The sequence below is a fragment of a genome, unplaced genomic scaffold, assembly GCF_019419815.1.
Source record: "Pyrus x bretschneideri cultivar Hongxiangsu unplaced genomic scaffold, Pyrus_bretschneideri_v1 Contig96, whole genome shotgun sequence".
NCBI lineage: Eukaryota > Viridiplantae > Streptophyta > Magnoliopsida > Rosales > Rosaceae > Pyrus > Pyrus x bretschneideri.
In genome coordinates, this window is record NW_025999838.1 from 634,851 (window position 1) to 706,939 (window position 72,089).

Genomic DNA, 72,089 nt, shown 5'->3' on the forward strand with positions numbered 1-72,089 from the left:
TGATTAGAGGCTGGGGAAGTATTGTAAAGGAATGCCCATCAGCGAGACACTAAGGCCTCTTCATCCACGTAGTCAAAGGATGAGGTCACAACATTGACACAAGAAGTGGCTAATCTGAAGAGTAAGTTTGCGTCCACACAGAGTCAGATGTCCCTGACTGTACAGGCCCTTGCCTTGTCTGGCATTCGTCTTCTACCAGGTTTTGATGCCCTATTGACCTCCAAGCTTCTCCATTCGGAACAGACCTAGCACCCCGGTCTGTCGACCAGATACAAGACATCCAGCACCTCGCCAATGCTAAGTAAATAGACTTTTAGTCCCTTTTTGTTTAGATTTTTTATTCCGCTTACCTTTAAAAATTTCGGCTTATACGTACATTTTCCTTTATATTATAAAATTTTCTTATTAATTATTGTTAAAATTTAATTTTTTAAATTAAATTATTCTTTTGAAAATTTCGTTCTTTCCTTCGCTACCTCATATTAGGCACGAGGGGAGTGTCGTTATGTGTGTTGTGGCTTCCTTTGTTCCCCAAGTTGGAGAGGGATGCCTGGTCAAAAGAGAGTGTACGAGCGATGGAAACCAGCTTGACAAAGCTGAAGGGAGTAGGAATATGTGTCCATTCCCACAAATGGCGCCAAATGTTGATGCACAAAATCGGTGAAGACTTTGGAATAACGTAAAGTGTCAAGTTTGTGACATTCGCTCAGTTGCTTCGGTCACCTAGTGAGGATAATATGTAAATAGATAGAGATAGGGAATCAAACACAAGATGTACGTGGTTCACCCTAAGTTTGGCTACGTCCACGGAGTAGAGGAGTTCTCATTAATAGTGAAAGGTTTACACAAATACATAAGTTTAAGCATAATCACCATTAGTGGGTTCTAATTATTTATTTAAGTACAATAATGACATTAGGGATTAATTGTAGGAGAATGGTCTCCTTTTATAGTTGAGGAGTGTCTTTAGTTTTTGTCTGCGGTCGATGTGGGATTCTATGAGCTTTATTCTAACATTGACATGTGTCACGTTGCGATTGGCCTTCTGGTTGGAGGGAAACTCTTGTACTTTGGCAGGGGTGTCTCAACATGAACCCCTCAGTGGGTCCTTAAAGGAATGACATTGATCGATGCTCAGTAGTTTCAGGATTGGTCAAGTATGGTACAAACATAATCAAAACCAAAAAAAATTAAATTTTGCACGACGAAAGGTTTCATCACATAAGATTAAATGCAACCAAATATTTCGTAGCATAAACATTTGTATGACAAACGTTTGACAATTAAATAATGTTAAAATTGTTTCAATTTTGTTGCAGGAATGCTTAATGGACGAAACGCTTCATCGCATGAGGTCTTTACTAAAGCTGTTTTCTTGCCCCAATTAGTACATCGCGACGACATACTTTTGTACCCTAGTCTGTCCCACAAGGAAAGTCTTCTTTACAATACATTAACTATGACAAAAGCTCATTTGGTCGCGCATCTGCTTGTTACATGACAAAGTTCATAATTTCATCACGAAAGGTCTTTTTTCATGACCTTTGCATGACGAAGATTTCATCACGTTACTATTTATGCGACAAAATTTCTCATTGTGTGACCAAATGTTCTTCATCGTGAAAACCATTAAATGTAGTAGTGTAAATGTGAAGCTGGGTAACATCCGGGAGTGTAATAGTAAGGAACCTAAAGTACACTATGGATAAGAGCTTCATATCTGTAGGAAACAGTAGCACCATCAAGTAGGAAGACCTTGTCCCCATCCTACCATATTGCGCTACTTCACCAACAAGTCCGCACTTAAGTACTGCTACTCCATCCCAACAATTTCAAAGTAAAATATATTGCAAAACCTAATTTGCTAATTTTAAGTAACAATTGACCTTGTAAATATATACAAGATTAGTTGTTAATTATTTAGTTTGTTAAGTAAGTTACTATTTCTGTTTGAGATGCATTTTTCACACGTGGCATAACAAAAGTGTTGCTAAATACTAAGAGAAATTTGAATAAAATAGTCAAATTTTAGACCCCATATAGAATTATAGCCATTATTTTAACTTTATGATAAGTATAACCAAAACATGATGTAAAAATACTAATATACTCTTGAAATTAGGGTTTCTCACAACAACCATAACACAACCTTTAAGCTACCTTAAAATGAAATATTAATCTCCATCACTTTTTTGTTTTCATTATTCTCTGCAACTTTTGAACTACATTGCAACCTTTCGGATTTCTCACCTTAAACCAGAAAGAAGGAAAGCATAAATCAAAAAAGCAAAGTTTCGCTTAATTTGAACCATCTATGTCGAGCCACTGCTTACAACCTTCCATCATGGTCCACCAAGGGCATGGAATCACGGTTGGGTTTAGAAAGAGTGTGACAATCAATTACACTGAATCACAGTTGCTTAATTCTGAAGATATTCATGGTTGGCTTTTACAGTAATCATAGAATGAACAATGTGAACTATCTGCTTCAAAAAAATAGTTGTAAGATTAAAGTTCAACCTTGATTGGAATACAAATGAAATCACCAACAACCTCTTTTGACCTATGTTTTTGCAAGCATTAGAGATTTTGAGGGCCAAACAAAATTTGACTCAACAAGCAGGAACACGGGGAGTATATTCACTTTGCATAAGCAACATGGCAACAATGTTCGACTCTATTCTATCTATTGTACAATAAATTCATGAGAAGCTATTCTTCCTTGTCTCTAGTTTTGGTTGTCTGTTACGGTACCTTTGACTTTATAGAGTAAGTTTTTGGCTCCTCGCAGTTTTTCCTTTAACATTAACGATATATAGGAATCGAACAATCTCATGACGTTTTAAACCTAACTCACGTACCACTTGAATCCGCGAACAACCGAACACTTAGGACGTTCTTCAACCCTAGGACGTGATGAATCGACATCAAGGTGCCAAATGACTTTGTCGATAAGGGCTCTTGGGAGTCATTAGCTTGTTATCCCCTGCGTACCTTTTATCTATCTCGGCGTTTTTGTGCAATAAACCCCTTCGATGAAGACCAGTGGTAGGTGGTCATGCAAAGCTTTTGGAGAAGGGTAGCCTAGTGTGTAAGCACATCAATGAACCGCGGCGAACCCTCAGACAACCTATCTAAGATTCCAATTTTGGTTTAAAGGTTGCAAACATCCAAAGAAAAAGTGATCGAGATTAATTTCTCAAATTGGCGCCAATTAGCCAAAAATAATTTGGGAATTTAGAAAACTCTCTCCACCTATATTCAAATATGCAATCTTATAGGTTGTGTTTTGATTGTTGTGAGGAACCCAAATAGTAAGGTTATATTAGTACTTTTGCATTAGGTTTTGATTAAGGGAAATTTTTTGAAATGTCATATGAACTTATACATTTTTATCAATTTATCTTATGCACTAAAATTTTAAGTGATTTGTCATACCAAATTTTTGAAAACATTGATTTGTCATCTAACCCTAACTCAAGCTTTCCATCCAAAATAAATCAAGTGCATGTCATTCTCTTTTACCGAACGGCAAACTCTCAGATACTCGTATTGTCGCATCCCGGCCCAGGCCCCCACCACATCCCGGGCTCGACTCCACCGTAACATGATATTGTCCGCTTTGGGCCCTGACCACGCCCTCACGGTTTTGTTTCTGGGAACTCACACGAGAACTTCCCAGTGGGTCACCTATCCTGGGATTGCTCTCGCGCGAACTTGCTTAACTTCCGAGTTCCGATGGAACCCAAAGCCAGTGAGCTCCCAAAAGGCCTCGTGCTAGGTAGAGATGAGAATATACATATAAAGCTTACAGAATCCTCATCCTTGGGCGATGTGGGATCTTACAATCCACCCCCTTTAGGGGTCCGACGTCCTTGTCGGCACACTTCCGGCCAGGGATTGGCTCTAATCCCAAATTGTCACATCCTGGCCCGAGCCCCCACCACATCCTGGGCTCGACTCCACCGTAGCATGATAATGTCCACTTTAGGCCCCGACCACGCCTTCACGGTTTTATTTCTGGGAACTCACATGAGAATTTCCTAGTGGGTCACCCATCCTGGGATTGCTCTCACGCGAATTTGCTTAACTTCGGAGTTCCGATGGAACCCGAAGCCAGTGAGCTCCCAAAATGCCTTGTGCTAGGTAGAGATGAGAATATACATATAAGGCTTACAGGATCCTCACCCCTGGGCAATGTGGGATCTTACACGTATACCGGATTAACCTTTTTTTTGTATTTTTGGGAAACCTTAGAATTATTTTTGTCAAAGATAGCTTATTAAAAGGGGAGAGAGATGTTGAAATGTCTGAAATAACTCTAAACATGAGTCATGTGCCTTGCACACGACATTTTGAATGGAAAACTTAGGGGAGTTAGGATGAGATGACAAATTAATAATTTAGAAAAGTTGTTATGACAAATCATTTAAAATTTTAGTCCATATGATAAATTGGAAATGATGTATAAATTCGTATGACATTTCGAAAATATTGCCAAAATTAAAATAATGGCTATAATTCTATATGTGGTCTAAAATTTGATTATTTTTAGGATGAGATGACAAATTAATAATTTGGAAAAGTTGGTGTGACAAATCACTTAAAATTTTAGTTCATAGGATAAATTAAAAAGATGTATAATTTCGTATAATATTTCAAAAATATTCCTAAAATTAAAATAATGACTATAATTGTATAGGTGGTCTAAAATTTAATTATTTTTTCAAATTTCATAATTTCCCAAATGCTAACTGGTGAGGATCTGGATTGTCTGCCCTCCCCATCCTATACCCTTTCCATCCTTTTTTATTTCTGTGGTCACGGTTAAGCCACGTCAACATAATTAATATAAAATGTTGACGTGGCTTAAATGTGACCACAAAAAATAGGAGAGGATGAGATGGGTATGAGATGGGAAGGGCAGACAATCCAGTTCAAGCCAGAGAGATGTTGGAACCGGCCAAGAAAGAAAGAAAAATGATGGTGATATGCGTGATGGGACAAGAGGGAAAATATATTTTAAAAACAAGGGAAAAAAAATGATGTCTAATGAGAGTTATTGACAAGAGTGGGTTTTAAAACCCAGAATAACTATTTGTTTAATACAAGGTCGGATCAAGCAGTGATGCACAACGAGGTTAGTTTTTAGCATTGGAACTTATCTCAGGTGAATTTGCACTGTTTCGAACATATCTTCTTCGTTATAACTTTGAATTAAGTTTTGTCTGTGACCACGTGTTCGTAAAAATAAGTACTATTCAAAAATAGTAAAATAAGGCGGTAAAAGTGAAAGGAAAAATTGAGGTCTATGTGGAAGTCTACGTGGCATCTCAGGGATATTTTAATAATTTTAGTACTATTGAGAATAAACTACAATAAATCTTGGGACGACATGTCACATCAACAATTATAATTAGAACTAAAATACTAAAACTACTAATTTCAACTCAAAGTTTATGCTGGAAATTCTTTGTCGCACGTTTATTTGTGCCAAAAAACTGCATACACGCGTTTCTTGTGGAACTTTGCGAGGCGAATGGTTGGATTCATCGAACAAAGATCCATTGTGCGACAAATCCTTCGTCGCATAAAGTTTTCAACATTTTTGGTGGGCAACAAGTTTGTGTGCGACAAATTCCTAATTTTGTCGCACAAACACATTTTAAGCGACGAAATTTTCGTCATCGCACAAACTGTTTTTCCTGCTAGTGTTAAGAGGTAACCTGCATTTTCAAGACATCAATTTGCATGTACTAGGAGTTTGCTTGTTTTGGAAAGTATGTGGAAAATAGAGTGGTGCATTAACACCACCTATGATATGTGAGTACAAATGCCAGTGCCAACTACTTTTTGTCGAGACATAATTTCAGCTAAATTTCTAAACCAAAATTTGTAAATAAAATTAAGGTTAATCTCAATTTATTACAATGAAGTTTATTAGTTTTTAACATTTCGTACATCAAGTTTTTTTTGTCCCAGAGTAATATCTAAGGTCATAATTATGGGACAATTTCATACTTCCGTTAAGCTGTCTGTTAAAACAGGCATTAACTTGTGACGTGGCACCTACGTGGATGGTGACTGGACACCACGTGAAAAGTAAAATATATATTTTTTTTTAAATTTAGAAGTTTGAAATTTAAAAACCTAAAAGCTAAAAAATATTTTAGCAGAATCACACCCCAATAAAAAACCCAATCCCAGATTTCCTTCGAAACCCTACAATAGCCCCACCGTGTTGTCGCCGATCGCCCTCTTGAAATCGCCATTCCCATGCTCACGTCGAGGTAGGAGAGGGTCGCTTGCCGTCGAGGTAGGAGAGGGTCGCTTCGGGATGCTTGTCGCAGACAGCGATGGTGGCGGAGATGGATTTGAAGGCGGCGGTGGAGAAGCGGAGGAGGGGTTTTGGGTGAAGGGAGTGTAGGAGATTTTGGAGGAAAAGGATTTGGGTGAGAAGAGAGATGTTTTGGGTGTGGCAGCGGTTGTGATGGTGGAGAAAACGAGGGATTTGGGGGCTCTGAGGAGCCTTGAGATTGTGAGGGAGGCTGCCATTATGATGGTTTGAGTTTTAGAGTGAGAGGGTGAGACTGTGTGAGGGAGAGAGTAGATTTGGTGGCGGCTAAGGCTGGAAGTGTTGTGACACAGGGGAGGGTTGGTTTTGATGGGTGAGGAGAGAGAACTCCGATTGAGGTACCGATTGCTGATTTCGAAGATGGCCAAGAGATGGAGGCGACGACTGGTCAACGAATTTGGCCACGATTTTTTATGACGAATTTGAGTTTATATCAAACATGGTTTGATTTATGGGATGCGGGTTCCTGGATTAATTGGTGTGTTGATTTTCTACAATTATTTTGCAGTTTAATAATTGAAAAACATGAACAACAGAAGAAGAAGAAAGGATAGGAAAGATGGAGGACTGCCAGGCTCGGGGCGACAACTTCAATTTTTAATTTTTTTTATAAATTTTAAATTTTATTCAATTTTTTAATTTCCACGTGCCCAGCCACGGTTTATGTGGGCGCCACATTATAGATTAACGCCTATTTTAACAGATAACTTAACAGAAGTACGAAATTGTCCCTTAATTATGGCTTTAGGTACCATTTTGAGACGAAAAAAGCTTTATGTATGAAATGTTGAAAATCAAAAAATTTTATAATAGTAAACTGAGATTAAACCATAAAATTATGTAGGTGTTGAGGATTAGATTATTACTTTAATTGTTTATTAACCTACTTATTTTACACAGATTTGCAAATTTATTTTTTTAAACGCTTGCCAAAGTATTTTTCTTCTCGGAGAAATTGTCGAATGGGCGCCAACACAGATAGAGAAACTTTTGACCAGGTAGTTTACGTTATCAGGTTAGATTTAGTGGATTAATTTACAGCAAAGCGCCTGTAGTTCAGTGGATAGAGATTCTGTTTCCTAAGCAGAAAGTCGAAGGTTATTGCAGTGCAGAAAGTCCGGAGCTTGAAGACGCAACAATGAAGGACTTTCAGGTCAATGGGAACACACCCTCTCTTGCTATCTTCACTCAAGTCACCAACTCCAAGTACTCTCTCCCTCTCCTCTCTCTCTCTCTCTCTCTCTCTCTCTCTCTCTCTCTCTCTCTCTCTAAACTAGCTTAACTGGGTAGTGCTCTCTCATGCAAAATTCTCCAACCCCAATTTTGTTCCCCTGGATTTTCCCACCAAAACCTTGTCAAACTTTAGAGTAAAATTGGGCTTTCGTTATCCAATTCCATTAGGAAGGATTGTTTCTTTTTCGGAATCAGTGACAGTTAATTAGTGAAGTGTTAATCTGATTTCATTCCCAGAAGAACATAATAATGAAAGATGTATTAATTTCTAACAGAATTGAAAGTGAACTCAGCAATTTGTACTGAATTTGGTTATGTGATACTAAGTTATCGACGCTATGTGAGTGCCTAATAGAGTGATTACCTTGCAGGGAGCTGCTTGATTTGATGCAATCAGGGACACTAAACGCAGAAGTCACTTTCTTGAATGCTTCGCATGTATAATTCTGTGTACTTTAACCGTTGCTTGTTTTTTTCCTTCGATGTTGTGTTCTGCTGACATGCTTATCGCTGCATTGTTGATAGTTAAGTTGTTTTCAGATTTCCTTAATTGTCTTTGTATTGTCTTATATGACAAGTTTAGGTTCTGGATCCATTTACTTTTGAAGGTCTCATATGTCCTTGTAATAGCCATGTGTCATCATCATATTGATGACCTACTATGTACGGCTAAGATTGGATTTAGTGCTTAAATGAATGTAAAGGGAAAAGTTGGTTTTATGCTCTGAAGAGAAACAGAGCAGCCGCATTCCATTAAGAGTGAAAAAAAAAAAACAAACAGAAAGCTTTCCTTTTCCAGAGAGTTTCAAGTTTTCTTTCCTCTTCTTCATACTTCAAAACTAAACCCAGAAATTAAACACTCCATCCATAAACTTCAACATGGTATCAAGAGCACAGGTTTGAATTTGAATCTGGGCGTTGTGAAATCGCGAAGCACAAAAGGGGAAATCAACGAAATATCCTAATCTCTGACGGTTCAGTCTCAGATGGCCGGAGCCGGAGGTGGTGAGCTACGAGCTCCCATTTTCAATGGAAGTAACTATGATTTCTGGATGATCAAGCTGCGTACGATCTTCATCTCGCAGGATCTCTGGAGACTAGTTGAAAAAGGGTATGAAGAACCTGAGAAAGATGAGAAGGATGAAAAAGAGCTTACAGCAGCTGAAAAACTAGCACTGAAGGACAACGTCACTAAAGATGCAAAAGCACTAGGACTGATTCAAAATGCAGTCTCAGATGATATCTTTCCTCGAATAGCTCAACAGGTAACCTCCAAAGCTGCTTGGGATATTCTAAAATCAGAATTTGTTGGTGATAAGAAAGTAAGATCTGTGAAATTGCAAGGGCTTAGGAGGGAATTTGAACATCTTAGAATGAAGGATGATGATTCTTTATCTGGGTATGTATCTAAACTGTTTGAGCTTGTGAATCAAATGAGGTCATATGGGGAAGAACTTTTTGATCAAAGAATTGTACAAAAGCTTTTGATTAGTCTACCTAGGAGCTATGATTCGATTGCAGAACTTATAGAGGAAACCAAAGACACAGATACAATTAGTGTGCAAGAAGTTGTGGGTTCCTTGAAGTCACATGAGCAAAGACTACAAAGGCATGCTGACTATGGTTCAGAGAAGGCTTTTTCATCCTTGAGTATCAATCCCAGAGAAGGACCAAGTTCCTCATATGGGGGTAGCTCATAATTCAAGAACAATTGGAAGAACAAAGGCAAGAAAATGGATGTAAAATCTGCAAATGTCCCAAAGAAGGAGAATCAAGGTGAAGGAACAAAGATTTCCTGTGTTCACTGCAACAAACTACATTATGAAACCTGTTGGTTTAAGGGAAAACCCAAGTGCCATAAATGTGACAGATTTGGTCACTTGGCAAAGGATTGCAGAAGCAAAATTGTACCTGCAGCAAATTATGCAAATGAAGTAAAGGAAGAGGGAACTATGTTTTATGCTTGTCACTCAGCCTCTGTGGTGAAAAATTCTAGTGTATGGTATGTGGATAGTGCATGTAGCAATCATATGACTGGCCATGAATCCCTCTTGATTGAAGTGAACAGAAATGTGACAGCCAAAGTTAAGATGGGTACTGGTGACTTAGTTCAAGCTGTTGGAAAGGGAACATTGGTTATTGACACCATACACGGAAAAAGATACATAAAGGAGGTCATGCTAGTGCCAGGACTAGATGAAAACCTCTTGAGTGTAGGCCAAATGGTTGAACATGGGTACTTCTTGGTATTTGGGGATTATCTAGTGGATATCTTTGATGACAAAACCTTTGAGAACCTCTTGGCAAGGGTGCAAATGACCAGCAATAGGTGTTTCCCTATGACACTTGAATATGGAAATGAAGTAGCTAGAAGAGCAACTGTTGAAGAGACCACTTGGAACTGGCATAGGAGATTTGGGCATCTAAATTTCCAAAGTCTAAAATCTCTACAGCAAAAGGAAATGGTTTATGGGCTACCTGAGATAAAAGATACATCCAAAGTTTGTGAAGGGTGTGCTATGGGTAAAGCTCACAGAGAGGTATTTGACAAGGAGAAAGCATGGAGAGCCATTGTACCTCTAGAATTGATCCATACTGATGTATGTGGACCAATGCAAGTCTCTACCATAGGAGGTAACAAATACTTCCTAACCTTTATTGATGATTACACCAGGATGTGCTGGGTATACCTGATGAATCTGAAATCTGAAGTTTTCAATATCTTCAAGAAGTTTAAGGCCATGGTAGAACTACAAAGTGGATTCAAAATCAAGAAGTTGAGGAGTGATAGAGGGGGAGAATACACCTCCACTGAGTTTTTGAAATTTTGTGAAGATGTTGGTTTGGAAAGACAACTCACAATTGCCTATTCCCCTCAGCAAAATGGAGTGGCTGAGAGGAAGAATAGGACAATTGTTGAGATGGCAAAGGCTATGATACATGAGAAGCATTTACTATATAATTTCTGGGGTGAAGCAGTAACAACTGCAGTCTACATTCTTAATCGATGTCCTACCAGATCACTTCATGAAGTAACACCTTTTGAAGCCTTTAGTGGCAGGAAGCCAGGAGTCAAGCACTTGAGGGTCTTTGGCTCTATATGCTACTATCACGTGCCTAGTCAACTGAGGCACAAATTGGAGGAATCTGCAACGAAGGGAATCTTCATTGGGTATGGAAAATGTGAGAAGGGGTATAGAGTGTATGACCTGCATTCCAAGAAAGCAATATTGTCTAGGAGTGTCATTTTTGATGAGAACTTAGCTTGGAATTGGGAAACACAAAGGGAAATGCCTATTTCAGTTCCACTGAATGTTGAGATCAATGATAGAATCACTGAGCAAGTGGAATCAGCACCTGCTTCAGATCAAATACAAAGTGAAGACACTACTGGAACACAAGATTCAAGCGAAAGGGTCCAGAATTCAGCAACTCCTACCTCTACACCGGTTAGGTTAAGAAGCTTAACTGATATCTATGCAAGGTGCAACATGTGTATCATAGAACCAGAAAATTATCAAGAAGCTGCAAAAGATAAAGCATGGCAGGAAGCTATGGATAATGAGATCTCCATGATAGAAAAGAATGAAACTTGGGAGTTGGTGGACAGATCTACATCCAAGCCGGTCATTGGAGTTAAATGGGTATATAAGATCAAACTCAATCTTGATGGTTCTATACAAAAACACAAGGCAAGACTAGTTGCAAAGGGATATTCTCAAAAGCCCGGAGTGGATTTCAATGAGACCTTCGCTCCGGTAGCAAGGATGGATACTATTAGGACACTAATAGCTCTTGCAGCCCAGAAAGGTTGGAGATTGTTCCAACTTGATGTCAAATCTGCCTTCTTAAATGGAACTCTACATGAAGAGGTCTATGTAGACCAACCTGAAGGGTTTGTAATTCAGAATGCAGAAGAAAAGGTTTATAAGTTAAGGAAGGCATTATATGGCTTGAAACAAGCACCAAGGGCCTGGTACACAGAAATTGATGCATATCTCATCTTATGTGGATTTGAGAGGAGCCCCAGTGAACCTACACTTTATGTTAAGGTAAGAAATGGTACTGAAACTATAATCATCTCAATCTATGTGGATGATATAGTTTACACTGGCAGCAGTGAAGAATTGATGTCAGAATTCAAGTTTGACATGATGAACAGGTATGAAATGACAGACTTGGGACTGCTGCACCATTTTCTTGGCATGGGGATTCTGCAAAGTGAAAAAGGGATCTTCATTGGGCAAAAGAAATATGCTCTAACTCTGCTAGACAAGTTTGGTTTGCAGAACTGTAAACCAGTGAGCACACCACTGGCTACAAATGAAAAACTTTGCAGGAATGATGGAAGTGAATCCACTGATGAAGGAGTTTACAGGCAGATTGTGGGCAGCTTGCTATATGTAACTGCCACTAGGCCTGACATTATGTTTGCTGCATCACTGTTGGCAAGATTTATGCACTCTCCCTCCAAGAAACATCTTGGAACTGCCAAAAGGGTCCTAAGATATATACAAGGGACCATTGATTTTGGAATTGAGTTTGAGAAGGGAAAGAAAGCTGTACTTATAGGATATTGTGATAGTGATTGGAGTGGGTGTGAGGATGACATGAAGAGCACTTCCGGATATGCATTCACATTTGGAAGTGGTGTGTTTTCTTGGGCCTCTGTGAAGCAACACAATGTTGCTCTCTCAACTGCAGAAGCCGAATACGTCAGTGCAGCTGAAGCAACAACTCAAGCCATTTGGCTAAGATTTGTGTTAGAAGATTTTGGAGAAATGCAGGCAGAAGCTACTCCACTTATGTGTGACAACACATCAGCTATAGCCATGACTAAAAATCCTGTCTTCCATCAAAAATCGAAACACATAAATAGAAGGTACCATTTTATCAGAGAAGCACTGCAGCAAAATGTGATTGACATCATGTACTGCAAGAGTGAAGACCAGCTTGCTGATATTTTCACTAAGGCTCTTCCTAAAGCTCGTTTTTGTTTTCTCAGAGATCTCCTTAGTGTGAAATCAGTTAACAACTTAAGAGGGAATGTTGATAGTTAAGTTGTTTTCAGATTTCCTTAATTGTCTTTGTATTGTCTTATATGACAAGTTTAGGTTCTGGATCCATTTACTTTTGAAGGTCTCATATGTCCTTGTAATAGTCATGTGTCATCATCATATTGATGACCTACTATGTACGGCTAAGATTGGATTTAGTGCTTAAATGAATGTAAAGGGAAAAGTTGGTTTTATCCTCTGAAGAGAAACAGAGCAGCTGATTGATGTTTTCCTTCTTCATGCTAGAATATGTTTAGTATAATGGCACAAGTAAGGGTGTCGAATCCACAGGGACTAATTGGACCTATATAATCACTTGTTTTGCAAGAACTCTTTACTAGAGAAATAAAACTAATCAATGTAGGCAGATTTGTTGTTGTACCTTGAAAGCATAAAGAAATGAAGTAAACACAAAATGAATGAATCAACAGCTAATAAAATGAGATAGTACCAATGGAGATGAAGCTAGGGATTCGATTTTACCATTGCTAACCCAAGGCCATGCTTGTTGAATCAGATTATACTCATCCATCTACCTATTTCTTGAGTTTGTTTCACTTAGATATGATCAACCATATAATGTGTGGATTTGATCAAATGTCTCTAATCATGAGCCTAATTGTGATGTGCAACTTTGGTTCCTAATCAAGAATATGTAGTGCACAAGAAACTTTCACAAAACCAAAGGGAACACTCGGCAGGATGTTTGCAAAACATTCCCTTCATTCATTCACATATCCACCAAGATTATGCATGATGTGTGCTTTAATCTTGGCTAAACAACCTGTGGTTAATTCAAATGATGATCAAGCATTAAAATCAACACACTAAGTCACAATTAAATCGGAGAATGAAACAAGAAATAGATAGATTAAATGAGAATTCTGAATTAACTACATGGCAATCTTGCAAGGCTACATCGAATCCCTAGAGAGAGATTAGTTACACTTCATGTTTACAAAAGGTTTGACATAAAAATATATAACATGAGTGAACATAGGATTAAGAAGAAAGAACCCTTGAAGCAAAACTGATGTCGAAATCCCTTAAGAGTTGCCTTCGGTGTTGGTGCTCCAAGTGTGTTGTAAATGAAGGTGGAGCGGCTAAGGTTGAATGGTTTCTGCGAATGGGAGAGTGTATGGAATGGAATGAAGCCGAGAAGAGATTGTGTAGAAATGGAAGGGGATTTGCGGCAAAAGGGAAAGATTGGATGTGTTTGTGGTGTCTTGTGTATGAAAATGAGATGTGTTTTTTGTGTATGAATGCATGGGTTTTTATAGGGGGAATGGGAGAATAAGTGGGTGATTGTTTAAGAGTGAATGTGGTTGTTATGATTGAGAGTGCATGTGGATGAAATAATGATGGAAAAAGAGCTAGGTTGTTGGTGTGTGAATGCATGTGTTGAATGATTAGAGTGCATGTGGGTGAATATGTGGTTGAAATGATGAAGTAGGAAGGTGGAAATGCATGTGTTGAATTGGTGGTGCAATGATGAAAGAGTAAGTGCATGTGTGTGTGAATGGTGGTGCAATGATGAAAGAGTAAGTGCATGTGTGTGTGAATGCATGTGGCTAAGGGTTGTTGATTGGGCTAGAGGTTTTGCATGGCTCAAAGGATTGTTTGATTGGGCTAGGCCCTTTGTTTTATGTCCAAAGTGCATACAAGGCTTTCAAATTCGTCCAACACTTTGGCTCCAAGCATATGCTATCCATTCCAAGCCCAATTTTGCTCCAAAATGCTCCAAAATGCATCTTTTTGCTTCCTTAGCCATATGAACCTAAAAACACACGAAAATGGCTTAAACTACTAAAACAACTATGAATTAACAACATAGATGCACGAAAACAAGCTAAGTAAGTCGTCTAAATATGCTCCTATCAAATTCCCCCACACTTAGCTTTTGCTAGTCCTCGAGCAAAACAAAATAATAACAAATAAACAAAACGACACTAAACAAGTAAAACACAACCTAAACCTTCCAACAACCGTCTTAGGGATTTCCAATGCACATGACAAGTTAAAAATCATTATTCTCACAGATTTTAGCCATCTTTACACTTAAGTACATTCTTAATCATAGTCACCACATACTAGTTCACAATTAAGCAATTAAAACACATTTCAAATGTAGTAACATGCTTTAGAGAATTTACTCAATTCCTTACTAGAATGCACTCTATTTTCACACAGATTTTCTGACTACACACCCTACACTAGTTATATGTGAGAGATTGATGTAAACATGAAAGACTAGTATCTCACATATGTTATAACAAAGAAAGCATTTTCTGGATTTACGATAATGACATGAATATGATCTCATGAATGGAATGCTACTACTTAGAATGAGAACCAGTGATTCCATAAGCTCATATCAAATCCAAACTCCACATTATTGAACACATAACGATCAAGATAGAAGTCAAAGGGGTGTAACGGGGCTAGGGTATTGGTTAACAATGAAAGGTGAAGGATAAACAAACATTCTTAAAGCAATAGTGAGCAAAGTATTGAATTAGGCACTTAGAATTCCCTTTAGAGCGCGGAAAACAACTTTTAGACTAATAGGGGAAATTCAAACAACTCTTATTTTTCTTTTCTTTTTCATTTTTTTTTTCAAATTTTTTTTCTTCTTTTTTTTTTTTTTTTTTTTTTAGCCGTGCCTATGGCATAACAACTCTCATCAATAATCCTTCCCCCACACTTATTTTCTGCAACATATTAATAAAAAAGGAATTCATTTTCCGTCATGCTTACTATGCTTTAAGAACAAAGGCATGGATGGTCCTATTCTAGGCTAGGTAAGGATAACATGGGTTAACAAAGAACATAGGCTAAACAAGGCTCAAAAGGGGTTAAAACTTACAACAAATACGAAATATGGGAAGTAAGGCTATTTGGCTATGGTGGCAACTACACAACTTTATCATGATATATGTTATGCAATTCAATGTCATGCTTTGAATGAAATGGATATAAGTTCTAGCATTTAATTCTATCATGATACAATTGCATTCTAAGTAGCAACCAAGCAAGGAATAATGAGATCATGCAACAACTTTAGAAAACAAAGAATCACAGAAAATAACTCTCCAAAGAAGGTAATGGCTCGAGTCTCACAGGGTTGTAGCGTTTGTTTGAGTTCCTTCCTTCAAGCATGTTACAAAAACGAATTTTTCTTTTATGATTGCATGTGAAGTCATACATTATAACCATAACCAAGCATATACCAAGAGTAAATCAAACTTTCATCCATGTTTATAACTCTTTTTAACCGTCATGCAATTACAAACCAAATCCTTATCATTGTGTTGGAAGGTACCCTAAGACACAAACACACAAAAAGCACTTAAAACACTCTTTTTAGGCTTTTCAAAACATTTTTTTTCAAATTTTTATGTGATTTTCGGAGTTATAAAACAAAACACACTAAAACACTCTAAAACAATTTAAAAACACCTTAAAACAGCAAGGAACAACATTTGAAGTTATGGGTGATAAAATCCCACGAATTTGCATTAACAACATTAGTTACCCCCCCACACTTAAATCAAACATTGTCCTCAATGTTTTAAGAATAGATTCACACAAAACATAAGTAAACACACAAAAAGCACTTAAACATACTAAACATGGCAAAATGTAATTAACAAAGAGAAGAGTGTAGGGACGCAAATCTGGTTATGGAGTGTAAATTCCCTCTTCTCCTTGGTGATTGCATTGAGGCTTTTATCTTTGTGATTCCACAGGCTTACTCTTGAACTGGTTTCCGCCCATCGTTGATTTTCCTTTGTGCTACATAATCTTGAACTGGGCAGCAGGATTCTTTTGGTCTTCCCCGAAGGTCTGAGCTTACCCCTTTTATCTGTTTCTTTGTTCAATCTTTGCAGGAGTGGTCCCTTCTCTGGAAGTGTATCAACCGTTGAAGATGACTACTTGAGAGCAATGCTAGGTAAGCAATCAGGAATAGATTCCAGGCAGTTGGCTCCAGAACAGAAGACTGACTCCAAGTGCTGGCTGATTGCTTCTTTCACTTTGCCATGCGAGTAAGAACAAGGACACAGAAAAAGACAGGGAAAGAGCATGATATGAGATACTTTTTCTTTTGACCTTGATGATATGAGATACCTTTGCTTTTGAAGAAGCGGTGAATGAATCAGCACACTTCAATCCGTCGTTTCCTTCTGGGTCATCTGTACTCCAGACATCTGGTATCATCTTTGGGGAAGAAGAAAGAATTGAGTATTTCGAAAGGCTTTGCTGGGAGTGCGCCCTCAGAGGTGAGGGAGAGTTGGGCATTTTCTTCAGGTTTTCCTTGCCATAAAAGATGAAGGTCGACATATATAGAGATAATAACAAGTGGTGGTACCATTCTTTTACCCTTGTCGACAGACGTTTTGATCCCGCAAATCCGGCTTTTTGAAATATTGGCGCCTCTTCGATCTTTGAAGACGCCTCTTCGATTTCTGAACGACGCCCCTTCGCTTTCTGAATGACACGTGGTAGTGCAGATGCGGCTCCTTTTGACAAAGCTGCACGCGTCTTCTGAAAAGCAGAGAAAGCGTCGCTGAACTTTGCGCTTGTCGGCTAAAGATGTGTAGTTGCGATGATGGCCTCTACGTGTTTTCAGCTTTGTCAGAAATCTTTTGACAAAGTTGAACGCGTTTTCTGAAAAGCTGAGGGAGCGTCGCCTAACTTACGCCGGAAAATCCGGCTCTTTGAATCGGTGGACGCGTCGCTTTGGCTTTTTATAGAGCTATCGATCACTGCCAACATACACACTCTGAAGATTTCCCATTCTTGAAAATCGTCTCCGGCCCTTCGAAATTTAACTCCATCCACCCCTTCTCATTGAACACTTTTGAAAAATGACTAACTCATCGAACCTTAGCTTAGATTTGAGTCTCAGCAGCGATCCGGTTGCGCCCCGTCAAGGTAATGTATGGCGCCCTTCTTTTTTATCTTCTAATGGTCCTCTTTCAGGTGAAGACTCCATGATGACCGATGCAACAACAGCTACGATAGTAGCTAGGAACCTCCTTACTCCTAAGGACAGTAGGCTGCTTTCAGGACGGTCCGATGAGTTGGCCGTTCAAGAGTCTCTCGCTCTCAGCGTTCAATGTGCAGGCTCTGTGTCCAACATGGGCCAACGCCTGCTTGCTCGGTCCCGCCAAGTGGAATCATTGATGGCAGAGGTGGAAAGTCTTAAGCAGGAGATCAAACAGCTTAAGTACGAGAATAGAAGTTTGCATGTGCTTGCAAATAACTATTCGTCGGGCATGAAGAGGAAGCTTGATGAACTGCAAGAATCTGAGGGTCGAATTCACAGTGACCGTCAAAGGCTTGCGGCTTATCTCCAGAGGCACCTTTTGATAGGAGCATATTCATGCGACTTAAATGGCTTGTTCTCGTACATTTACGTTATGTTTCTTTAGTTATTTTAGTTCTTTATGCTTCTTTTGTGTGTTTTCAGGTTCTAAGGGCTTAGGGAGCAAGAAAGTGCATTTTGAGGCCATTTGGAGCATTTTTGGGCATGGATTGGATAGCTTATCCATGGAGCCAAAGTTTGGACGAATTTGAAGGCCTTATTTTCACTTTGGACATAAAACAAAGGGCCTAGCCCATTCTCTCTTATTCTATCCCTTATAGCCATGCAAAGAACCATCCATTCCATCAAAAACAATCCATCAATTCACATGCAAAACCACCATTAACATACATGCACCCAAACAAAGCCAACCTAGCTAACCCTACATGCATTATTTATTAGCATCTTTACAAGACATTATCATTGCATAACATTCCACTTCCACCTCTTTCCAACCTAATTCACATGCATATCAACCCTACATACATTAATTAGTCATTCTTTTCATATTACACTCAAATGCATTCACATGCATTTCAAGAAGCAAAACAACATTGTGCCGTGAGCTTCCCTTGCATTTTCAGCTTTCCTCCTTGCATTCACATGCATAACCAACCTAGTGTCACTCCCATTCATTCCCTTTAATTATTTAGCCATTATCATACATTTATTCTCCCATAAACAACCCAACAATGCCGTGAGTTCCCACTCCCATTTCCAACTTTCCATAACTTTTCCTAGTTGTTTTATTACATACATTCCCCCTTCATTATTCCAAACACATGCACCCATAATCATTCATCCCCTCCTAGCTGCAATATTCCCTCTTTTGTTCCCCCATTTCACCTATAAATAAGCATCCAACACTCCTCAAAATTCATTCACTCTTCCATACACATTTTCAGTTACAAACACTTCCATTTTCTGTGCAGTTTTTCTCCTTCATTGCAGCCACTATCCAACCACTTCCCATCCCTCCAAAACACTTCACATAATCCCCAAAGCTCACCTTAGACCTTGTGCTACAACAACGAGGAAGAAAAGAGTGCTTAAACGTTCATACAATTCAAGTTTGAGTTGTTGGAATGTTTAGGTGTTTCTTTGATTTCAAAGTTTAAATTTAATTCTCTTTGTTTTGTACGTATGAGAAGGGAAGAGAAGAGTGCCTAAACGTTCATACAATTCACGTTTGAGTTGTTGGAATGTTTAGGTGTTTCTTTGATTTCAAAGTTATGAGGAACTAAACCCCCTTTAGCTAGGGGGTGATTCGAAACTATGTTTATATTTGCATTTTGAATTGATTACGTTTGGTTGGAATTTCATAAGTTGTGGATTCAATTCGTTTAACTGTTTGATTGATAACTTATTTATGTATGTTCATTGAGATTGCAAGCTTAATTTTCATGCATAAATATGACGCTAGAATATAAGTGAATTTCACCTAATCGTTATGAACTTATATTCACAAGTAGTAGAGGTTGCTTATAAACAATCGCGTTAAACGAATTCTTGGCATAAGTTTCATGCGTATTCCATAGTAACGAATGCCTCGTCGATGTTTATGATTTCCGTTGAACTTAATGATCTTGGTTAAATGTCTCTATCATGCGTATTCCATAGTTAGGGACTTTGATTAAGAATAATTTGGTTGTAATGCGTATTCCATTCAATCCAACGAATTTAGGGAAATCTGAAAGTTAATCTAAGCGGATCTAATTAACTTGGAGCATTGAGTTTCACAACTTATCGAAAGACCAACTGAGAATCAATTTTGTTTGCAAGTGTAACATGTGTGGAGAAGAACCCCTTGGCTATTCCATCATCCATATTTTTATCACATTCATATTTACATTTTGCCTTTAATTATATTCTGTCTTTTTAATTTAATATCGTCCAACCACAATTCCCCCCCTATTTTGTTAAGTCTTAATCATTCGTATTTGTTTTATTTTTGTATCTTTAAGCTTTTGGAGTCATAAACAATTGCAAATTCGTTTAAATCAAGTTCTAGCTTCTATTTGAGTCAATTTGATTGTTTTAGACAATTTGAGTTTTTCAAAGCCATTCTGAGTCATAGTAGTCTTGTTAAGAGTATTTTAATTTAGTTTTTATGTTTTTAAGTCAATTTAGAAGGTTTTAGCAAGCCCTCCTAATCCCCGGTCTAGAACGATCCCTCACTTATCCATTCTACTACAATTGTCAAACGAGGGTTTAATTTGAGTGTCAAGTAATTCTCGCATCAAATTTTGGCGCCGTTGCCGGGGATTAGCAACTTTGCTAATCCTTTGTCTTTATTTTTATATTTTGTTTTTCGTGCATTCTTATTTCAAATTCTTAGTTTGTTTGTTTCCTTGTTTTTTTTTAGGTACTGTGTATGACTCGTAGCTCTCGGCCTATTATAGAGAACATCTCCGACTTTGACGGTGATTTTGAACGCACTTTGAGGAGAACGAGGAGTCAACAAGAGCCACCACAACCTCCACCACAACCTGGGCTTGAAGAAGACGAAGTAGGTGTAGAAGAAAAGCCCACGGATCAGATTTTTGAAGAAGAACAAGCCATGGCAGCAGATAATAGAACCATCAAGGAGCTTTCGGCCTCGGGTCTGGATAATGCATTGCCTCTTTGTATCCAATACCCCACGGCTGCCCAAGGCAAGACCGATGAATTTGAACTCAAATCCAGTTTGTTACACCATATTCCGAAGTTCCATGGCTTGTCTATGGAAGACCCCAACAAACACTTGAAGGAGTTCGAGGTGGTTTGTTCGAGCATGACCCCCGTCAATGTGGATGGGAGTATATTGAAGATGAAGGCCTTTCCATTTTCACTTATGGACAAGGCCAAAGATTGGCTCTACGAACTAGCCCCGGGAACTGTGACTTCGTGGGAGAGTATGAAGCGTGCTTTCTTGGAGAAATTCTTCCCTACTTCGAGAGTGATTCTCCTACGGAAGAAAATTAGTGGTATTCAACAGAATCATGGTGAGACATTCCCGGCTTATTATGAGCGCTTCAAGGGCCTTGTAGCTTCATGTCCTCAACATCAAATGAAGGAGGAACTTCTCCTTCAATATTTCTATGAGGGCCTCCTTCCTATCGAACGTCAAATGCTTGATGCATCAGCGGGAGGAGCATTGGTGGACAAAACACCAAGGGATGCCAAGGTTCTCATAGCCAACCGAGCGCTCAACGCTCAACAATATGAAGGAGTGGGCCAAAGGGAAGCCCCACGGCAACAAAGTGTAAATGAGGTGAGTGCTATTTCTGAAATTCAATCACAACTTGCTAATCTTACTTCTCTTGTTTCTCAGGTTGTGATTGGTCCAAAAGCACAAGAACACCAAGTCTGTGGCGTGTGCTCAATTCAAGGGCATCCATCCGACAAGTGCCCTCAACTAATCGAGAATGGTGGGTGGGAATCTGCCAATGCAATTGGTTTCCAAGGACAAAATCAAAACAACCCATACTCGAACACTTACAATGCCGGATGGAGGGACCATCCAAACTTCAAATGGAGGGAGCCACAACAAGCTGCCCAACAAGGAGGATTTAGGCCAAACCCCCCTGGTTTTTATTCCAAGCCGTATGCACCCCAACAATCCCAACAACCTTCGGCATCATCTCATTCAGGTACGTCTTTGGAAAGTAATCAAGCTATGCAATTACTAACCTCTATTTCGCAGGGGTTGCAAAATCAAAACAACCGGATAGAAAATAACGAGAAGGAGATGATGGATATGAAGAAACAAATAGGGCAGATTTCTGAGTTCCTTGGACAGATTAGAGAGCAAGGAAAGCTTCCTAGCTCAACCACAGTCAATCCAAAGGGAGGATTCGAATCCGCCAAGGCCATCACCCTAAGGGGTGGAAAAGAAGTTGGGACCGAGCCAAACAATCCCACATCTGCCCAGAAAGTAGATGAAGAGAAGACACAACCTGAGGCAGATCACCCTAACTCGGCCAAATCAGGTAATTTAAGTTCAAATTCATGTACTTCACGTCCTAATCTGCCCAATGTACCTTTTCCTCGTAGGTTCATGCAAGAAAAAAAGGAAGAAAGCGAGAAGGACATTCTTGAAACGTTCCGGAAGGTGCAAGTGAACATACCACTTCTCGATGCAATCAAACAGGTTCCAAAGTATGCTAAATTCCTCAAGGACCTATGCAATACAAAGAGAAGAAGGGCAAACAAAGAGGTAGTGAAGGTAAGCGAGAATGTGTCCGCTGTTTTGCAACGTAAACTGCCTACCAAGTGCAAAGACCCCGGTAGTTTCACGATTCCTTGTGTGATTGGACATAATCGTTTTGAACATGCCATGCTTGATTTAGGTGCATCCATAAATGTCATGCCTTATTCGATTTATGCATCTATGAATTTGGGTGAATTAAAACAAGATGGTGTAATTATACAATTGGCCGATCGTTCTAACGCGTATCCAAAAGGAGTTTTGGAAGATGTGCTTGTGCAGGTGAACCATTTAATTTTTCCGGCTGATTTCTACGTCCTAGACATGGAGGATTCAGCCCATTCTACATCTTTGCCGATTCTCCTTGGTAGGCCATTCATGAAGACGGCCCGAACGAAGATTGATGTATACAAAGGCACCTTGACAATGGAATTCGATGGGGAAGTGATTGATTTTAATATTTCTGAAACTATGAGATATCCCGTTGATGACCATTCTTGTTTTTCCATTGATGTTATCGATTCTTTGGCGCAGGTATACCTTGAAGAATTGAATGAGGACGCCCTGGAAACAACCATCACTAAGGCCATAGAGCGCAAAAATGAAGGATTTGGGCCAATGCAAGGCCACGGCAAGGAGGAGGAATTCTTTGCAATGGGTTCTAGTGAAGAAATAATTGAGGTTGTGGCAGCCCTTGAGTCATTACCACAACAATATGGTAAGGTTCCACTCTCACTTTCAAATTCAGTTTCCACTAAGATGCTACCTTCTGTTGTTCAGGCACCATCGCTTGAACTTAAGCCGTTGCCGGACCATTTGAAGTATGTGTTTTTGGGAAAAGGCGAAACATTGCCCGTCATCATTTCATCAAGTCTCACGGCAATGGAGGAGGAGAAGCTTGAGAGGGTGCTGCGAGAGCACAAAACGGCCATAGGGTGGACTTTGGCCGACATTAAAGGAATAAGCCCTACCACATGCATGCACCGTATACTTCTTGAGGAGGGGACTAAGCCATCCCGAGAGGCTCAACGCCGTCTCAACCCTCCGATGATGGAAGTGGTGAAGAAGGAAATAATCAAGCTTTTGGATTGCAGAGTGATCTACCCTATCTCCGATAGCCGTTGGGTCTCTCCAGTTCAAGTCGTTCCCAAGAAGTCCGGAGTAACTGTTATCAAGAATGATGAGAATGAGCTCGTGCCTACACGCATTCAGACTGGATGGCGAGTATGTATCGATTACCGGAAGCTAAATGCCATGACTAGGAAAGATCACTTTCCTTTGCCATTCATCGACCAGATGCTCGAAAGGTTAGCCGGTCATGCCTTTTACTGTTTTCTTGATGGATACTCTGGATATAACCAAATTGTGATAGCCCCGGATGATCAAGAGAAGACCACATTCACATGTCCCTTTGGAACATTTGCTTATCGTCGCATGCCATTTGGCTTATGCAACGCACCGGCCACTTTCCAAAGGTGTATGGTAAGTATATTTTCCGATTTTGTTGAAAAGATCATTGAGGTTTTCATGGATGATTTCAGTGTATTTGGGAGTTCATTTGATAATTGCTTGGATAATCTGACCTTAATTTTGAAACGATGTGTTGAAACTAACCTTGTCTTGAATTGGGAGAAATGTCACTTTATGGTGAAACAAGGTATAGTTTTAGGACATATTGTTTCAGAAAAAGGAATTGAAGTAGATAAATCAAAAATAGACCTTGTACGTCACTTACCCTCTCCTACTTCGGTTAGAGAGGTACGTTCGTTTCTTGGCCATGCAGGGTTCTATAGGCGTTTTATCAAGGACTTCTCCAAGATGTCCAACCCTCTTTGCCGATTGCTTCAAAAAGATGTGCCATTCAAGTTTGATGGAGAGTGTAATTCGGCATTTAACCAACTCAAGGAGAAGCTAGTCTCGGCCCCCATTATTGTACCTCCAGATTGGAGCCTTCCGTTCGAGCTCATGTGCGATGCATCCGACTATGCATTAGGAGCTGTTCTAGGACAAAGAAGAGACAAGCGGCCGCATGTCATATACTATGCCTCTCGGACTCTCAATGATGCCCAATTGAACTACTCCACGACGGAAAAAGAACTTCTAGCTGTGGTTTTTGCTTTAGATAAATTCCGTTCATATTTAATTGGTACTAAAGTAATCGTTTATTCTGATCATGCAGCTTTGAGGTACTTGCTCACGAAAAAGGAAGCAAAGCCGAGGCTTATCCGTTGGATTCTTCTTCTTCAAGAATTTGATATTGAAATCCGGGATAAGAAAGGAAGCGAGAATGTAGTGGCTGACCATTTAAGCCGAATGATCCACGAGGAGCATGAACATGCCGTACCTATCCCTGAAACTTTTCCCGATGAGCAGCTGCTTTCCATTGAGGTAAGTGAACCATGGTATGCAGATTTAGTGAATTACTTGGTGGCTAAACAAATTCCAAATGAACTAAACAAGCACCAACGTGATAAGCTTAAAAATGATGCACGTTTCTATGTTTGGGATGACCCTTATTTGTGGAAGTATTGCTCAGATCAAATTGTACGTAGATGTGTGCATGATTCTGAATTTCACTCAATTCTAAGCTTTTGTCACACATATGCATGTGGTGGTCATTTTGGCACACAACGCACTGCCCTCAAGGTTTTAGAGTGTGGTTTTTATTGGCCGACTATATTTAGGGATGCTAGAACCTTTTGTATGTCTTGTGATCGTTGCCAACGAATGGGTAACATAGGTACCAAGGACCAAATGCCGCAAACCCCTGTCTTTAATGTTGAAATTTTTGATGTTTGGGGCATTGATTTCATGGGCCCTTTCCCTCCATCTTATGGTTTCACTTATATCTTGCTAGCCGTTGATTATGTTTCTAAATGGGTGGAAGCAAAAGCCACCCGTACTAACGATTCTAAGGTGGTTGCAGATTTCGTGAAAACTAACATTTTTGCTAGGTTTGGAATGCCGAGAGTAATCATAAGTGATGGAGGGTCTCACTTTTGCAATCGGACCATTGAGGCGTTGCTAAGAAAGTACCATGTCAACCATAAGGTCTCCACACCTTACCATCCTCAAACAAATGGCCAAGCCGAGGTGTCTAACCGAGAAATCAAACAAATTTTGGAGAAGACCGTTGGACCAACAAGGAGGGATTGGAGCTTACGTTTAGATGATGCACTGTGGGCATATCGTACGGCATACAAAACACCCATTGGGATGTCACCTTTTCGGCTCGTCTATGGTAAGCCATGTCATTTGCCCGTAGAGTTAGAGCACAAGGCACATTGGGCCGTGAAGATTTTCAACATGGACATAGATGCAGCGGGAGTTCATAGAAGCTCCAATTGAATGAACTTGAGGAGATTCGGAATGAAGCCTATGAGAATGCCCGGATGTACAAAACCAAGACCAAAGCATTCCATGATAAAATGATTCGAACCAAGACCTTCACAGTTGGGCAGAAAGTGTTACTTTTCAACTCTCGCCTACGGTTGTTTCCTGGTAAGTTGCGTTCTAAATGGATTGGCCCGTTTGTTGTTACTAATGTTTTCCCTCATGGTGCAGTGCAAATCAAAAGTTCAAGGACGCAGCAAGAATTCAAAGTGAATGGGCATCGATTGAAGCCCTATTACGAGATGTTTGAGGAGCATGTCGTGGAGGAGGTACCCCTCCATGCCGTGGAACCTAGTCAAGCTTAAACGGAGGTACCGTCCGGCTGCAAGACGTAAAAGAAAGCGCTACTTGGGAGGCAACCCATGCATCCGAATAGAGAAGAACTTGGAAAACCCCTTTAAGAGACTTATTTTTATTCCTTTCTTTTTCTTTACTGCCTTACTTTGCTTTCTTTCTCGTATTTGTTTATTTGCTTGCTCTGTTGTGACTTTCTGCTTAAAACATTGAGGACAAGGTTTGATTTAAGTGTGGGGGGGTAAACAATTTGTATTTGCATGAATTTCGTGGGATTTATTCACCTATCACTTAGAATGTTGTTTCTTGCTGTTTTAAGCGTTTTTAGAGTGTTTTATAGTGTCTTGGTATAAAACTTCGAAAATTTGATAAAAAAAAATTAAAAATAAAAAAATAAAAAAAAAGATCTTTTGAAAAACCCAAAAATATGTGTTTTTAGAGTCATTTGAGTCATTTTGGTGTTTGTTTGTGTCTTAGCGCTACTTAGGTTGTTTAGTTGTTATTGTTTGTTTGTTTATTAATTATGTGAGTCTATGATTGTAACATTGAGAAAATGTTTGATTTATTGATAGGCACTGCTAAACAAAGAAAGATGGTGCTTCACAAAGGGTGTTTGCTTGAGGCCCCACTACGTGGCTTTACTCTTGAAGCGGAAGGCGTAGGAGCAGAAGGCATCGGAGCGGAAGGCGTAGGAACAGAAGGCGTTGGAACAGAAGGCATAGGAGCAGAAGGCATCGAAGATAGAGCATTCCAGGCCTCAATACTTGGCCAAGCGCTGGATGAGCCAGGAAAAAGTTGCCTCTGGAGGAAAGACGAGAACCTTTGACGGTCACTGTGAATCCGACCTTCAGACTCTTGCAGCTCATCAAGCTTCCTCTTCATGCCCGTCGAATAGTTGTTTGCAAGCACGTGCAAACTTCTATTCTCATACTTCAGCTGCTGGATCTCCTGCTTGAGACTTTCCACTTCTGCCATCAATGATTCCACCTGACGGGAGCGGGCAAGCAGGCGTTGGCCCATGTTGGACACAGAACTCGCACACTGAACACTAAGTGCGAGGGACTCTTGAACGGCCAGCTCATCGGACCGTCCTGACAGCAGCCTACTATCTTTCGGAGTGAGGAGGTTCCTAGCTACTATTGTAGCTGTTGTGGCGTCCTGCATCACGGAGTCTTCACCTGTGAGAGGACCGTTAGAAGAAAAGAAAGAAGGGCGCCATACGTTACCTTGACGCGGCGCGCCCGTATCACTGCTAAGGCTCAATTCCAAGCTAAGGTTCGATGAGTTTGCCATTTTTCAAAAGTGTTCAGAAAGAAGGGGTGGTTGGAGTTAATTCTCAAAGGGCCGGAGTCGATTTTTCAAGAATGGGATTTCTTCAGAGTGTATTTGTTGGGGTGATCGATAGCTCCATAAAAAGCCATGGCGACGCGTCCACCGATTCAGAGATCCGGATTTTCCTCCGCAAATTTCGACGACGCTTTCGCGGTTTTTCAGAAAACGCGTTCAGCTTTGTCAAAAGATATCTGACAAAGCTGATAACACGTGGAGGCCATCATCTCAATTACACGTCTTTAGCCGACAAGCGCAAAGTTCGGCGACACTTTCTCAGCTTTTCAGAAGACGCGTGCAGCTTTGTCAAAAGGAGCCGCATCTGCACTACCACGTGTCGTTCAGCACTCGAAGGGGCGCCTGCTCAGAAATCGAAGAGGCGTGTTCAGAGATCGAAGAGGCGCCATTATTTCAAAAAGCCGGATTTGCGGGATCAAAACGTTTGTCGACGAAGGTAAAAAGTACCACCACTTGATATTATCTCTATATATGTCGACCTTCGTCTTTTATGGCAGGGTAAACCTGAAGAAAAATGCCCAACTCTCTCTCACCTCTGAGGGCGCACTCCCAGCAAAGCCTTTTGAATTACTCAAAATTTTCTTCTTCCCCAAAGATGATACCAGATACCTGGAGTACATATGACCCAGGAGGAAATACATGCGCTGATTCCTTCACCGCTTCTTCAAAAGCAAAGGTATCTCATATCATCAAGGTCAAAAGCAAAAGTATCTCATATCATGCTCTCTCCCTGTCTTTTTCTTTGTCCTTGTTCTTACTCGCATGGCAAAGTGAAAGAAGCAATCAGCCGGCACTTGGAGTCAGTCTTCCGATCTGGAGCCAACTGCCTGGAACCTATTCCTGATTGCTTACCTAGCGTTGCTCTCGAGTAGTCATCTTCAACGGTTGATACACTTCCAGAGAAGGGACCACTCCTGCACAGATTGAACAAAGAAACAGACAAAAGGGATAAGCTCAGACCTTCGGGGAAGACCAAAAGAATCCTCCAGCCCAGTAGCACAAAGGAAAATCAATGATGGGCGGAAACCAGTTCGAGAGTAAGCCTGTGGATCATCAAGATCAAGCCTCATTGCAATCAACAAAGAGAAGATGGAATTTACACTCCATAACCAGATTTGCGTCCCTAAACTCTTCTCTTTGTTAATTACATTTTGCCATGTTTAGTATGTTTAAGTGCTTTTTGTGTATTTACTTATGCTTTGTGTGAATCTATGCTTAAAACATTGAGGACAAGGTTTGATTTAAGTGTGGGGGGGTAAACAATTTGTATTTGCATGAATTTCGTGGGATTTATTCACCTATCACTTCACATGTTGTTTCTCACTGTTTTAAAACTATTTTAGTGTGTGTTGTTTTATAACTCCGAAAAGCACATAAAAATTTGAAAAATTGTTTTGAAAAGCCTAAAAAGAGTGTTTTGAGTCGTTTTTGTGAGTTTGTGTCTTAGGATACCTTCCAACACAATGTTAAGGATTTGGTTTATAATTGCATGACGGTTAGAAAGAGTTATAAACATAGAGAAAAGTTTGATTTACTCTTGGTTTATGCTTAGTTATGGTTATAATATATGACTTCACATGCAATCATAAAAGAAAAATTCGTTTTTGTAACATGCTTGAAGGAAGGAACTCAAACAAACGCTACAACCCTGTGAGACTCGAGCCATTACCTTCTTTGGAGAGTTATTTTCTGTGATTCTTTGTTTTCTAAAGTTGTTGCATGATCTCATTATTCCTTGCTTGGTTACTACTTAGAATGCAATTGTATCATGATAGAACTAAATGCTAGAACTTATATCCGTTTCATTCAAAGCATGACATTGATTGCATAACATATATCAAGATGAAGTTGTGTAGTTGCCACCATAACCAAATAGCCTTACTTCCCATATTTCGTATTTATTGTAAGTTTTAACCCCGTTGAGCCTCGTTTAGCCTTTATTCTTTGTTAACCCACATCACCCCTTACCTAGCCTAGAGTAGGACTTTCCTATACCCTTGTTCTTAAAGGATAGTGAGCATGACTTAATTGAATTCCTTTTTATTAATATGTTGCAGAAAATAAGTGTGGGGGAAGGGATTTTTGTGTGTATGTATGTGCCTAAGTCTTAAAGGAGGCACGGGAAAAAGAAAAAAAAAAAAAAAAAAAAAAAAAAAAAAAAAGAAAAGAAAAGAAAAGAAAAAGAGTGAAAATAAGTGAGAATGGACTCACAAGTGTGATTGTTGATGAAAGGGCCCAAAAAGTTTGAATATGGCCCTAAGTGTTGTGACTTCCCCTTGGGTGTTCAAAGTTAACTTCTGCGTTCTAAAGGGAATTCTAAGTGCCTAATTCAATACTTTGCTCACTATTGCTTTAAGAACGTTTGTGTACTCTACCTTTCTTTGTTAAACCATTACCCTTAGCCCCGTTACCTCCCTCAACTTCTATCTTGAGTGTTATGTGTTTCAATTTGCGGAGTTTGAAATTGATATGAGCTTATGGAATCACTGGTTCTCATTCTAAGTAGTAGCATTCCATTCATGAGATCATACCTAAACATGCTTATTAACTCCAGAAATTGCTCTCTTTATGATACATATATGTGAGTGTTCGTTTTCATGTTTACATCAATCTTCTCACATATGACTAGATTAGGGTGTGTAGTTAGAAATTCTGAGTGAAAATCGAGTGCATATCTTGTAAGGAATTGAGCAAATTCTCTAAGGCATGTTACTACATTCAAAACATGGTTTTAAATGCTTAATTGTGAACTAGTATATGGTGACTATGATTAAGAATGTACTTAAGTGTGAAGATGACTAAAAATCTGTGAGAATGATGATTTTTAACATGTCATGTGCATTGGAAATCCCTAAGACAGTTGTTGGAAGGTTTAGGTTGTGTTTTACGTGTTTAGTGTCGTTTTGTTTATTTGTTTTTATTCTGTTTTGCTCGAGGACTAGCAAAAGCTAAGTGTGGGGGTATTTGATAGGAGCATATTCATGCGACTTAAATGGCTTGTTCTCGTACATTTACGTTATGTTTCTTTAGTTATTTTAGTTCTTTATGCTTCTTTTGTGTGTTTTCAGGTTCTAAGGGCTTAGGGAGCAAGAAAGTGCATTTTGAGGCCATTTGGAGCATTTTTGGGCATGGATTGGATAGCTTATCCATGGAGCCAAAGTTTGGACGAATTTGAAGGCCTTATTTTCACTTTGGACATAAAACAAAGGGCCTAGCCCATTCTCTCTTATTCTATCCCTTATAGCCATGCAAAGAACCATCCATTCCATCAAAAACAATCCATCAATTCACATGCAAAACCACCATTAACATACATGCACCCAAACAAAGCCAACCTAGCTAACCCTACATGCATTATTTATTAGCATCTTTACAAGACATTATCATTGCATAACATTCCACTTCCACCTCTTTCCAACCTAATTCACATGCATATCAACCCTACATACATTAATTAGTCATTCTTTTCATATTACACTCAAATGCATTCACATGCATTTCAAGAAGCAAAACAACATTGTGCCGTGAGCTTCCCTTGCATTTTCAGCTTTCCTCCTTGCATTCACATGCATAACCAACCTAGTGTCACTCCCATTCATTCCCTTTAATTATTTAGCCATTATCATACATTTATTCTCCCATAAACAACCCAACAATGCCGTGAGTTCCCACTCCCATTTCCAACTTTCCATAACTTTTCCTAGTTGTTTTATTACATACATTCCCCCTTCATTATTCCAAACACATGCACCCATAATCATTCATCCCCTCCTAGCTGCAATATTCCCTCTTTTGTTCCCCCATTTCACCTATAAATAAGCATCCAACACTCCTCAAAATTCATTCACTCTTCCATACACATTTTCAGTTACAAACACTTCCATTTTCTGTGCAGTTTTTCTCCTTCATTGCAGCCACTATCCAACCACTTCCCATCCCTCCAAAACACTTCACATAATCCCCAAAGCTCACCTTAGACCTTGTGCTACAACAACGAGGAAGAAAAGAGTGCTTAAACATTCATACAATTCAAGTTTGAGTTGTTGGAATGTTTAGGTGTTTCTTTGATTTCAAAGTTTAAATTTAATTCTCTTTGTTTTGTACGTATGAGAAGGGAAGAGAAGAGTGCCTAAACGTTCATACAATTCACGTTTGAGTTGTTGGAATGTTTAGGTGTTTCTTTGATTTCAAAGTTATGAGGAACTAAACCCCCTTTAGCTAGGGGGTGATTCGAAACTATGTTTATATTTGCATTTTGAATTGATTACGTTTGGTTGGAATTTCATAAGTTGTGGATTCAATTCGTTTAACTGTTTGATTGATAACTTATTTATGTATGTTCATTGAGATTGCAAGCTTAATTTTCATGCATAAATATGACGCTAGAATATAAGTGAATTTCACCTAATCGTTATGAACTTATATTCACAAGTAGTAGAGGTTGCTTATAAACAATCGCGTTAAACGAATTCTTGGCATAAGTTTCATGCGTATTCCATAGTAACGAATGCCTCGTCGATGTTTATGATTTCCGTTGAACTTAATGATCTTGGTTAAATGTCTCTATCATGCGTATTCCATAGTTAGGGACTTTGATTAAGAATAATTTGGTTGTAATGCGTATTCCATTCAATCCAACGAATTTAGGGAAATCTGAAAGTTAATCTAAGCGGATCTAATTAACTTGGAGCATTGAGTTTCACAACTTATCGAAAGACCAACTGAGAATCAATTTTGTTTGCAAGTGTAACATGTGTGGAGAAGAACCCCTTGGCTATTCCATCATCCATATTTTTATCACATTCATATTTACATTTTGCCTTTAATTATATTCTGTCTTTTTAATTTAATATCGTCCAACCACAATTCCCCCCCTATTTTGTTAAGTCTTAATCATTCGTATTTGTTTTATTTTTGTATCTTTAAGCTTTTGGAGTCATAAACAATTGCAAATTCGTTTAAATCAAGTTCTAGCTTCTATTTGAGTCAATTTGATTGTTTTAGACAATTTGAGTTTTTCAAAGCCATTCTGAGTCATAGTAGTCTTGTTAAGAGTATTTTAATTTAGTTTTTATGTTTTTAAGTCAATTTAGAAGGTTTTAGCAAGCCCTCCTAATCCCCGGTCTAGAACGATCCCTCACTTATCCATTCTACTACAATTGTCAAACGAGGGTTTAATTTGAGTGTCAAGTAATTCTCGCATCACCTTTTTCCTGGGTCATCCAGCGTTTGGCCAAGTATTGAGGCCTGGAATGCTCCCGCTCCGATGCCTCCCGCTTCGATGCCTTCTGCTCCGACGCCTCGTAGTGGGGCTTCACGTAAACATCCTTTGTGAAGGCTCATTTTTCTGCCATGTTTATTTTTATTCTTTTTTTTTTTTTTTTTTTTTTTTTTTTTTTTTTTTAATCAAATCAACCGGCATGGAATTGATCTTTGAATGGAGGGTGATACTTGAAATGATCCGGTAATGGTTTAAATTCTAGAGTGGATGCCTGAATCATTAACAACATATTAGTATAAAAGAAAATTGAAATTCGGGAAGGCGGCTTACCTTTGAGCTCCGACATGAACTTAAAAATAAACACCCCTTCGAAAGTTATGACATGTCCCGTGTCATAAAACCCTTTTTCATAGCAACCCAATAGTTTGTCTACAAACATAGCCCTCATATACCTTCGTATTAGTAAGCAAAAACACACTTAGTAAGCAAAAACACACTTAACCAAAACTAACACAACTAACACAAAAAAACACAAACCTTCAAAAAAAACACAAACCTTCCAAACATAGCCCTCATATACATTCGTATTAGTAAGCAAAAACACACTTAGTAAGCAAAAACACACTTAACCAAAACTAACACAACTAACACAAAAAAACACAAACCTTCAAAAAAACACAAACCTTCCATCCCACACCCAAACCTAACCAAAGCATTGTCCTCGATGCTTAAAATTGTATGTAATGCAAGTAGGCAAAGAATATGGAATGGTGACAACATAAACACAAAATGAGGAAAGAACACAAACCACACTAGGTTGCCTCCTAGTAAGCGCTTTATTTAATGTCTAGGCAAGACATGGTAGCTTGTTCACGGTGTTGTAAACTCAAGAAAATCTACAACTTGATAAACTTGCTCTTCCTCCACTTTCTCCAAATATGGTTTCAATCGCTGCCCATTGACTTTAAAAGAGGTGCCATTCTTCATGTTCTCTATCTCCACAGCTCCGTGGGGAAATGTTTGCAGCACCTTAAATGGTCCCACCCACCTAGACTTCAATTTACCTGAAAAAAGTCTCAAACGTGAGTCATACAACAGTACTTTCATACCTTGGTGAAACTCCTTCCGTAGGATGGCCTTGTCATGATAGAGCTTAGTCCGTTCCTTGTAGATTTTGGCATTCTCATATGCTTCATTTCTGAGTTCTTCCAACTCATTAAGTTGGAGCTTCCTTGCTATTCCAGCATCCTTGTAATCAAAGTTGAACTTCTTGATGGCCCAATATGCACGGTGTTCAAGCTCCATTGGCAAATGACAAGCTTTCCCAAACACAAGGCGATAAGGGCTCATGCCAATAGGGGTCTTATATGCTGTTCTATATGCCCATAGTGCATCATTCAACCTCAGTGACCAATCCTTCCTTGTAGGGCTTACGGTCTTCATCAAAATGTTCTTGATCTCCCTATTGCTAATCTCCACTTGTCCTGAGGTTTGAAGATGGTACGGGGTTGCCACCTTATGGTTGATGTTGTACTTCTTCATCAAGGATTCAAAGGGTTTGTTGCAGAAATGGCTGCCACCATCACTAATAATAGCTCTTGGGGTTCCAAACCTACAAAAAATCACATCTTTAAGAAAATTCAAAACAACCTTATGATCATTAGTTATTGTAGCAATGGCTTCAACCCATTTGGATACATAATCTACTGCCACTAATATGTATAAGTAACCAAAAGAGGATGGAAATGGTCCCATGAAATCGATTCCCCAAACATCAAAGAGCTCCACCACCAAAATGTTGTTCAATGGCATCTCATTTCTTCGGCTAATGTTCCCCATTTTCTGGCACCTATCACACTTAGAACAAAAATCAAAAGCATCTTTGAATAAAGTAGGCCAAAAGAAACCAGATTGTAAAACCTTTAGAGATGTCTTTTTGGCACCAAAATGTCCTCCACATGCCAATGTATGGCTGAACGTTAGAATGCTTTGTTGCTCACTCTCTGGGACACACCTCCTAATGATTTGGTCAGGGCAATATTTAAACAAATATGGTTCGTCCCAAACGTAGTGCTTTACCATGGCAAGGAACTTTTTTCTTTCCAGAAAAGAAAGGTCATTTCTAATTATACCACAAACAAGATAATTAACAAAATCAGCATACCATGGTTTTTTTTCTTGAATAACAAGGAGTTGTTCATCAGGAAATGATTCATTTAGAGGCAAAGGTTGTCCAACTCCATGGTTTTCATTGAGCCGTGACAAATGGTCAGCCACAACATTATCACTTCCCTTCTTATCTCGAATTTCCAAGTCAAACTCTTGTAGTAAGAGTATCCATCTAATTAAGCGTGGCTTAGCATCCTTTTTTGTCATCAAGTACCTAAGGGCTGCATGATCAGAAAACACAATAACTTTAGATCCAACAAGATATGACCGAAACTTCTCTAAGGCAAAAACAATAGCAAGCAACTCCTTTTCAGTTGTGGAATAGTTAAGTTGAGCATCATTTAGAGTCCGGCTTGCATAGTAGATCACGTGTGGGAGCTTGTTCACCCTTTGCCCTAAAACTGCACCAATAGCATAGTCAGAGGCATCACACATTAATTCAAAAGGTAAAGACCAATCTGGTGCCATAATAATAGGGGTTGAGGTTAATTCATGTTTCAAAGTATTGAATGCATCCATACAAGCTTTATCAAAATGAAATACAACATCTTTAGCTAACAGATTGCATAATGGACGAGTGATCATTGAAAAGTTCTTAATGAAACGACGATAAAAACCCGCATGTCCCAAAAAAACTTCTTACTCCCTTCACGGTTGTGGGAGCTGCCATATTGGTGATGATGTCAATTTTGGCTTCGTCCACCTCCATTCCTTGGCTAGAGATTACATGCCCCAACACAATTCCTTGTTTCACCATAAATTGGCACTTTTCCCAATTGAGAACCAAATTTGTTTCCTGACATCTTTGAAGTACTAAAGAGAGATGGTTAAGACATTCATCAAAAGAGGAACCAAACACTAAAAAGTCATCCATAAATACCTCAATGAATCTTTCTACCATGTCAGAAAAGATTGCCAACATGCATCTTTGGAATGTTGCTGGAGCATTGCAAAGTCCAAAAGGCATTCTCCTATATGCAAATGTGCCAAACGGGCAAGTAAAGGTAGTTTTCTCTTGATCCTCCGGAGCAATTGCAATTTGATTGTAACCTGAGTAACCATCAAGAAAACAATAGTGTGAGTAACCTACCAATCTCTCAAGCATTTGATCTATGAAAGGCATAGGAAAGTAATCTTTTCTAGTGCTAGAATTCAACTTCCTGTAATCGGTGCAAACACGCCAACTAGCCGTGGGCTTTGTGGGCACAAGCTCTTTGTTTTCATTCTTCATCACCGTGATTCTCACCTTCTTAGGTACCACCTGAATAGCACTCACCCATTTGCTATCAGAAATGGGATATATGATCCCCACATCTAACAACTTCAACACTTCATTCCTCACAACTTCCTTCATGTGTGGATTGAGCCTCCTTTGTGGTTCACGGGTTGACTTTGCTCCCTCTTCCAAAAGAATCCTATGCATGCACATGGTAGGGCTTATTCCCTTGATATCTGCAATAGACCAACCAATAACTGATTTGAACTCTTTTAACACCCTAATTAGTTTATCTTCTTCATTTGGGGTGAGGTCAGAAGTTATGATAACTGGAAGAGTTTCAAATTCAGCTAGATATGCATACTTTAGATGTGGTGGAAGTGGTTTAAGTTCAAGTTTTGGTGCCTTAACAGTGGAAGGGGTTAAATGTGACCTCGATGGTTCTAAAGGCTCTAAAAGAGGTAAAATATTCAAAGGATACGGTGTCAATGCTTCCAAGGCAGCTACCTCTTCCATGAGTGCATCTTCTTCATCAAACTCATCTTGAGATTGACTCAAAACAGTTTGTAATGGTTCATTAGATTGTGCCTGCAAGAACTTAGAGAAAACAAGCGAATCAAGCACATCAATGGCATAACAATCAAGAGATGAAGAAGGATGTGAAAGAGACTCAAACACTTTGAATTGAACGGTCTCTCCTAGCACTGTCATAGTGAGGAGTCCATTTTGCACATCAATGATGGTCTTGGCCGTGGCCATAAATGGTCTCCCAAGCAAAATAGGCAACTCTCGGTCATGTATAGGAGCTTCTTCCATGTCCAACACTACAAAATCCGCAGGCAAGATTAGTTTATCAATTTGAACTAGAATATCCTCTACTATACCTCTTGGATATTTCACGGATCTGTCCGCAAGTTGTAATGAGATGGTGGTGGCTTTCAATTCCCCCAAACCTAGTTGAAGGTACACGGAATAAGGCATTAAGTTGATGCTAGCACCTAAGTCAAGCATCGCCTTCTCTACCTTCTTGTCCCCTATGGTGATGTTGATAGAAAAACTTCCTGGATCCTTGAGCTTTGGTGGAAGTTTTCTTTGCAACACGGCACTTACATTCTCGGACACCACTACCTTCTCATGTGGTCCATACTTCCTTTTGTAGTTGTTTAACTCTTTGAAGAACTTCCCATAAGCTGGCATGTTCCTAATGACATCAAGCAAAGGTAAGTTAACATTTGGTGCTTGCTCTTGGCAAGTCTTCCAGGGAATGGTATTGGTGGAGTGTAAGGTTTCTCGGCCTTGTGAAGATTTGGTGCTTCAAACGAGGGAGTAGCATGGCTTGGTTCCTCATTTGGTTTCTCATTTTCTCCTTGAGTAACCCCTGCATTCACATGATCAGATTCATTAGTAACTTCATTGCCAACTCTATTATTGATAACCTTACCACTTTTAAGTGTAGTGATTGCTTTGGCTTGCTCTTGGTTCCTTTGGAGTATCACGGGTTGGCTTGGAAACTTTCCAACCTCTCTTTGGCTCAAGGCATCTGCAATCTGCCCCAATTGTGTCTCCATTTTGGTTAGAGCCGCCGAATGTTGTTGGAGAGTGCTATTGGTGGTTTGTTGGAATTGCAAGGTATTTTGGGCTAACAATTTAACCGTATCCTCAAGAGTAGGTTTTGGTTGGAAGTTTTGGAATTGATTGTTGTTCTTCCACGAAAGATTGGGATGATCTCTCCAACTTGGGTTATATGTATTGGAATACACATCATTCCTTGGCCTTTGATTGTAAGAATTCATGAGGTTCACTTGCTCTTGGACATACTCGGGGTAAGCCTCCCTAGATGGACATTGATGAGTAAGGTGGCTTGGTATGTTGCAAATGGCACACACTTCACTTGCTTTTGGCACCATGTTGAGCACGGATTCAAGCTTATTTTCTAGGTTAGCTACCTGCAAAGAAAGATCATGATTAGAGCTTGTTTCATATACTCCAACTCTCTTACCCCTTACATCTTTGTGTTGAGCATTAGATCCCAACATCTCATAAATGTTATATGACTCTTGAGCATTCTTTTTCTTCAAAGCTCCACCTGCTGCATTATCAACAGTTGATTGACATGTTTGGGTTAGTCCATCGTAGAAAATTTGCATTTGTAAGTGAAGAGGTAACCCATGGTGTGGACATTGCAACAAAAGGCCTTTAAAGCGCTCCCAACACTCATTGAAAGGTTCTCCATCATCTTGTTTGAAGTTGAAGATTTGTCCCCTTAATGTGGCTGTCTTTTGAGTGGAAAAGAACTTTTCCAAAAACTTCTTAGCCACGGCATCCCATGTGGTGAGTGAACCAGGTACTAGAGTCATTAACCAACCCTTGGCCCTATCTTTCAAGGTGTAAGGGAACACTCTCATCCTCAGATTTGCTTCACTTACTCCCTGTAAAGGTAACCCACTCACAACATTGTAAAATTCTTTAATATGAGCTAAAGGATCTTCATTAGGTAAGCCATAAAAAGAAGGAAACATATGGAAATGTTAAGATTTAAGATCATAGTTTCTAGCTTCTGTGGGCAGCAAGATGCATGAAGGTGAATTTGGTATGATTGGTTGAGCAAAATCCTCCAAAGCTCGAAGATCATCTTGGTTGCCCGCCATCTCTTCTTCTCTGTCCCAATTAAAGTGCTCAGATCCTTCACTTATTGGACTAGACGGTTTCCCTTCCTCTTCTTCACGGACAATGGAGGAACTTGTTGGCACAAAGCTTTCCAAAGTGTTGCCCTTTAACCGTTCAATTCTTTGGCCTAATTCAGCAAGTCTATTTGACATATACTACCTGAAACAAGATAAAACAAGTTTGAATAAAAATCAGAAATCTACTTAAAATGAAAAGAACAAGGTTTAATATCAAAACAAGCAATTATAAGGGACTGAAATCAGTCCCCGGCAACGACGCCATTTTGATTGATGTTTTCCTTCTTCATGCTAGAATATGTTTAGTATAATGGCACAAGTAAGGGTGTCGAATCCACAGGGACTAATTGGACCTATATAATCACTTGTTTTGCAAGAACTCTTTACTAGAGAAATAAAACTAATCAATGTAGGCAGATTTGTTGTTGTACCTTGAAAGCATAAAGAAATGAAGTAAACATAAAATGAATGAATCAACAGCTAATAAAATGAGATAGTACCAATGGAGATGAAGCTAGGGATTCGATTTTACCATTGCTAACCCAAGGCCATGCTTGTTGAATCAGATTATACTCATCCATCTACCTATTTCTTGAGTTTGTTTCACTTAGATATGATCAACCATATGATGTGTGGATTTGATCAAATGTCTCTAATCATGAGCCTAATTGTGATGTGCAACTTTGGTTCCTAATCAAGAATATGTAGTGCACAAGAAACTTTCACAAAACCAAAGGGAACACTCGGCAGGATGTTTGCAAAACATTCCCTTCATTCATTCACATATCCACCAAGATTATGCATGATGTGTGCTTTAATCTTGGCTAAACAACCTGTGGTTAATTCAAATGATGATCAAGCATTAAAATCAACACACTAAGTCACAATTAAATCGGAGAATGAAACAAGAAATAGATAGATTAAATGAGAATTCTGAATTAACTACATGGCAATCTTGCAAGGCTACATCGAATCCCTAGAGAGAGATTAGTTACACTTCATGTTTACAAAATGTTTGACATAAAAATATATAACATGAGTGAACATAGGATTAAGAAGAAAGAACCCTTGAAGCAAAACTGATGTCGAAATCCCTTAAGAGTTGCCTTCGGTGTTGGTGCTCCAAGTGTGTTGTAAATGAAGGTGGAGCGGCTAAGGTTGAATGGTTTTCTGCGAATGGGAGAGTGTATGGAATGGAATGAAGCCGAGAAGAGATTGTGTAGAAATGGAAGGGGATTTGCGGCAAAAGGGAAAGATTGGATGTGTTTGTGGTGTCTTGTGTATGAAAATGAGATGTGTTTTTTGTGTATGAATGCATGGGTTTTTATAGGGGGAATGGGAGAATAAGTGGGTGATTGTTTAAGAGTGAATGTGGTTGTTATGATTGAGAGTGCATGTGGATGAAATAATGATGGAAAAAGAGCTAGGTTGTTGGTGTGTGAATGCATGTGTTGAATGATTAGAGTGCATGTGGGTGAATATGTGGTTGAAATGATGAAGTAGGAAGGTGGAAATGCATGTGTTGAATTGGTGGTGCAATGATGAAAGAGTAAGTGCATGTGTGTGTGAATGGTGGTGCAATGATGAAAGAGTAAGTGCATGTGTGTGTGAATGCATGTGGCTAAGGGTTGTTGATTGGGCTAGAGGTTTTGCATGGCTCAAAGGATTGTTTGATTGGGCTAGGCCCTTTGTTTTATGTCCAAAGTGCATACAAGGCTTTCAAATTCGTCCAACACTTTGGCTCCAAAGCATATGCTATCCATTCCAAGCCCAATTTTGCTCCAAAATGCTCCAAAATGCATCTTTTTGCTTCCTTAGCCATATGAACCTAAAAACACACGAAAATGGCTTAAACTACTAAAACAACTATGAATTAACAACATAGATGCACGAAAACAAGCTAAGTAAGTCGCCTAAATATGCTCCTATCAGCAGCCGCATTCCATTAAGAGTGGAAAAAAAAACAAACAGAAAGCTTTCCTTTTCCAGAGAGTTTCAAGTTTTCTTTCCTCTTCTTCATACTTCAAAACTAAACCCAGAAATTAAACACTCCATCCATAAACTTCAACATGCATTTCGCTAATGCTACCTTTGTTAACTTGGAATCAGATCCCATATGTTTTGCCTTTACTTGCAGCTGCACATAAGAGTCTTGTATCCAAGTCCAGAGAGTCACTGACAACACGCACTCAGGATCCAAGCATGTAAGTTTCTACCAATTAACCAATGTGCACAATTATCTATTGCTGCGAAGATGTAACCCCTAGCTTTGATTGTTGCTTAGATCACAGAGTCCTTGAAAAGATGTGGGATTTCTGAAATCTCAACCTATGTGCTTGCCACTCGTTTCAATGCTTCTTCTGATGAGGTAAGATCACTGTCTCATGAAATGCCTGGTAGATCAAGCGTTACATTGCTTCAGTATATCCGAAAATTGTTAGCCCTTTCGACTTTAATCATGTTCATGTTATAATAGATAGAACAAAAAGCAGTAGAGAAACTTGTCAATGGGATTGAGATTAACTTGGAGGAGTTAGCAGGGAGAGCAGATCAAGCCCAAATACAAAAGCTATATGTATATTGATCTCTTTTTATAGTGGCAATGAGTTCTCTTGTGATGGCGTTTCTAGTTAGTGATCAAAAAGTTTTTTTTTTCCCCAAGATAACAAGTGTGAAGCTAGGAATATCGTCACTTGATGATGCTATTACATGCCGGATTGCTTCTCGTGATGCCTTGTGAGAAGAGCAGGTTGAAATTTGTTTATGTTCTACCCTTTCCCCCTGGTTTTCTTGTGCCCAACTACTTTGATATATTATCTCTCTGTCTAGAAGGTTGATGTTCTGGGAATTGAGGTCCAAACTGCAAAGATATGTTTGTAAGGTGGTGTAGGAAACATGATATGAGCATATTTATGCGACTTTGTTATCTTATTTTTTTGCATTTACTTAGTTAATTTCCATTTATTTTGGTGTTTTAAGCCATTTTTGTGTGTTTGTAGGTCCAAATGGCAAAGTGAAGGAAGATTTGTGAAAAACAAGTTCATTTGAGCAACATCAACAACATGCAATTAACAATTAAAAGGCGGAATCATGTTTATATGCACTCAAAAACAAAACTTAACCCATGAACTTCAAAGCCTAGTAGATAGGTGAACCAAGACTCAACTCAAAACAAAGTGAGTTGAGAAATCAATACCTTTGTAGATTCCTCTTTGCATAAGCAAAGGCTAATCACCCAAAGAGAGGGCCTTCATTCCTTGCATCTTAGATCCATGGATTTGGATGGATGAAAAGGTTTCTCCAAGTTCCCAAAATTGAGAACCTCTAATGATTCATCACCAAGGCATAATGAAGAAGAAATGAGTGACCTTGGAGGAGTTTGATTGCTAGATGATCCCTCCAAGGTGGCCGAAATTTTAGAGAGAAAGGAGAGCTTGTGTTCTCATCCTTTCCCCAAAAATTACCCTATGTAAATTTTAGGCTATAAAGTCCTTTATATAGTCCCTTCAAATAAGTGACCTAATGGACCAAAAGCCCTATTCTTCTAACATGGCCGGCCTATAGGGTTTATTGGGCTTTCAAGCCCTTTGTTTATTCAAGTTGTCATACAACTTGAGTTAATGGGCTTGACATTCAAATCCCATTGGGCCTTGCGGCCCAAAACTAACCCGAGGTCTTTAACGAACTTATTCGTTTGATTAATTAACATATTAATTAATCCTAGCCTTAGATAAATAATTAAACCATTTAATTATTCTTACTCATCTCCGTTGTTTCTTCAAACTCTACCTTACTCGGTGAACGATCCATTAGGTTCCTTTTAGCGAGGCAGTGGGCGATTAAAACTCTTTCTAATCGATTGTGAATTGAAACTTACTTTCAATTCTCCCGTTACTGATAATACACTTTTAGGGCTTCCACAAACCATGGTTGACGCCTAGCAGCATGTCATGGTTACCCAAGCTAATTAGAAGAGGTGGAGAACCTATTCAGTTTTAGGATTACAAATGCAATACGGTCTTTCTCTAATACAATACTCTTGACCACATTGTTTGGTTTGATAGTTTATTCATGTCTACAATCCAATGTGAGTCTTGTGCTTATATGATTACCTTGAATGTGATTTGGAACACATTCCTAAATCTCATTCATACTTTGGCCAAAGATTCTTAATCATATCATAGAGTATTCTCCCTCAAACAGTTTGAAGGTTAGAGATCCCTTGTTGCGCATTCACTTGCCTCCATGGCTAAGTGGCTTAACCCCAACGATGCCATGGACACCCTCCTGATGGAGTGACTTTGACATAATCAAAGATTAAGGACCTAACCACAAGACAACTGTGATGCCTCAGGTCAAAAGACTAATTTGCATTATCCCAACCACGAGTTCTCATGTGACATGAATATGAGAACTCTTCGTTGATCGTGTTCAGTGAACTCATTCTCTATTGAGCACCTACGTACTTGTCTTGATGTCACACACACCAATGACTCGAGACTAGTCACTCTCCCTGAGAGAAGACATAGCACATACTGATCTTAACGGACTGTCAATGCCCAATTGACAATCCTATGATCAGGAACGTTTAGGATGTGTCAACGAAAGAATGGTCTCATGAATCTAACTTCTTTAGATCGCATTCTTCCAATCACATATTCCTTGGACTTATCGTTTAAGCATATAACATTTATATGAGACGGCTCAAACAATAATCTTTGCCCTTTACATTTAAACTACATTAGTTTGAAATGTCCGTAAAGTATCATCATATGATTGGTTTTAGGGCACATTTCCAACACAAAGTTGGCAAGAAAGGGCAATTTGGAGCATTTTGGAGCAGTGTTCGACTTGGAATGGATAGCATACGTATGATGCATAATGGATGGATGTTTTTGGAGTTTTACATGTGCTAAATATGTCCTACAATTTGGAGAATCAAATTTGGAGGCTTGGAAGACAAGGAATCAGCTGAAAACAAGGAGATCTTATCCAACCTTATCTTATTTTATCCCATATTATCCAAACATTATCCTATTTAATCCAACATTAACTAAACTCATCTCCAACTGCAAAAGGAGTCCTTACCCTATTCTAAATCCTTCCCATCTGAATTTAGGAGTCCTTATCATGTTTTAACAATGCATATCTGATTCTAGAAGTCCTAAAATCATGCAAACAATTTAATCCTTTTCCCCCTAGAAATCTGCCGCACCTAATCCTTGTCCTCCAAGGATTGGTGCCGTGAACCCTACCCTATATATACACACATTGTGCCGCAATTTGTTGGGGGGGGGGAGAGAGAGAGAGAGCTTTAGAGAGAAATTCAGAGAAAAAAAATATAAAGAGTGTTGCAGCTTTGCAAGGAAAGAAGGAGAAGAAGAGCTTTATGCCGTGACCTACCATCCAAGGCCTTTGGATTGCTGGAGCGTTTGTAGGTGTATTCTATCTTTAGTTTTAGTTCAGTGATTGTTTTAATTTGGTTTTCAGTTATGATAGACATGTGGAACTAATTCCTTTTAGCTAGAGGTGAATTCAAAGCCATGAACATATGTGTGATATGAATTGATTATATCCAATTATTTTTTCATAAATCGTGAATGCAATTTATTTATCTGTTGGATTGATAACTTATTCTTGTATGTTGATTACGGAGGCCTACTTAGTTTGCATGCATGAATTTGATGCTAAAATGTAAGGGAATTTCACCTAATCGTTATGACTTTATATTTACAAGTAGTAAAAGTCACTAGTCATGATTGCGTTAAGTAAATTCCTAGCAGGAGTATCATGCTTTTCATAGTTACGAATGCCTTGTCAATGCTTATGATTTTCATAGAACTTAATGATATTTGATTGTATCTTTATTATCCCTAAATCTATGCCGCAAGGACCATTCCTTTTCCTCCCTAAAATCTGATTGAGAGTGTCCTTGTTCTTTGTTGATTTGGAGTCCTAGTTCCCCTCATTTTTAGCCCTTGCCATGCCCTCCCTTCTCCCTATAAATACATAATGCCACAACCTTCATTAATCACCCATCTCTCACCATAATTCAGACCACACATCCATCATACACACAAATCCCTCTAGTGCCGCAGCCTTGCAAGGAGAAAGGAGAGGAGACCCTTGGAGCCGTGCCTTGCCATTCAAGCTTGGATTGCTAGAATGTCTTAGGTGTATTCTATCTTTTGCTTTCAATGTTTAATTTAAGTTATCTTTGTTTAAGTGAGAAAATGAGGAACTAAACTCATTTTCGCTAGAGGTGGATTCAAAGCCATGAATATATATGTGATATGAATTGATTTCCTCCAGTTATTGTTTTGTAAAACATGAATGTGATTTACTTATCTATTTGATTAATAACTTATTCTTGTACGTTGATTAAGGAGGCCTACTTAGTTTGCATGCATGAATTTGATGCTAAAATATAAGCGAATTTCACCTAATCGTTATGAACTTATATTTACAAGTAGTAAAAGTCACTAGTCATGATTGCGTTAAGTAAATTCCTGGCAAGAGTATCATGCTTTTCATAGTTACGAATGCCTTGTCAATGCTTATGATTTTCATAGAACTTAATGATCTTTGATTTGTATCTCTATCATGCAGTTCATATAGGGAACTTGATAAGAATAATTTGATTGCATCGTTGAGTCCAATTCAATGAAATTAGGAAAATCTGAGAGTTAATTTGTGCAGTTCACGACTAATTTGGGGCATTGTCATTCATGGTTTATAGGAATAATAATTGGAAATCGATTTGTATGCATATGTTTTATGTGTGGAGAAGAATCGTCTAGCTAGCCTTTCACCCAATTTTCATCCAAATTTACTTTGTTTCTACAACCTACTTAGTTTTAGTTTAAAATTCGTCCAACCAAACCCCCCTTTAGTATTTCGTGTCAATTTACTTCAATTTTCGTCCAAAACACCCCTTAGTGCTTGTTTTGTGTTATTTGAGTCAGTCTAGCTTAGTTTTGTGTATTTGAGTCTAGTTTTCAGTTTTTGAGTCAAGTTATTGTAGATTAGCATCCCTCCTAATCCCCGGCCTAGAACGATCCCTACTTACGCATACTACAATTATCTAAAAGAGGGTTTAATTTGTGTGTTAATTTCTACCACATCAAATTTTGGCGCCATTGCCGGGGATTAGTAAAATTGCTAATCCTCTGCTTTTTTATTTTATTTTATTTTTATTTTATTTTTAATATTTGATTTAGTTTTATTTCTTTGATTTCAGGTACTAGAGAAGCAAGACATGGCAATTGCTAATCTTCAAGCTCAAATGGCGAATCTTACTTCTATTATGTCGCAGTATATCGAAAGGTCCGCAATGCAAAGTGTCCCTACATTTGGTGTGTCCTATAGGCAAGGATACCAAACTAATCAACATCCTTAATTAATTGAGAATGGAGGTTGGGATAGTGTCAATGCTTGGGGTTATCAGAGCCATAATCAATCAAGGAACAACTTGTTTTCCAACACTTACAATCCCGGTGGGAATGATCATTCAAATTTTATGTGGTAGGAACCTCAACAAGTTCAACAAGAAGGATATTGGTAGCCATCTAAGGAGTTTTATTAAGACCTATGCAACCACCATAGCCTCCCCCAATACAATCCCAACCAAATTCAGGTTCGTCAATGGATTATGATAAAAATTTTCAAACACTAACTTCTTTGACTCAGGGTTTACAAGACCAAGCTAAAGAGATGGGGGACGTGAAGAATCAAATTGGACAGATCGCAGAATTCATGGGACAAATTCGAGAACAAAGCGAACTCTCCATCTCAACTATTGTTAATTCAACGGGAAACTTTGAAATCACTGAAGCTATCACTTTGAGAAGTGGTATGGAGGTTGCAGGTGATATGAAAACGTCCAAACAAAGCCAAAAAGAGGACAAAGAGCTCTTGTCCAAAAAGGAAGAGGAAGACTTAGCCACAACAAGCTTAGAAGAAGCCTTATTGATGCGAACATTATACGCACACAAATTAACCCTCTTTTTATCATTTGTAGTAAGTATGTAAGTAGGGATCGTTCTAGGCCGGGGATTAGGAGGGATTGCAAAATCACTTGGATTTGACTCAAAAACGTAAAAACACAATATAAGACACCAAACTAAACCATATTCTAAAACACAAACTAAATTGATTTCTAACTACTATGACTCAACAAAGTAAAGGGGGATTGGATTTGGACAAATTTAAACTAAAATGGATAGATTGTAAAGAAAACAAATTGTAAATACGAATTTGATGGAATTGAATGGATGGGAAGCTAGCTAAGGGATTCATCTCCACACATGTTATACTTGCATACAAAATGATTTCTAATTGCTTTTCAATAAACCATGAATTCTCAACACCCCGGGTTAATTAGGTCCGCTTAAATTAACCGTCAAGTTTTCCTTAAGTTAATGAATTGGATGATTGCATACGACAACCCAAAGCATTCCTCACAAGTTCCCTACATGAATTGCATAATAGAGATACAAGCAAGAATCATTAAGTTCTTTGAAAACCATAAGTGTTGACGAGGCATTCGTTACTATGAATTGCATGAAACTTATGCCAAGAATTTACTTAACACGATTGTTTATAAGCAACCTCCACTACTTGTGAATATAAGTTCATAACTATTAGGTGAAACTTACTTATATTCTAGCGTCATATTCATGCATGAAAATTAAGCGTGCACTCTCAATAAACATACATAAATAGGTTATCAATCAAATAGTTAAACAAATTGAATCCACAACTTATGAAACGCAATTGGAAGTAATCAAATCATATTGCAAGCATAAACATGTATTTCGAATCCCCCCCTAGCCAAGGGGGGGTTTAGTTCCTCATACGTACAAGACAAAGAGAATTAAATTTAACCATTGAAATCGAGGAAAAGAAACACCTAAAAATTCCAACAACTCAAACTTGAATTGTATGAACGTTTAGGCACTCTTCTCCTCCTCTTTGTTGTCGCACAAGATCTATGGATAAGTTTTGGGTTGGTGTTTGTATGGAGGAATGGTTGGATAGTGTTTTGGAGGGTTGGGGAGTGGTGGAAATGAAAGGATAGATGCTGGAATTAGTTGGGTAAGGCACGGCTAAGGGCTTCTAAGGGGAAGATGGTGTGTGTTTGTGTTGTGAATGGAGGTGTGGGATGAATGAATTGTGTGATGGGATTGCATGGTTTTATAGGGAGAGAATGGGTGAGAATGTGAGAGAATGTGGCTGCAATGATTAAGGGAATGCATGTGAAAAACAGCTAGGTTGGTTGGTGGAAAGCTGGAATTGCACAAGGAGAATGCAAAGCCACGGCAAGGTGTTGTTTTGGGTGATGGGTGCATGTGTTGGCTGATTTATTTGTTAGGAAAGCATGTGAAAAACAGCTAGGGTGAATGATGATGAATGCATGTGGATTAAAGAGTGAATGGTGGCTGCAATAATGAAATGGAATGCTGGAAATGCAAGGGAAGATGCTGGAATTAGAAGGGAAAGCACGGCTTTGAAGTGATTGTTGTTGGAATTGAATGTGAAGGCATGTGAGTGGCAGCTAGGGTGAATGATGATGAATGCATGTGGATTAAAAAGGGAGAATGTGGTGCAATGATGAAGTGGGAAGTGGAAGAATGTGGCTGGAATGGTGGAGGAAGGCACGGCAATGATTTGTTGTTTGTGTGAAGTGTGTGTGAATGGTGGTTTTGCATGGCTTTGATGGATTGTTTGATTGGGCTAGGCCCTTTGTTTTATGTCCCAAAGAGCATACAAGGCTTCAATTTCGTCCATCCTCTTTGCTCTATGATTAAGCTATCCAATCCATGCCCAAAAATGCTCCAAATAGCCTCAAAATGCACTTTCTTGCTCCCTTTGCCATGAGGACCTAAAAACAAACGAAAATAGCTTAAACTACTAAAACAACTATGAATTAACAACATAGATGCACGAAAACAAGCTAAGTAAGTCGCCTAAATATGCTCCTATCACTTACCGCAGCACCCACTCATCTCTAATCCTATTGCCGCAGCTACCCTAGCTCCACCACCATCCAATTCTAGTAAGCTTGTTTCGAATTCAATTCTTTCTAACCTTATTCCAACAAATATACCTTTTCATCGCAGGTTTTTGCAATCCAAGAAAAAAATGGGAAGGGAATATCTAGAATTCATCAAAGAGGATGTACTTGATACAACCATCCCCGAAAAAGTTGGATTTTATGACACAGGACAAGTCACTGCCCTCACACCAAATTTGGTCGAGAGCAACATTCCTGAAACTTTCGAAGAAGTGTTTGTCCTTGAGTTCTTGTCCTCACTACACAGGTAAGCCACCTTCTCAAATTTCAATTTCGTTTTCTACTAACATGTTTATTTCAGTGATTTAGGCACCCACTCAAGAATTTAAACCCTTACCGGATCATTTCAAGTATCACCTTCCATTCAAGGATCAACTCCATGCCATTGGTCCTAGTGCAGCTTAAATAGAGGTATCATCCGGTTGGAAGATGTTAAAGCAAGCGCTTCATGGGAGGCAGCCCATGTGTTCGAATTAAGAGATGATGGAATCTCCAACTCCTACAACCATATTTGCTCTCTTTTACCCTTCTTTTTATTGTTTTTACTTTGCCATGATTGTCTTGTTTGCTAGTTATCTTTTATTGCTTTCTTGTTTAAGTTTATTTTTTTTGAAACATTGAGAACAATGTTTGGTTTAAGTGTTGTTGGGGGGGGGGCAGTAAACAGATTGCTTTTCATGACTTATCTTTGAATTACATCACCTATCACTTCCAATGTTGTTACTCACTGTTTTTAAGTGTTTTTATTGTGTTTTAAAGTCAAAACAAGGTTTGAACATGCTATGCTAGATTTAGGTGCATCAATTAATGTCATGCCATATTCTGTTTATGCATCTATGAAACTATGAGAGCTTAAAAATGATGGTGTTATTATTCAATTAGCCAATCGATTTAATGCATAACTGAAAAGAGTTTTGGAAGATGTTTTGGTGTAGGTAGACCACTTGATTTTTCCTGCAGATTTCTATATGCTTGACATGGAGGACTCAGCCCACTCTCCATATTCGCCAATTTTACTTGGACGACCTTTCATGAAAACAGCCCACACCAAGATTGACATGGCCAAGGGAGCGTTAACTATGGAGTTTGATGGCGATATGATTAACTTTAAAGTTTCTAAATCTATTGAGAATCCTAATGATGTTCATTCTTGTTTTGCCATTGTTGTAATTAAAAATATAGGGCAGGAACGTTTAGCAGTAATTAAGAAGGATGCATTTTGGACCACCAACAAAGAAGGAATTGGAATAGAGCACAAGGAACACGCCACTGCCCTCAAACTACCCAATCTGACCGAAAACATCCATAGTGAAATTGTTGACAGTGCTGCCACCTTTGAGTCTTCATCGCAGCATGTTTTTAAGTCTCAATCCCAATTTCGATTCCCATTTCAACTAATAGGTTGTTACCTTCTTTAGTGTAGGTTTCCAATCGAATCCAAGGTGGTGAGAAAGTTTACATTGACTTTAGGAAGCTAAACACCACAATCAAGGAAGATCACTATCCCCTTCCATTCATAGAGCCTTATTATGAGTATTTTGAAGAGCATGTGGTGGAGGATGTACCCTTCCATATCATGGGCACTAATGGAGCTCAAACGGAGGTATCGTCCGGCTGAAAGACCTTAAAGCAAGCGCTTCTTGGGAGGTAACCCATGCATTCAAATAAAGAAGAACTAGGAAACTCCAACAATCCACAACCAAATTTGAGTTCCTAAACCCTACTCTTTATTGCTTTTACTTTGCCATGATAGTCATATTTCTTAGTTATTGTTGATTGTTTGAGTGTGTGCCTTTTGTTTGAAACATTGAGGACAATGTTTGGTTTAAGTGTGGGGGAGGGGGTAAACAAGATGTTTTTGCATGAATTTCATGGGATTTATTCACCTATCACTTTTAATGTTGTTACTCACTGTTTTAAGTGTTTTTAGTGTGTTTTGAAGTGTTTTCATGTATCTTAAACAAAAAATACGAAATTTGAAACAAAATTTGGAAAACAGTTTTGAAAAACCCAAAAAGAGTTGTTTTTGTGTGTTTATTTGTGTCTTAGGGTACCTTCCAACACAATGATGAGGATTTGGTTTTTAATTGCATGACTATTAAAGAAAGTTACAAACGTGGATGGAAGTTTGATTTGCTCTTTAGTTTATGCTTAGTTGTAGTTGTTGTTTACGAATTCACATGTAATCACAAAGAAAAAAAAAATCAGTTTTTGTAACATGTTTGAAGGAAGGAACTCAAACTAACGCTACAACCCTGAGAGACTTGAGCCTAAACATTGTTTGGAGAGTTATAAATCTATGGATTCTTGTTTTCTAAAGTCGTTGCATGATCTCATTGTTTCTTTGCTTGGTCACTACTTAGCATGTGCTTTCATCATTATAGTTCCAAATACGAGAACTCACGCCCATTTCATTCAAAGCATCATATTGATTGCATAACATACAATAAGAAGAAGTTGTTTAGATTAATCAGAGCCAAAAAGCCTTACCATTTGCATATGTATTGTAGGTTTAACCCTTTTGAGCCTTAATCAGCCTATTTTCTTTGTTACCCACATTATCCTTACCTAGCCTAGAATAGGACTATCCATACCCTTGTTCTTAAAGAATAGTGAAGCATGACTTAGAAGGAATTCCTTTTGACTTACATATTACAGAAAACAAGTGTGGGGGAAGGTAAAAGGGCACAGCAAAAGAAAGAAAGAAAGAAAGAAAGGAAAAAAAAAAAAAAAGGGTGAAGAAAAAGTTGTGAAAAGAAAGAAAAATAGTTAAGAAATAAATGAGAATGAACTCACAAGTATTGGTTGTTGAAGAAAAGGTCCAAAAGTATGAAATTGACCCTAAGTTTTGTGTGAATCTTCCCTTTGTGTTTAAAAGTTGATTTTTGCATCAAAAGTGAATTCTAAGTGTGAATTTCATTACTTTGCTTCCTATTGCTTTAAGAACTTTTGTTTATCCTTTACCTTTCTTTGTTAGCCAATACCTTAGCCTCGTTACAACCCTTAGACTTCTATCTTGATTGTTATGTGTTTCAATATGTGGAGTTTGAACATGGTATGAGCATATGGAATCCCTGGTTCTCGCTTCTAAGTAGTAGCATTCTGTTCATGAGATCATATACATGTCATATTAATAATTCCAGAAAATGCTTTCTTTGTTATAACATATGTGAGTATTAGTCTACATCATTACATCAATCTTTTCACGTATACTTAGTATAGGGAGTGTAGTCAGAAAATCTGTGTGAAAATAGAGAGTATATCTGGTCAGGAATTGAGGGAATTCTCTAAGGGATGTTACTACTTTTAAAATGTTCTTTTAATCGATTAAATGCGAATTAGTGAGTAGTGACTATGGTTAAGTTTTTACTCAGGTGTAAAGAGAGCTAAAATCTATGGGAGTAGTGACTTTTAATATTTCATGTTCATTGGAAATCCCTGAGGCAAATGTTGGAAGGTCTAGATTGTGTTTTGTGTGTTGTGTTTATTTTGTTTTGCTCCAGGACTAGCGAAAGCTAAGTGTGGGGGAATTTGATAGGAGCATATTTATGCGACTTAGTTAGCTTGTTTTCTTGCATTTATGATGTTAGTTTCTAGTTATTTTAGTATTTTAAGCTATTTTCGTGTGTTTGTAGGTCCAATTGGCTAAAGTGGCAAGAAAGTGCAATTTGGAGCATTTTGGAGCAGTTTTGGGCTTGGAATGGATAGCACATGCTTGAAGCAAGGTGGATGGATGAAATTGAAGACCAAAGGAGGCTAGGAATCTGCTAAAGAGATGGAAGAAATGTTGGAAATGTGCCCTAAAACCAATCATATGATGATACTTTACGGACATTTCAAACTAATGTAGTTTAAATGTAAAGGGCAAAGATTATTGTTTGAGCCGTCTCATATAAATGTTATATGCTTAAACGATAAGTCCAAGGAATATGTGATTGGAAGAATGCGATCTAAAGAAGTTAGATTCATGAGACCATTCTTTCGTTGACACATCCTAAACGTTCATGATCATAGGATTGTCAATTGGGCATTGACAGTCCGTTAAGATCAGTACGTGCTATGTCTTCTCTCAGGGAGAGTGACTAGTCTCGAGTTATTGGTGTGTGTGACATCAAGACAAGTACGTAGGTGCTCAATAGAGAATGAGTTCACTGAACACGATCAACGAAGAGTTCTCATATTCATGTCACATGAGAACTCGTGGTTGGGATAATGCAAATTAGTCTTTTGACCTGAGGCATCACAGTTGTCTTGTGGTTAGGTCCTTAATCTTTGATTATGTCAAAGTCACTCCATCAGGAGGGTGTCCACGACATCGTTGGGGTTAAGCCACTTAGCCATGGAGGCAAGTGAATGCGCAACAAGGGATCTCTAACCTTCAAACTGTTTGAGGGAGAATACTCTATGATATGATTAAGAATCTTTGGCCAAAGTATGAATGAGATTTAGGAATGTGTTCCAAATCACATTCAAGGTAATCATATAAGCACAAGACTCACATTGGATAGTAGACATGAATAAACTATCAAACCAAACAATGTGGTCAAGAGTATTGTATTAGAGAAAGACCGTATTGCATTTGTAATCCTAAAACTGAATAGGTTCTCCACCTCTTCTGATTAGCTTGGGTAACCATGACATGCTGCTAGGCGTCAACCATGGTTTGTGGAAGCCCTAAAAGTGTATTATCACTAACGGGAGAATTGAAAGTAAGTTTCAATTCACAATCGATTTGAAAGAGTTTGAATCGCCCACTGCCTCGCTAAAAGGAACCTAATGGATCGTACACCGTGTAAGGTAGAGATTGAAGATTCAATGGAGATGAGTAAGAATAATTAAATGGTTTAATTGTTTATGGCAAGGATTAATTAATATGATTATTAATCAAACGAATAAGTTCGTTAAAAGACCTCGGGATAGTTTTGGACCTTAAGGCCCAATGGGCTTCGAACGTCAAGTCCATTGACTTAAGTTGTATGACAACTTAATGAATAATGATTCACAAAGGCCCAAATAGCCTAATAAATCCCATATGGCCGGCCATTTAGAGGAGGGTAGTGAACTTGGCTTAATTGCAAGTTTGCCACTCCATTGTGAGGTGGTATAAAGACATCTTTATAGCCATTTCATCCTAAGGGTTTTCTTGGGAGTAAAGATGAGAACACAAAACCTCCCTTTGCTCTCAAAGAGGCCGGCCAATCTAGAGGGGAAAATCTAGCAATCTTACTTCCTCTAGGTCACTCATTTCTTCTTCAATATGCCTTGGTGTGGAGACTTAGAGGTTCTCAATTTTGGGAACTTGGAGAAATGATGCGAGATTTATACGCACACAAATTAAACCCTCTTTTTGTCAATTGTAGTATAAGTATAAGTAGGGATCGTTCTGGACCGGGGATTAGGAGGGATTGTTAATCACTTGGACTTTGACTCAAAAACGTAAAAATAAGTTTAAAACACTATACTAAACTCGAAGAATGCAAAACTAAAAATAAGAAAGATTAAGACTAAGACTTCAACAAAATAGGGGGGAATTGGATTTGGACGAAAATTGTAATAACAAAACAAGTTAATAAACTAGGCAGAATTGTAAAACGAATTCGATGGGATAGAATGGATGGGAAGCTAGCTAAGGGGTTCATCTCCACACATGTTACACTTGCATATAAAACGAATCTAATTGCTTTTCAATAAACCATGAATTCTCAACACCCCGGGTTAATTAGGTCCGCTTAAATTAACCGTCAAGTTTTCCTTAAGTTAATGAATTGGATGATTGCATATGACAACCCAAAGCATTCCTCACAAGTTCCCTACATGAATTGCATAATAGAGATACAAGCAAGAATCATTAAGCAACATGAAAACTATAAGTGTTGACGAGGCATTCGTTACTATGATTGCATGAAACTTATGCCAAGAATATGTTTAACGCGATTGTTTATAAGCAACCTCCACTACTTGTGAATATAAGTTCATAACTATTACGTGAAACTCACTTATATTCTAGCGTCATATTCATGCATGAAAATTAAGCGTGAACTCTCAATAAACATACATAAATAGGTTATCAATCAAATAGTTAAACAAATTGAATTCACAACTTATGAAACGCAATTAGAAGTAATCAAATCATATTGCAAGCATAAACATATATTTCGAATCACCCCTTAGCTAAGGGGGATTTAGTTCCTCATACGTACAAAACAAAGAGAATTGAAATTAAACATTGAAATCAAAGAAACACCTAAACATTCCAACAACTCAAACTTGAATTGTATGAACGTTTAGGCCCTCTTCTTTTCCTCTTCGTTGTAGCATAAGGTCTAAGGATAGCTTGATGGTGTGGATGGTTTGGGGAGTGGTGGAAATGGAAGCAATGGAGGAGAAGTGGAAGGGAACCCACGGCAAGCTTGGAAGCATGTTGTTTTTGTGTTGTGTTGTGGTGTGTTGTGTATGAAAATGAGATGTCTTCAATGAATGGGAATGCAAGGGTTTTTATAGGGAGAGAATGGGTGAGAATAGCTGTTTGTTTAAGCATTTATGTGGCTGAAATGTGGTGGAAAAACAGCTAGGAAAGCATGTGAAAGCTGGAATTGCATGTGTGTGCATGTGTATGTGCTGGAATGGTGTGGTAGCCACGGCAATGAGTGGTGTTTGGTGCTGGAAATGGATGTGGCTTCAATCTGAAAATGGGAGAACATGTGCATGGCAGGGATTTGAATGATTATGGAGGGATGTGGCTGAAATAGCATGTGGAATAGCTGGAAATGCAATAGGAGTGTGCACGGCAAGGATTTCAGGATGCATGTGTGTGTGAATGGTGGTGAAAATGCATGTGATGAAGAGTGAATAAAGAAATGCATGTAGGGTTAGCTAGGTTGGCTTTGTTTGGGTGCATGTGTTGGCTCAATTATATTGTTGGGAAAGCATGTGGATTAGGTGGGTTATGATGATGAATGCATGTGGAATTGCAAGGAGGAAAGGTGCAGAAAATGGAAAGGAATGCACGGCAATGTGTAGGCTGTTTTGTGTTGGAATGGTTGCTGTTTTGCATGTGAATTTTGTTTGTGTGAAGTGTGTGTGAATGTATGTGGGTTAAATGATTAAAGGGGGTGGAAGATGGCTGAATGATAGATTGAATAATGAGGCTCTACGGTGGAATAAATGGTGATGCATGTGGGTGAATGTGAAGGGAATACCATTTGCACGGCAAAGAAGGATTTGTGGTGAAATGGATGAATGATTAAGAGTGCATGTGGGTGATTTGTGGTGCAATGATGAAGAGAAGTTGCTGAAAATCTAAGGGGAATGCATGTGACTTGGCTGAAAATCTAAAGGAAATGCACGGCATGGGATGTTTGTTGGTGTAAATGTGCAATGGTTGCAATGATGAAATGGTTGGGAGTGCATGTGGATTAAAGGGGGAAAGTAGTGGATTATGCATGGCAAGGTGTGGAGAAAGAATGTGTGGCTGCATGGTGAGTGAATGATTATGAGTGAATGCATGTTGATGTGGCTAGGTTGGAATGAATGGAATGCACGGCATAGTGTAGTTTTTGGTGCATGTGGCTGCAATGTTGTGCAATGATGGAGGAATAAGTGCATGTGGTTGAATTGGTGGTGAATGTTCATGGCAAAGAATGGATTTGGCTGCAATGGTGTGTAATTGGGCTAGGGTTTAAGTGCATGAAATGGACCCAAATTGCTCCCCCTTGCATGGCAAGGAATGGTGTTTGTGTTAAGCCCACGGCAAGGTGAATGTAATTGGGTTAGGGCCATTGTTTTGTGTCCTCAAGTGCATACAAGGCCTTCAATTTCATCCAACACTTGGGCTCCAAGCATAAGCTATCCATCCTTAGCCCAATAGTGCTCCAAAAGGCCCCAAAACACTCCACAATGCATCCTTTCGTCAAACACGTCTTATGATCCTGAAAACACACAAAAGAAGCATAAAGGACTAAAATAACTAAAGAAACATAACGTAAATGTATGAGAACAAGCCATTTAAGTCGCATGAATATGCTCCTATCAAGAAACCTTTTTCATCCATCCAAATCCATGGATCTAAGATGCAAGGAATGAAGGCCCTCTCTTTGGGTGATTAGCCTTTGCTTATGCAAAGAGGAATCTACAAAGGTATTGATTTCTCAACTCACTTTGTTTTGAGTTGAGTCTTGGTTCACCTAGCTACTAGGCTTTGAAGTTCATGGGTTAAGTTTTGTTTTTTAGTGCATATAAACATGATTCCGCCTTTTAATTGTTAATTGCATGTTGTTGATGTTGCTCAAATGAACTTGTTTTTCACAAATCTTCCTTCAAGTGGTATCAAGAGCCTAAGTCTAGTAGTTGGTGAATCCTTTTGGGTTTTGTAGTTCATAGTTTGTGATTTGAATGTTGTAATTGTTACAAGCTTTATTCTTGCTTCTTTGAATGTAAATTTTGTTAGAAAATTTGCCATCTCAAATGTTGTAGATGTAGTTCATATGAGCATGAATTTTGGAGCTAAAATTTGGTGCCATGTTTTTGGGGAAATTCGGCCAAATCCAAAGGGTGGATTTTTGGGTTCTTGTTTGACTTGTTAAAAGTGTTTTAAAGTGACTTTTGGAACCCCTATGTACCCTAGTATGGTTGTATGTTATTTCCCTTAAGTTTGAGTGGTTTTGGTATGTTTTTGGGTGAAGAATGTTCATGGAGCTCTTATGGGTTTTCATGGATGTTCTTCATTGTTCTTAATATGTTCTTGCCAAGAACAAAAGGTTTGGTGTTTTGATTCAAAGTTTTGATTTATTTCATAAAGTTTTTGTTTTGAAATATTTCTTATGTTTAAATATTTTAGATATTTGTTTTGAAAAATTAAAGAAATTTTAGTGGGTAGGTGTGTAATGATTTATTCCATTTCACACACCCCACTTACAAAACTTTGAAATTTTTTATATACTTTGCTTCAATGGCCGGCCACCCTACTCAATTAGGGTCCTTGTGGGGCTTTTATGCAATTACATAAAGTTTTGATACTTTTGTGTATTTGTACTTTGACCCAAAAGTTTACGTTTTTTACGTAAAGGTCCAAAATCACTAAAAGGACAAATTGTTTTGCTCCTTTAATGAAGTTTTAGCTTTTGTGGAAATTTTTGGGTTCTAGTTGTAATTACATGAAGTAGTGGACTTTTGTGTTTTTACAAAGTGACCCCAAAAGTTTAAGTTTTGCAAAATGGCCCAAAAGTTGAGGTCATAGCATTTTGGCCCAAATTAGGTAGAGAACAAAATTGTTTTGTCTCTTTAAATGAGAATTGGATTTTCATTTCATTTAGCTCCATTTAAATCAATTCTATGGATACAAAAACCAAATGAAAATGTTGCATTCAAGTTTAATTAGTTAAAGCGTTAATTAATTAAAGAAAGGGTGATTATGAACCTTAGCCTACGATAATTGAGCTATGTGAATGGCCGTTTCAAATTTGTTTGAACCATGGGAATGTGTAGATTAAATTTTGGTTGTAATTTGATATGATCAATTGTTGTAAAAGAGCATAAGCTCTTCTTTACTTTAAAGTAATTTGATTTGATCAATTGTTGTAAAAGAGCATAAGCTCTTATTTACTTTGAAGTACTCCTTTCTTGTTTTATTCGATATGCATGAAATTGGAGTAGTTGGGTCCAACGCCCAATAAGACAACACACCTTAATGTGATTAAACGCGTAACTAAAATCAATCACCATCCCTAGACCGAGATTCAACACAAGGCTCGTGTTGGATCTAATCAAAGGTTCATAGTCATCCTAAGGCCCTAAGGCAACTATATAGTCCATCAATGAATGCAAACCTTATGTTAGTAGTATCATATACTCTTGCTTTAAAAATCATTTTAAAAGCTTAGTGGGAGTATTATATACAACTAAATCAATTAAATGGACCAATAGTTGTAATAGGACCAAAATTGTTTTAATTAGATTAAAATGAATATTTATGTGATGAGACCTAAAACCCTCAACCAAACCATTATTAAGTTGATAAGCGAGAGATGCTTTGAATATCTCTTCGTGGCCTTCCACCGTGGTAGGCTCCAATCGTTTGTGACTTGTACACCGGCTTCACCCTATCATGGGGGAGTACAAAGTGCATGCTTACACTCAGGAGGAGTCTATACGCATATGATGAGGTGAGTGTAGGCAACGAGGATGGCCAATATCATATCATTGTGAGGCTATTCTTGAACCCCTTCATGAACTAAGCATGGTGGGAATAACTTAACTAAGTGCAATGGCGCCGATATCATATCATTGTGAGGCAACATTCTCTAGAGGCCAAATAAGATGGGTACTTGCAAGAGATGCAAATGAGTAAGCGTACTCTCTCATTATTATTAATGCTAGCCGATATCGTATCATCGTGAGGTGGGCTTGGTAATAGTGAGTCTCCCATACCCTGCTAAGAGTTCAACAAAACTCTCGAATTCCGATGAGGGATATGGAATTTGCCAAAAATAGTGGGTGGTGCTATTTTGATTTAAAGACCCGGATCAAATAGCTTAAAATCAATCAATTTATATTCGTTATGTATTTGTTTACCAATATATTTGCAAACGCTATCCAAAACTTGACAAAGAAAAACCGAACGCTTTAGTTTCCGAACTTGGTACCACAATCCCATAGATTGTCTTGAATGGATTGTAAAAGTACCTAAGTAGTCTCATCCTCACAATCTTCCTATTGATAATGTATCAATGGTTAGATAAGTCTACCATGAAGAGGACAATGCAAACTCTAGTGCTTGTCTCTTTGTTACACGAACAAGGAACTTGAGAAGTAAGCACAAGGGCATGGACACTTTATGTGCCATGATTCTTCACTTACAAATTGTTGTATGAAGAAATGAGAGTTGCCTTGAACAACTCTTGAAAGTTTGTTATTATGTTTAGAACATAATGGTTGGTTGACAAAAATAGTCCATTTATATAGACTTATGATGATTTTGAATCATTGAGTGTTGAAGTGTTAAACCACTTAACGAGACGGAAACTAGGCAAGGACTTCACCTTTGTGTCCCTATCCTAATGGTTCACTAAGTTTATTGTAAACTATATAGTGAACAATAACCGCACGCTCTCCAAATCGTTTGATGTGTATAACACATTTGAAATAAGTTTCAAGAGAGATAGTGGGAGTTTAGGGACCATGACTATTGTAATCAAAAGGGAAGTCAAATGAAGAAGGCAAAATAACTCCAAGGGAACAAACTTTCTTTATGAAAGGATGGACATTGGAAGGGGTATTTGCAAGAAATGTCTTGCAAGTGTCAAGAACACACCTTTTGAAGGTGTTGTAAAATGTTCTTGAAAAGTTCATAACAGTTGGTTCTTCTACTTGAATGCATGATTCTGTATTAGTAACTATGTTTTACAATTGTTGTAAAAGTGTGCTAATAAGAAGTAGAAGATTAATGAGAGAAGAGAAAGTACTTCACATTCCAAACGTGAATCGAATATAGATCTCTGCGAAAACGGATTGTACTTACTTCCTCATATGAACTACCAAAGAAATTGGAAAAACCAAAGATTGTCTTTACGTCCCAATTTTAAAGGAACATAATTCCGTCACAGTTGTAGAGATGGATGAATGTTTTGTTTGACAAAACATTGTTCTTTATGATTAGATTATGGTAATCTAATTAATTGTCTCTATAGTAGAGATGATGTGGTAGTGTTAACTGTTTAAGAATATAACGATGCTTAAAACCCAAAAAAGGTTGCAAGGTAGTGACTAATCCCAACTGAGTTGTGATACCTCTAAAACATAAGTTACGAGTTGGTCATAGATGGATGCTTTGGATCGTTAGATCCGGATCCAATACCTTCTTGTTAAAATTGTATAGAGGCGAAATGTTCGAATCTTTATTCTTTTGGAAAGAAGAAAGAATCACAAAGTTGTTGAGGTTAATTCACTTAGATGTTAGTGGCACTTGTCCACAACATAATACTACTCATGTTGTATGACATTCACCGAAGATCACTCTCGGTTGGACTGTAGTTTATTTTGAATAAACACAAGTCCGAATACTTTGCAAAAGGTTTCAAAGAATTCAAGAAATGTAAGTAGATGAGTAAGACGTCTAAAGTATTTACCTCCTTAGATTTGATCCAAGGAAAAAGTAACACTTTAGATTAATTTCCTTGAAAAATATCAAGGAAAGTAGCATCGTAAGATAATGAATTTCTCCATTAGGAGAAGAATGAACATAAATAAGATTTAGTTCGTTGGACATTATCAATTACCCATATATATATGATATATACTTCTAAGACATGTTAGTTGTAGAGATCCATCCATCATGGATCTTAGCAAGCTAGTGGGAGCTATAAGCGTCTTATGAGAAAAGATCAATTGTTTGATTTCTCATAAAGATGTAAATGAATCTTTTGTTTACTAGGTTTACAAAAGATTAGTGGGAGTTGATCATATTCCTAAATTTGAATATATATACATGATATATATTAATTTTGAAAATGAAAGGAATTCTTCATCGTTAAAGTTATGACTTTAAACATTCTATAATGATAGAATGTATATGGGAGACATAGTCTATATACATGGGATGGAAATCTATAATGATAGATTTCAAGATATAATTGGATTATATCAATCCCTAAAATAGACAATGAGATGCTAGGAAGTTTCTCATATGATGATAAACTTCAATAAGAATGACAATTCTAGTGAGACAAGGAAGTTGTTCTTCTCAAAGGGAATGTACCCTTTGACTCCCAAAGAAATAATGCGTAAATAGAATCCTTTATGCATACGCAGAAAGGTGATTTATGTATTACATATTGTATGAAAACATTGATATAAGTTGTACCTAGAATGGTACAAGATGATATCAGTGCAAGCCCAGGATCAGAACCATGGCAACTGTCAAGTGAATCCTTAGGTATTTAAGAAATACTAAGGATGGATTCCTCAAGAATGAGGAAGAATTAGAGTAACGTAATGGAAGCGTAAATGTATTAGATTATGAATCTAATCCATCATAGAATATCTCTTCATTATGAATGAAGTGATAATGAGATATCTCTTTATTATGACTAAAGAGATATTTGGGTGGAAACGTTAAAAGTAAATGACTTTAATGTGTTCCATCATGTATGCAAAATATATTGCCATATAGAAGCTTACAACATTGTTGTTTGGATGGGAAAGTTCATTCATGAACTCTCCATTCGGTTCCAACCAGAAAGTGTATGACACTAATGGGGCGATAGCTCAAGCCAGGGAATCAAGGTCTCATCAAGGTCCGAACTCAAATGAGAGACTGAACCACATGATTGAGAATCATGTATAATGGTGACGTCGTTATTCTCAAGGTTGTTTCTATGGATAACATATAGATATCCATTGTTTAGGCCTACTACTCAGCCATTTATGAAATGAATTACAGAAGAGGTATCATCAATGATGACTAAGCTGATTAGCTCTAGTGCAAGTGGGAGATTGTTGGAAATGTGCCCTAAAACCAATCATATGATGATACTTTACGGACATTTCAAACTAATGTAGTTTAAATGTAAAGGGCAAAGATTATTGTTTGAGCTGTCTCATATAAATGTTATATGCTTAAACGATAAGTCCAAGGAATATGTGATTGGAAGAATGCGATCTAAAGAAGTTAGATTCATGAGACCATTCTTTCGTTGACACATCCTAAACGTTCCTGATCATAGGATTGTCAATTGGGCATTGACAGTCCGTTAAGATCAGTACGTGCTATGTCTTGTCTCAGGGAGAGTGACTAGTCTCGAGTCATTGGTGTGTGTGACATCAAGACAAGTACGTAGGTGCTCAATAGAGAATGAGTTCACTGAACACGATCAACGAAGAGTTCTCATATTCATGTCACATGAGAACTCATGGTTGGGATAATGCAAATTAGTCTTTTGACCTGAGGCATCATAGTTGTCTTGTGGTTAGGTCCTTAATCTTTGATTATGTCAAAGTCACTCCATCAGGAGGGTGTCCACGGCATCGTTGGGGTTAAGCCACTTAGCCATGGAGGCAAGTGAATGCGCAACAAGGGATCTCAAACCTTCAAACTGTTTGAGGGAGAATACTCTATGATATGATTAAGAATCTTTGGCCAAAGTATGAATGAGATTTAGGAATGTGTTCCAAATCACATTCAAGGAAATCATATAAGCACAAGACTCACATTGGATAGTAGACATGAATAAACTATCAAACCAAACAATGTGGTCAAGAGTATTGTATTAGAGAAAGACCATATTGCATTTGTAATCCTAAAACTGAATAGGTTCTCCACCTCTTCTGATTAGCTTGGGTAACCATGACATGCTGCTAGGCGTCAACCATGGTTTGTGGAAGCCCTAAAAGTGTATTATCACTAACGGGAGAATTGAAAGTAAGTTTCAATTCACAATCGATTTGAAAGAGTTTGAATCGCCCACTGCCTCGCTAAAAGGAACCTAATGGATCGTACACCGTGTAAGGTAGAGATTGAAGATTCAACGGAGATGAGTAAGAATAATTAAATGGTTTAATTGTTTATGGCAAGGATTAATTAATATGATTATTAATCAAACGAATAAGTTCGTTAAAAGACCTCGGGATAGTTTTGGACCTTAAGGCCCAATGGGCTTCGAACGTCAAGTCCATTGACTTAAGTTGTATGACAACTTAATGAATAATGATTCACAAAGGCCCAAATAGCCCAATAAATCCCATATGGCCGGCCATTTAGAGGAGGGTAGTGAACTTGGCTTAATTGCAAGTTTGCCACTCCATTGTGAGGTGGTATAAAGACATCTTTATAGCCATTTCATCCTAAGGGTTTTCTTGGGAGTAAAGATGAGAACACAAAACCTCCCTTTGCTCTCAAAGAGGTCGGCCAATCTAGAGGGGAAAATCTAGCAATCTTACTTCCTCTAGGTCACTCATTTCTTCTTCAATATGCCTTGGTGTGGAGACTTAGAGGTTCTCAATTTTGGGAACTTGGAGAAACCTTTTTCATCCATCCAAATCCATGGATCTAAGATGCAAGGAATGAAGGCCCTCTCTTTGGGTGATTAGCCTTTGCTTATGCAAAGAGGAATCTACAAAGGTATTGATTTCTCAACTCACTTTGTTTTGAGTTGAGTCTTGGTTCACCTATCTACTAGGCTTTGAAGTTCATGGGTTAAGTTTTGTTTTTGAGTGCATATAAACATGATTCCGCCTTTTAATTGTTAATTGCATGTTGTTGATGTTGCTCAAATGAACTTGTTTTTCACAAATCTTCCTTCAAGAAATTAATTCAAGACTTGGAAGAAAAGGAATCAGCTACAAAGAAGGAAACATGAGTCAAACTTCCTTATATTGACTTAGTCAATCCTTATCTTTTCCTACTTATGTTCTAGCAATCAAAGGGGTTCCTAATCAATTTAGGACACTTAAATATAAGTTCTAGAAGCCTTAATCCCAGCCAAAGGGTCCTTGCCGCACCAATTCTGCCTTTCCCTTTCCCTTTTAAATTCCTGCCGCAACTTTCCTATCCTTTCTCCCCTAGGATTCTAACTTTAATTACCCTTTTTTCTTGAGGATTTGAGGTCTAAATCTTTCATAAAATATTTAATAAAAGCCATGATCCTTTCCCTAAAATATATACACTCGGCCTACCCATTCACACAGCCATAGAATCACATACACAATTCAACCATCATTCATCCCTTACACACCCCCATCCGTAGCCATCATCATCCTTCATACACAATTCTGCACTCTACCATTCATCATACTACCCTACCATTCATCCATCCTTCCCATAATACATCACAACCCAAATTTAGCCATTCCACACCCTTGTGCTGCAGGCTAGCAAGGAAGAAAGAAAGGAGAAGCAGACATTTTTGCCATTCAAGTTGGATTGTTGGAACATTTTTAAGTGTAATCTATCTTTTGTTTTCAATGTTTAATTTAAATTCTCTTTGTTTTGCTGTGAACATGAGAGGCTAAACTTGTTTTAGCAAGAGGAGACTTTGAAAACATGATTATATTTGCGATATAAATTGATTAATTCCAATTCTGATTTCATAAATTGTAAATGCAATTTACTTAATTTTCACATCAAGAACTTATTCTTGTATGTTGATTAAGGAGGCCTACTTAGTTTGCATGCATGAATTTGATGCTAGAATATAAGGGAGTTTCACATAATCGTTACAAACTTATATTCACAAGTAGTGAAGGTTGCTAGTCACAATCGTGTTAAGTTAAATTCCTGGCATGAGTATCATGATGTCATAGTTATGAATGCCTTGTCAATGCTTATGATTTTCACAAAGCTTAATGATCTTTGCTTGCGTCTCTATTATGCAGTTCATGTAGGGAACTTAGGCAGAATAATTTGGTTGCCGATGCGTTGTCCATTCAATTCAATGAATTAAGGAAAATCTGAGGGTTAATTAGTGATGCCACTGTTAATCTGGGGCATTAAGGTTCATGGTTTATTGAAAAAGCAACTGGAAATCAATTTGTATGCAAGTGTGTCATGTGTGGAGAAGGATCCTCTAGCTAGCTTATCACCCATAAATTCACCTAATTTCGTCCAAAGTTGTTTAAGTCTTTAAATCTGTTTGTTTTACTTTAAATTCGTCAAAACCAATCCCCCCTTTACTTTGTTGTGTCAACTTAGTTAGAATATGTCCAAACTTGTGTTTTTAAGTGTTTTGAGTCAAAGTTAAGTAGAATTCGTCCAAAATCACCCTTTAGAGTCCAGTTTGAATCTATTTGATTGTTTTGTGTTGTTTTGAGCCTTTGTTTTGAGTCATATAAGTCTAGTTAAGAGTCTTTGAGTCTAGTTAAGTGTTTTTAAGTCTAGTTTTGTGTTTTTGAGGCAGTTTTAAGTAGATTAGCAATCCCTCCTAATCCCAGGCCTAGAACAATCCCTACTTACATCTTTACTACAATTGTCAATAAGAGGGTTTAATTTAAGTGCTATTATATATCACTTCAGTATCCAAGACGAATTTGGATTGGTAGAAGACCAGGAACAGAATGGGAAAGGAATTGGGATATCTAGCCTAATTTAGAGGTATCAAATAAGGCAAAAATGTGCAAAATAAAGGCTAAGTTGCTAGGATCACTTTGGAATATCTTGCAGCCCCATTTAGCATATAAATACTAGGGTTTCAAATCACTTTTACACAAGCCCCCCTTGGGGTCACCTAGAGCTCTCTCTCTTCTCTTTCTTTGGCCTTTCTTTTAGAAACAAAACCCTATTTCCTTTCACCATCCACTGCCACCGAAGAAACCATGCAACCATGTTGTTCTTGGAGAAGTTCAACATTAGAATTGCTTCAAGGGGGTTTCTTCTATGAACTTTAGTTTTACTCATGTTGTTCTTGATATTTATATATTCTGTAATCATGTTGTGTAATTAAGCTCATAGCTGGGGATTTCAATGTAGCCTTGAAAAACTATCTTTGGTATTAAGTAAAAGTATTCAAATTATCAATCTGTGTTCTTGTTTCATTCATTGATTTTATAGTTTACTTTGTCTGTTAATCTTAATGTTTGATCACCATTAGGGTTTCTTACAGATTATTTGATCAAGGTTATAGCACACATCATGCTTAATCATGGTGGACAAGTGAATGAATGAAGAAACTGCTATGCATACATCCTGCCATGTGATTTCTTTGGTTCTTTGAAGCTTTCTTGTTCTTAATGGATTCTTATTTGGTAATCTAAGTTGAACCTCACAACTAGGTTGCAGATTAGGAGTACTTCATCACAACCACACATCAAATGGATGATCATAAATGAGTAAAATGAACCCTAGTTGCAGATTGTTGTGTTCCTTCCTAGTGCACAGGAGTACTTCATCACAACCACACATCAAATGGATGATCATAAATGAGTAAAACAAACCCTAGTTTCAGATTGTTGTGTTCCTTCCTAGTGCAAAAATATGGTTAGTATAATGGCACAAGTAAGGGTGTCGAACCACAGGGACTGATTGGACCTCTATAAATTACTAACTTTGAAAGAACCCTAACTAAAGAATGGAAGTGACCAATTGGGAGTAGTTTTTGTGCTGTAAACTTAATTAAATTAAAATGCAAGAATGTAGCAGTAAATAATATATTGATGTAGAAGCAATGGAGATGAGGCCAGGGATTCGAATTCACCATTATAAAACCAATTCCATGTTTATAAAGTTATGTCGTATTGAACTACCAACCTGTTTCCTGAGTTCGTTTTACATATATATGATCAGCCATATGATGTGTGGTTTTGATCAAATTCTCCTAATCTGCAACCTAATTGGGATGTTTAACTTCGGTTCCTAATTAAGAGTCTTTAGCATGCAAGAAAACGTTAAAGAACCAAAGAAAATACATGGCAGGATGTTTGCATAGCATTCACTTCATTCATTCACATGTCTACCAAGATTAAGCACGATGTTTACTATAATCTTGATTAGATGGTCTGTAGTTAACCCCTAATGGTGACCAAACATTAAAATCAACAAACAAATTTAACAATAGATTCAATGAATGAAACAGGAAGTAGATTGATAAACTGAATACTTTAACTTAAAAACATGGATCAATTTTGCAAGGTTACATGGAAATCCCTAGCTATGAACTTAGTTACACATCATGTTCACAGAAATTAAAACGAAAATATGCAACATGAGTGAAAATAAATTCAGGAAAGGAAACCCTTGAAGTAATTCTGATGTAGAACTTCTCCAAGAACAGCCTTCTGCGATGAGTCTTCAGTAGTGGTGAAAGTGTATGGAACGGCTAGGGTTTTTCTTAAGAGTGAATGAAAAGAGAGGAAAAAAAGGTCCTCAGAATTGTGTAATTCGCCTAGAATAAATAGGGCATGTAAAAGTGGCTAAAAGGCAAGTTTTTATGGGGTAAAAAAGGCTGGAAGATATTCCAAAGTGATCCTAGCAACTTAGCCTTTATTTTGCACGTTTTTGCCTTATTTGGCACCTCCAAATCAGGTTAGATATCCCAATTCTTTTCCCATTCTGTTCATGATCTTCTAACAAGCTAGATTCATCTTAGATTCTTTATTTGGACTTCAAAACAAGCAACAACTTTATTTGGGCTCCAAAACAGGCCACTAAACTTCTTTCCACATTTGAATAAGGATCAACTCCAAAAAGGGCATGTTTTCACTTCTTTTGCCCTCAAATTGATCCTAAAGTACATGTAATTGCACATCACTTCTTTTGCCCTCAAATTGATCCTAAAGTACATGTAATTGCACACTAACACAAAATAGGGTAAAATGCAACCAGTTTAACTCAAAAACATCACAAAGAGACTAGAAATGGATGGTATAAATGCATGAAATATATGAGTTATCACAGATTGGAGAGTTGAATGTGTTTTGACTTAATTTTCATGGAATTGGCTTGTAATGGTGAAATCGGTATCCCTAGTTCCATTCCCTTCGTTTCTGAATTATTCTATTTTTCATATTTATATTCTCTTGCATTAAGTTACTTTACTCTTCATATCAAAATCCAAACTCAATTTGTTAGTTTCATTGTTTAGATAGGGTTCACATAAAGCTAGTAATTTGTAGAGATCAGTCCCTTTGGTTCGACACCCTTACTTGTGCCATTATACTATCCTTATATTTGCACTAGAAAAGGAACACAACATTGGCCTAACCCCCCACCTCGTGGGCACACGAGACTTAGGTCTTTAATCAAAGGTGTTGATTGTTTTGCAAATTCATTTTCATCAAGGCAAGAGAAGACGGAAATTTCCATCCACAATAGGCCTACTTAATTAAGGAATTATAGGGCAGAGAGAAAGGGAGCAGTGGCAAGAGAGGGGACAAGAGAGAGTTGACATAATTTTGAGGAATGTTTGATCTCATCCCCATTCTGCCCTTATTTATAATGATGAGAAGGTAAATTCCTTACCCTAATATGTTACAACTTAATAAGACAATATAAACAAAAAAGATAGTAGAATTCCATAACAATTTCTTAAAAATTTTACAAGAGTTTACACGATCACATTACTAAATAATTAAGACTAGAACACTTCTATCAATTTTTTTTTACCGCGAGAAGTATTTTCCCACGACACCCAATCACTTCCTTAGCCAAGAAGCAACCACCACATCAAATCAACGCTTAGTGTGGAAATAAAAGCATATATAACAGAAGGGCAAAATCAACCCAGTCAGCAACCCAACTGTGCCATCACTCCTACCATTTCACAACCTTCATACTTTGTATTTCTTAAAATTCTCAGCCGATCGATTTCATTTCCCAAATTCTCCAAAAATTCACTCTTACTTATCTCTTCACGATAAATCGGATTTCGAATTTCCAAAAAGTCATGGGAACCGCTCAGAGCCATGAGGATCACATCATCGACTCCGACGACTACGAGTCGGATGAGGAGGAACAGCAATCGAAAGAGGAGGACCAATACGACGACGCAAAGGCCGACTACAAGCCACAATAAACTACTACTTTGAAACCCAAATCCGAAATCCTAAACTCCATTGTCAACAAGCCGACGCTAGACTCAAAGCCCTTAAACTCAAGTACGCCTCTCCTTCCTTCTCCTTTTTCAGCTGCCTCCACGGCGCAAGGCCCGAACGCTGTCAAGCTCTACCTCCACGTCGGCGGTAACACTCCTAAGGCCAAGTGGATCGTCTCTAAGAAGACTGCTTACTCCTTTGTCAAGATCTCTAATGTTGAAGATGACCTTGATTACGACAACGATGAAAAGATGGACCGCGAGGGAGAATGGTTTCTGAAAGTCAGCTCAAAAGTTTAAGCCGGGGTTTCTATCGACATGCAACTGAAGATGTTCGGCAATCAACGCCGTGTCGATTTTGTGTCCAAGGGCGTTTGGGCTCTTATTAAATTTTACATCGACGAGCGGTACCAGAGGTTCGTGACAGAGTTTCTAGACTACTTGTTCGAAAACGTGTACAGACTCGAGGCCACAGATGAGAACAAGGTCAAGGTTTATGGCAAGGATTTTCTTGGGTAGGTTAAGCCAGAGGCAATTAACGATTCAGCATGGGACTATAAGGATTACAAGAAAAGCCCAAATTCAGCCACACTGGGGCGGCCAGGCCACGACTTAATGGAAGAGTTCGAGGAGGCTACCAATGGAGGTGTCCAGAGCTTAACTCTTGGCACATTGGACAATAGCTACTTGGTTAACGAGAGTGGTGTTCAGGTCTTCCAAAATTTCAACCATAGCATTCATAGGAAGGGAGTGTTTGGAAATTCGATATCGGAGGTTCAAGTTTGGGGAAATCGACACCAAATACGGCTCTGTGACAAGGGCTAAGACTAATATGCTACTTATGAGTCTATCAAAGGAAGGTAGGCCTCAATCTAATGGGCTTCAACAGCTCGACATTGAGATGGGCAAGATTGTCTCAGAATGGAAGTTTCAAAAGGATGGAACATATATTACAATGAGGGATATCATTAATGACACTAAAGGGTCACAATTAGATCTTTCTGAATCGACCTTTTTGGGTTTGGATGATAACATGCTGTGTAAATGGGATATGCATGACCATGCTGGAATGGTCCAGAACATTGCTAATGTGAATTCCCCGGTCCTTCATTGGACCCAAGGGCATTAGTTTTCTCGAGGGACCAATTTTCAATAATTTTCTACCACTAAAGTCGGCTCCATTGTTGTTGGGGGTTTGGAAAGATGGATAAGGTTGTATTCCAAGACCTCCATGAGGCAAGCAAAAACTGCTTTTCCGGGTCTCGATCCTCCCATTACGCTTATTGATGTAACTTATGATGGGAAGTTGGTGTTGGGCACCACTGATACATATTTGGTACTAATTTGCACTCTGTTCACTGACAAAGATGGAAATACCAAGATTGGATTTAGCAGTTGGGCCGGAAACAAGATACTAGCCCCAAGGCTTTTGAAGCTCACCCCTTTGGACTCATATTTGGCTGGCACAGACAATAATCTTTCATGGGAACAAATGCCTCTTGGAGGCCAGGCATCTCCATGGTGGTATCTTCGAGGTTATCCCCTCGAGCGAAATTTGTCTCACTCTTCTTACAACGTGAAAGATATTAGTAATGGCTTGAGAAGAAGTTGGGCAAATGTGGGACCTATAATCTTCGGAACCACAATGGCAACACATACCAAGATCGGTAGAAGCTTGATTGGTTTGAGCTTTGCCTTTATTCTTGAAGATGAATGATTGGTCTGTAGTGTGATTTCTCACCCCTTTGGGCCTTTATTTACAATGATAAGGAAGAGAAATCTTGCTCTCCAAGTAATATAAGTACAACAAGGAAATCTCACATAATCCTACACATAATCTACTAAGGTTTACACAATCACACTCCTAATAAAGTTAGAACTACAACAACTTTAAATTTAATGAACGTAATTAAATAACCACGTATTGACTAAAACGTGAGAGAATATTTTTCTTTCATGGATGGTGAGGTGGATGTGGTATATTTATGTGTGGAATTTTCTACCTTGTTGTAGACCCATAAGTGTGGCTTGGCCCATTTCACGCCTCTTCTTAGAGTAGAATATTGTGAGATATGTAATTTAAAAAACAATGAGCTAAGAGCATCTCTAAAGAAAGAGTCAAAAAGTCCACATCAACAATAATGGTGTAAAAAAAAAAAAAAAATGAAAAACAACATTAGTGTTTTCCAACTAAAATGCCAATTCCTATGTGGCATGATATGGATTGATAGCAAAGATAGTTGCTGTCAAATTTGACAGTAACTTCAAATCTATTTTTGGTTTTAAAGATACTTATTACAATTATGAAAGGTAAATAATAGTCTAAAGTGGAGAACAATATAAAAAATGAATAAATAAATAAATCAAAGGCTGCATTAGCTTTCAAATTTAAAATTTGACATCTCTTTTGGAGATGGTCTAAAAGCATCCTTGTCACGCCCCGGACCCTGCGTCAGTGGAAAAATTAACCCCACGCCCGATGTGTGAGTAAAAGTAAAAAAAAAATGAAAAACAAACCTCTCTTATTCCAATAATCCAAAAAAACTTACAAGTGTACAAAAATAAATGAAACCCATACATTCCTCGCCTAACACAACCTTAGCTCATTTAGCACCTCTCTTGCCAAATAACTCATTTGTAAAATAAAAGGGTGAGGGGTGAGCAACAACCACCTTTGCCGAGAGTAGAATTGTAATATGCCAGTTAAGCAGCACCATTTTACACACACTAGAAAATATGAGAATAATATCAAAGCTTTAGCCACAAAATTCCATATCACATCATCCTTTTACGTGTTCATTACATCCTTCATCAAATGTAACTCACCATGTGACCCCTAATGGCCACTCTACCCTAATGTCGTGCAGTTTACATTTATCCCTTGGATTAAAGCAACACTAAAGTTGACATGCTCCATGAAAGATATCAATGACCCTATGAATAGCATCATTGTTCGGACATGTGGCAATGAGATC

The 72,089-nt window shown here is 38.2% G+C and overlaps 3 pseudogenes; all 3 read left to right on the forward strand.

Moving 5' to 3' along the window:
• The first annotated feature begins 7,493 nt into the window (after positions 1–7,493).
• On the forward strand, positions 7,494–41,266 carry LOC125473778 (annotated as a pseudogene).
• LOC125473781 lies at positions 38,006–38,116 on the forward strand (annotated as a pseudogene).
• Positions 41,267–68,584: 27,318 nt separating the features above from the next.
• Positions 68,585–70,831, forward strand: LOC125473768 (annotated as a pseudogene).
• Positions 70,832–72,089: the final 1,258 nt, after the last annotated feature.